The following is a 72,089-nucleotide window of genomic DNA, read 5'->3' as shown; positions in this document are numbered from 1 at the left end:
GAACCTCTTGATTCTTGGAAATTTGTTTCGTCCGTCTAGCGAACAATTTCTTGTACTCTCGAGCATTGGTGAAAGGCTTTCTTGGAGTCTTTGCTTCTATCTAGGGAATATCTTGGGTAACCCATTGGGGGGGAGCCTGAGGAGGGTTGATTGCGTCACGTTGTTGAGATTCCATCTAGTTGCTATTGTCTTGAACAAACATCCGAAACTGCCTTGGGTGTGTTTGAACAGAAAATCCGAGCTTGACCTTGTGCTTGCAAGTTAAGGCTAACGTGGGTGGGTCTTTAATAGCCTACCTTCCAACCGTACAAAAGGTTTCCAACCGAATTGTTCTTTCGGGAGTTGGAAGTGACAAAGTGTGCAGTCTCATCATTGATGGTAGTAGTTGCACCAATGTAGCAAGTTTGCCCATGGTAGAGAGCTTGGGACTTCCAACGACTAGACATCCACACCCGTACCGACTACAATGGCTAAGCGAAGATGGTGAAGTACGTGTCTACAAACAGGTACGTCTTCCTTTCTCCATTGGCAACTACATTGACGAAGTTGTTTGTGATGTTGTCCCCATGCATGCTACCCATGTAATTTTAGGAAGACCCTGGCAATTTGATAAGCATGTCACTTTTGATGGTAGATCTAATAAGTACACTCTCTTGCACAATGGAACGAGAATGTGACTTAGACCGACAAAAGAGGAAACAAAAGACGGCCGAATCTGGAAATTGCTCCACTTCCACAAATGAGCATTCGGCCAAGGGTCATACACTGATTAAATCAAGCACTAGGAAGCAAAACATGATAATCAAGGCTAAGGAAGTTAGGAAATGTGTGAATTCTGATCAGCCTGTATTACTCATGATTTGCAAACATGTACTCTTGAATGTTGATGAACTCGATAGGGCATTGCCTTCGGGAGTAGTTGCTTTGTCGCAGGTTAAGCAAGGAGAGAATGAGTTGATCATGGCATGCTCCATCCCTAACTCCATTGGTGAATATCAGAATCTTCATGAAGTTTGCCTCTTAAGTGTTGTATCCCTTTACGATCCATTGGTATTTAACTTCACCCATGAGTCTGTTTTGCTTGTTGGGAGGAGTAATGGAGTTTCAATGGGGGTTCTTGCGGTTGAATCTTGTCCTATGCCTTCTTACCCTTTTGCAACAAGTGTTCCAAGTGATGATCAGTCTAATGCAGTTGAACGTGTTCAAAGTGTTCTTCATTATATCAGTTCCATTTTGGAGGATCCAAAAAGATGTAACCGAAGCTATATGCGTTATCTTCGAGGAGTCATTGGAGTAAAGCCATGAGTTTTTCTTGGCTGGCTGTGAGCATTTTCAAACTGACCAAGAGACATGTGCACCGCATTATAATAATCATGACGTATGCAAGTATCATTCAATCTAAGAGGGCCAATATGTGGTGGCATTAGATTTGAGGTTTCGTACTCCAACTCTTGCTAGTATCATTCATTTCCATCCAGATTTGAGGACAAATCCTTCTCAAGTGGAGGGGACTGATGTGTGCACGGATGGCGGCCTTGACTCAAGGCTTCCATAGGAACATTGAAGGCTTGGAAGTTGCTAATCAAGGCATCTACACATTGATCCAAGTCAAGGAAGCATCAAGCGCGGCCTTAGCTACTTGGGCCGAGCACTAGGAATGTTAGCATTGTTAGTCGTATGAGTTGTTAGTTGGTTTTGATCATTATCGAGTCATTAGTTGTTAGTTGGTTTGTTAGTCGTGTTTTAATTAATAGTTTATTAGTTATTGGAGTCAAACAATCGGCCCACTCATGTTCAAGAGTGGATCGAGCTCCTTTTCTAGTTTAGGTTGGTGGGCCGCCAATCCTTGACCACAAAGGTTTCTAGCCTATAAAAAGGCGCCTTTTGTACCAGCAAAGGTTAGACACTTTTGATAATAAAATTTCAATTTGTTCTCTTACAATTTCGAGAGTACATTCCTACTTGCTTGGCAAGGGTTATTTGAGCAACCACGCGTGACGTCCTTGGTTGTTCATCCGGCCTATCTACTTGAGTAACCACCTCAATTGGAGTCGCCGTTCTACCGCCTTGAATCGAGTTGAGTCGTCCCTCTTGGTTCTAGGTTCCGTAATCCAAACGGTTGAGTATCCCTCTAGGTCCTTGGGCAATCGTGCTACGTGTCTCGGAACGAGTTGACCGAGGAACGTATCAGTTGGCTTCAGAGCTGGTTGAGGTATCAAGTCGTTATATCCTCTTACTTGTTCTTGTCTAGTTCGTTTTAGGGTTCCTATTTTTCCGCTGTCTTGTTTGTTTGTTGCATCGCTAGTTGTTTCTTCGTTGTTCACAAATCTGTCCGAAGTTGTTTTGCCATTGGCGTCGTCAATTTCTGTCCGTTTTGTGTTCAATCATTGTGTTTTGCAATCGGGCCGTAGTTGGATTTTACTTATGTGTCAAATCTGTCCGAGTTTATTCCCTTGTTGCGCCGAATTTCTGTCCGTGTTTGTACCCTGTCGCGAGTCGTCAATATTCTGTCCGTTCTTGTGTTGGTTCGTTGTCTTGAATCTCCCCATAATTGTGTCCACAAATCTGTCCAAGTGCGTCTTCTAGTTCCGTCCATAGTGCCTTGAAATTCTGTCTTGTGTTCCATCGTTGGCTTGTCTATTGCTGTCCATGATTTCTGGTATCATTGTTTTGAGTTATCCAACTTGTTTACTAGGTTTTTCAAATCTGAATTGTGGTGAAACTTGTTGGTATTTGTGAATCTTGAGAGAACCTACAAGAATCTTGAGTTTCTCGACCACAATCTTGAAATTCTTGAAGTTCTTGATAACTTCCTTGAAAGTTCTTGAAGGATCTTGAAGTTCTTGAAGATTCCTTGTGCGTGTGAATTGGCTGAACCAAATCCGGAAAATAGTCCAATCGGCCAAGCTTGTGTTGTGTTGTTCGTATAAGTCAAAAAAAAAAAAAGAAACGAAAAACAAGAAAGAAAGTCCGAAGTTTATTGCCAAAATCAATCACGGATTACATCTTGTATCCAAGACTACAAAAAGGAAAAAAAAATTTCAAAAGTTTCGGTCCACTACTACTTCTTGAAGTTCTTGAACCTCTTGATTCTTGGAAATTTGTTTCGTCCGTCTAGCGAACAATTTCTTGTACTCTCGAGCATTGGTGAAAGGCTTTCTTGGAGTCTTTGCTTCTATCTAGGGAATATCTTGGGTAACCCATTGGGGGGGAGCCTGAGGAGGGTTGATTGCGTCACGTTGTTGAGATTCCATCTAGTTGCTATTGTCTTGAACAAACATCCGAAACTGCCTTGGGTGTGTTTGAACAGAAAATCCGAGCTTGACCTTGTGCTTGCAAGTTAAGGCTAACGTGGGTGGGTCTTTAATAGCCTACCTTCCAACCGTACAAAAGGTTTCCAACCGAATTGTTCTTTCGGGAGTTGGAAGTGACAAAGTGTGCAGTCTCATCATTGATGGTAGTAGTTGCACCAATGTAGCAAGTTTGCCCATGGTAGAGAGCTTGGGACTTCCAACGACTAGACATCCACACCCGTACCGACTACAATGGCTAAGCGAAGATGGTGAAGTACGTGTCTACAAACAGGTACGTCTTCCTTTCTCCATTGGCAACTACATTGACGAAGTTGTTTGTGATGTTGTCCCCATGCATGCTACCCATGTAATTTTAGGAAGACCCTGGCAATTTGATAAGCATGTCACTTTTGATGGTAGATCTAATAAGTACACTCTCTTGCACAATGGAACGAGAATGTGACTTAGACCGACAAAAGAGGAAACAAAAGACGGCCGAATCTGGAAATTGCTCCACTTCCACAAATGAGCATTCGGCCAAGGGTCATACACTGATTAAATCAAGCACTAGGAAGCAAAACATGATAATCAAGGCTAAGGAAGTTAGGAAATGTGTGAATTCTGATCAGCCTGTATTACTCATGATTTGCAAACATGTACTCTTGAATGTTGATGAACTCGATAGGGCATTGCCTTCGGGAGTAGTTGCTTTGTCGCAGGTTAAGCAAGGAGAGAATGAGTTGATCATGGCATGCTCCATCCCTAACTCCATTGGTGAATATCAGAATCTTCATGAAGTTTGCCTCTTAAGTGTTGTATCCCTTTACGATCCATTGGTATTTAACTTCACCCATGAGTCTGTTTTGCTTGTTGGGAGGAGTAATGGAGTTTCAATGGGGGTTCTTGCGGTTGAATCTTGTCCTATGCCTTCTTACCCTTTTGCAACAAGTGTTCCAAGTGATGATCAGTCTAATGCAGTTGAACGTGTTCAAAGTGTTCTTCATTATATCAGTTCCATTTTGGAGGATCCAAAAAGATGTAACCGAAGCTATATGCGTTATCTTCGAGGAGTCATTGGAGTAAAGCCATGAGTTTTTCTTGGCTGGCTGTGAGCATTTTCAAACTGACCAAGAGACATGTGCACTGCATTATAATAATCATGACGTATGCAAGTATCATTCAATCTAAGAGGGCCAATATGTGGTGGCATTAGATTTGAGGTTTCGTACTCCAACTCTTGCTAGTATCATTCATTTCCATCCAGATTTGAGGACAAATCCTTCTCAAGTGGAGGGGACTGATGTGTGCACGGATGGCGGCCTTGACTCAAGGCTTCCATAGGAACATTGAAGGCTTGGAAGTTGCTAATCAAGGCATCTACACATTGATCCAAGTCAAGGAAGCATCAAGCGCGGCCTTAGCTACTTGGGCCGAGCACTAGGAATGTTAGCATTGTTAGTCGTATGAGTTGTTAGTTGGTTTTGATCATTATCGAGTCATTAGTTGTTAGTTGGTTTGTTAGTCGTGTTTTAATTAATAGTTTATTAGTTATTGGAGTCAAACAATCGGCCCACTCATGTTCAAGAGTGGATCGAGCTCCTTTTCTAGTTTAGGTTGGTGGGCCGCCAATCCTTGACCACAAAGGTTTCTAGCCTATAAAAAGGCGCCTTTTGTACCAGCAAAGGTTAGACACTTTTGATAATAAAATTTCAATTTGTTCTCTTACAATTTCGAGAGTACATTCCTACTTGCTTGGCAAGGGTTATTTGAGCAACCACGCGTGACGTCCTTGGTTGTTCATCCGGCCTATCTACTTGAGTAACCACCTCAATTGGAGTCGCCGTTCTACCGCCTTGAATCGAGTTGAGTCGTCCCTCTTGGTTCTAGGTTCCGTAATCCAAACGGTTGAGTATCCCTCTAGGTCCTTGGGCAATCGTGCTACGTGTCTCGGAACGAGTTGACCGAGGAACGTATCAGTTGGCTTCAGAGCTGGTTGAGGTATCAAGTCGTTATATCCTCTTACTTGTTCTTGTCTAGTTCGTTTTAGGGTTCCTATTTTTCCGCTGTCTTGTTTGTTTGTTGCATCGCTAGTTGTTTCTTCGTTGTTCACAAATCTGTCCGAAGTTGTTTTGCCATTGGCGTCGTCAATTTCTGTCCGTTTTGTGTTCAATCATTGTGTTTTGCAATCGGGCCGTAGTTGGATTTTACTTATGTGTCAAATCTGTCCGAGTTTATTCCCTTGTTGCGCCGAATTTCTGTCCGTGTTTGTACCCTGTCGCGAGTCGTCAATATTCTGTCCGTTCTTGTGTTGGTTCGTTGTCTTGAATCTCCCCATAATTGTGTCCACAAATCTGTCCAAGTGCGTCTTCTAGTTCCGTCCATAGTGCCTTGAAATTCTGTCTTGTGTTCCATCGTTGGCTTGTCTATTGCTGTCCATGATTTCTGGTATCATTGTTTTGAGTTATCCAACTTGTTTACTAGGTTTTTCAAATCTGAATTGTGGTGAAACTTGTTGGTATTTGTGAATCTTGAGAGAACCTACAAGAATCTTGAGTTTCTCGACCACAATCTTGAAATTCTTGAAGTTCTTGATAACTTCCTTGAAAGTTCTTGAAGGATCTTGAAGTTCTTGAAGATTCCTTGTGCGTGTGAATTGGCTGAACCAAATCCGGAAAATAGTCCAATCGGCCAAGCTTGTGTTGTGTTGTTCGTATAAGTCAAAAAAAAAAAAAGAAACGAAAAACAAGAAAGAAAGTCCGAAGTTTATTGCCAAAATCAATCACGGATTACATCTTGTATCCAAGACTACAAAAAGGAAAAAAAAATTTCAAAAGTTTCGGTCCACTACTACTTCTTGAAGTTCTTGAACCTCTTGATTCTTGGAAATTTGTTTCGTCCGTCTAGCGAACAATTTCTTGTACTCTCGAGCATTGGTGAAAGGCTTTCTTGGAGTCTTTGCTTCTATCTAGGGAATATCTTGGGTAACCCATTGGGGGGGAGCCTGAGGAGGGTTGATTGCGTCACGTTGTTGAGATTCCATCTAGTTGCTATTGTCTTGAACAAACATCCGAAACTGCCTTGGGTGTGTTTGAACAGAAAATCCGAGCTTGACCTTGTGCTTGCAAGTTAAGGCTAACGTGGGTGGGTCTTTAATAGCCTACCTTCCAACCGTACAAAAGGTTTCCAACCGAATTGTTCTTTCGGGAGTTGGAAGTGACAAAGTGTGCAGTCTCATCATTGATGGTAGTAGTTGCACCAATGTAGCAAGTTTGCCCATGGTAGAGAGCTTGGGACTTCCAACGACTAGACATCCACACCCGTACCGACTACAATGGCTAAGCGAAGATGGTGAAGTACGTGTCTACAAACAGGTACGTCTTCCTTTCTCCATTGGCAACTACATTGACGAAGTTGTTTGTGATGTTGTCCCCATGCATGCTACCCATGTAATTTTAGGAAGACCCTGGCAATTTGATAAGCATGTCACTTTTGATGGTAGATCTAATAAGTACACTCTCTTGCACAATGGAACGAGAATGTGACTTAGACCGACAAAAGAGGAAACAAAAGACGGCCGAATCTGGAAATTGCTCCACTTCCACAAATGAGCATTCGGCCAAGGGTCATACACTGATTAAATCAAGCACTAGGAAGCAAAACATGATAATCAAGGCTAAGGAAGTTAGGAAATGTGTGAATTCTGATCAGCCTGTATTACTCATGATTTGCAAACATGTACTCTTGAATGTTGATGAACTCGATAGGGCATTGCCTTCGGGAGTAGTTGCTTTGTCGCAGGTTAAGCAAGGAGAGAATGAGTTGATCATGGCATGCTCCATCCCTAACTCCATTGGTGAATATCAGAATCTTCATGAAGTTTGCCTCTTAAGTGTTGTATCCCTTTACGATCCATTGGTATTTAACTTCACCCATGAGTCTGTTTTGCTTGTTGGGAGGAGTAATGGAGTTTCAATGGGGGTTCTTGCGGTTGAATCTTGTCCTATGCCTTCTTACCCTTTTGCAACAAGTGTTCCAAGTGATGATCAGTCTAATGCAGTTGAACGTGTTCAAAGTGTTCTTCATTATATCAGTTCCATTTTGGAGGATCCAAAAAGATGTAACCGAAGCTATATGCGTTATCTTCGAGGAGTCATTGGAGTAAAGCCATGAGTTTTTCTTGGCTGGCTGTGAGCATTTTCAAACTGACCAAGAGACATGTGCACTGCATTATAATAATCATGACGTATGCAAGTATCATTCAATCTAAGAGGGCCAATATGTGGTGGCATTAGATTTGAGGTTTCGTACTCCAACTCTTGCTAGTATCATTCATTTCCATCCAGATTTGAGGACAAATCCTTCTCAAGTGGAGGGGACTGATGTGTGCACGGATGGCGGCCTTGACTCAAGGCTTCCATAGGAACATTGAAGGCTTGGAAGTTGCTAATCAAGGCATCTACACATTGATCCAAGTCAAGGAAGCATCAAGCGCGGCCTTAGCTACTTGGGCCGAGCACTAGGAATGTTAGCATTGTTAGTCGTATGAGTTGTTAGTTGGTTTTGATCATTATCGAGTCATTAGTTGTTAGTTGGTTTGTTAGTCGTGTTTTAATTAATAGTTTATTAGTTATTGGAGTCAAACAATCGGCCCACTCATGTTCAAGAGTGGATCGAGCTCCTTTTCTAGTTTAGGTTGGTGGGCCGCCAATCCTTGACCACAAAGGTTTCTAGCCTATAAAAAGGCGCCTTTTGTACCAGCAAAGGTTAGACACTTTTGATAATAAAATTTCAATTTGTTCTCTTACAATTTCGAGAGTACATTCCTACTTGCTTGGCAAGGGTTATTTGAGCAACCACGCGTGACGTCCTTGGTTGTTCATCCGGCCTATCTACTTGAGTAACCACCTCAATTGGAGTCGCCGTTCTACCGCCTTGAATCGAGTTGAGTCGTCCCTCTTGGTTCTAGGTTCCGTAATCCAAACGGTTGAGTATCCCTCTAGGTCCTTGGGCAATCGTGCTACGTGTCTCGGAACGAGTTGACCGAGGAACGTATCAGTTGGCTTCAGAGCTGGTTGAGGTATCAAGTCGTTATATCCTCTTACTTGTTCTTGTCTAGTTCGTTTTAGGGTTCCTATTTTTCCGCTGTCTTGTTTGTTTGTTGCATCGCTAGTTGTTTCTTCGTTGTTCACAAATCTGTCCGAAGTTGTTTTGCCATTGGCGTCGTCAATTTCTGTCCGTTTTGTGTTCAATCATTGTGTTTTGCAATCGGGCCGTAGTTGGATTTTACTTATGTGTCAAATCTGTCCGAGTTTATTCCCTTGTTGCGCCGAATTTCTGTCCGTGTTTGTACCCTGTCGCGAGTCGTCAATATTCTGTCCGTTCTTGTGTTGGTTCGTTGTCTTGAATCTCCCCATAATTGTGTCCACAAATCTGTCCAAGTGCGTCTTCTAGTTCCGTCCATAGTGCCTTGAAATTCTGTCTTGTGTTCCATCGTTGGCTTGTCTATTGCTGTCCATGATTTCTGGTATCATTGTTTTGAGTTATCCAACTTGTTTACTAGGTTTTTCAAATCTGAATTGTGGTGAAACTTGTTGGTATTTGTGAATCTTGAGAGAACCTACAAGAATCTTGAGTTTCTCGACCACAATCTTGAAATTCTTGAAGTTCTTGATAACTTCCTTGAAAGTTCTTGAAGGATCTTGAAGTTCTTGAAGATTCCTTGTGCGTGTGAATTGGCTGAACCAAATCCGGAAAATAGTTCAATCGGCCAAGCTTGTGTTGTGTTGTTCGTATAAGTCAAAAAAAAAAAAAGAAACGAAAAACAAGAAAGAAAGTCCGAAGTTTATTGCCAAAATCAATCACGGATTACATCTTGTATCCAAGACTACAAAAAGGAAAAAAAAACTTCAAAAGTTTCGGTCCACTACTACTTCTTGAAGTTCTTGAACCTCTTGATTCTTGGAAATTTGTTTCGTCCGTCTAGCGAACAATTTCTTGTACTCTCGAGCATTGGTGAAAGGCTTTCTTGGAGTCTTTGCTTCTATCTAGGGAATATCTTGGGTAACCCATTGGGGGGGAGCCTGAGGAGGGTTGATTGCGTCACGTTGTTGAGATTCCATCTAGTTGCTATTGTCTTGAACAAACATCCGAAACTGCCTTGGGTGTGTTTGAACAGAAAATCCGAGCTTGACCTTGTGCTTGCAAGTTAAGGCTAACGTGGGTGGGTCTTTAATAGCCTACCTTCCAACCGTACAAAAGGTTTCCAACCGAATTGTTCTTTCGGGAGTTGGAAGTGACAAAGTGTGCAGTCTCATCATTGATGGTAGTAGTTGCACCAATGTAGCAAGTTTGCCCATGGTAGAGAGCTTGGGACTTCCAACGACTAGACATCCACACCCGTACCGACTACAATGGCTAAGCGAAGATGGTGAAGTACGTGTCTACAAACAGGTACGTCTTCCTTTCTCCATTGGCAACTACATTGACGAAGTTGTTTGTGATGTTGTCCCCATGCATGCTACCCATGTAATTTTAGGAAGACCCTGGCAATTTGATAAGCATGTCACTTTTGATGGTAGATCTAATAAGTACACTCTCTTGCACAATGGAACGAGAATGTGACTTAGACCGACAAAAGAGGAAACAAAAGACGGCCGAATCTGGAAATTGCTCCACTTCCACAAATGAGCATTCGGCCAAGGGTCATACACTGATTAAATCAAGCACTAGGAAGCAAAACATGATAATCAAGGCTAAGGAAGTTAGGAAATGTGTGAATTCTGATCAGCCTGTATTACTCATGATTTGCAAACATGTACTCTTGAATGTTGATGAACTCGATAGGGCATTGCCTTCGGGAGTAGTTGCTTTGTCGCAGGTTAAGCAAGGAGAGAATGAGTTGATCATGGCATGCTCCATCCCTAACTCCATTGGTGAATATCAGAATCTTCATGAAGTTTGCCTCTTAAGTGTTGTATCCCTTTACGATCCATTGGTATTTAACTTCACCCATGAGTCTGTTTTGCTTGTTGGGAGGAGTAATGGAGTTTCAATGGGGGTTCTTGCGGTTGAATCTTGTCCTATGCCTTCTTACCCTTTTGCAACAAGTGTTCCAAGTGATGATCAGTCTAATGCAGTTGAACGTGTTCAAAGTGTTCTTCATTATATCAGTTCCATTTTGGAGGATCCAAAAAGATGTAACCGAAGCTATATGCGTTATCTTCGAGGAGTCATTGGAGTAAAGCCATGAGTTTTTCTTGGCTGGCTGTGAGCATTTTCAAACTGACCAAGAGACATGTGCACTGCATTATAATAATCATGACGTATGCAAGTATCATTCAATCTAAGAGGGCCAATATGTGGTGGCATTAGATTTGAGGTTTCGTACTCCAACTCTTGCTAGTATCATTCATTTCCATCCAGATTTGAGGACAAATCCTTCTCAAGTGGAGGGGACTGATGTGTGCACGGATGGCGGCCTTGACTCAAGGCTTCCATAGGAACATTGAAGGCTTGGAAGTTGCTAATCAAGGCATCTACACATTGATCCAAGTCAAGGAAGCATCAAGCGCGGCCTTAGCTACTTGGGCCGAGCACTAGGAATGTTAGCATTGTTAGTCGTATGAGTTGTTAGTTGGTTTTGATCATTATCGAGTCATTAGTTGTTAGTTGGTTTGTTAGTCGTGTTTTAATTAATAGTTTATTAGTTATTGGAGTCAAACAATCGGCCCACTCATGTTCAAGAGTGGATCGAGCTCCTTTTCTAGTTTAGGTTGGTGGGCCGCCAATCCTTGACCACAAAGGTTTCTAGCCTATAAAAAGGCGCCTTTTGTACCAGCAAAGGTTAGACACTTTTGATAATAAAATTTCAATTTGTTCTCTTACAATTTCGAGAGTACATTCCTACTTGCTTGGCAAGGGTTATTTGAGCAACCACGCGTGACGTCCTTGGTTGTTCATCCGGCCTATCTACTTGAGTAACCACCTCAATTGGAGTCGCCGTTCTATCGCCTTGAATCGAGTTGAGTCGTCCCTCTTGGTTCTAGGTTCCGTAATCCAAACGGTTGAGTATCCCTCTAGGTCCTTGGGCAATCGTGCTACGTGTCTCGGAACGAGTTGACCGAGGAACGTATCAGTTGGCTTCAGAGCTGGTTGAGGTATCAAGTCGTTATATCCTCTTACTTGTTCTTGTCTAGTTCGTTTTAGGGTTCCTATTTTTCCGCTGTCTTGTTTGTTTGTTGCATCGCTAGTTGTTTCTTCGTTGTTCACAAATCTGTCCGAAGTTGTTTTGCCATTGGCGTCGTCAATTTCTGTCCGTTTTGTGTTCAATCATTGTGTTTTGCAATCGGGCCGTAGTTGGATTTTACTTATGTGTCAAATCTGTCCGAGTTTATTCCCTTGTTGCGCCGAATTTCTGTCCGTGTTTGTACCCTGTCGCGAGTCGTCAATATTCTGTCCGTTCTTGTGTTGGTTCGTTGTCTTGAATCTCCCCATAATTGTGTCCACAAATCTGTCCAAGTGCGTCTTCTAGTTCCGTCCATAGTGCCTTGAAATTCTGTCTTGTGTTCCATCGTTGGCTTGTCTATTGCTGTCCATGATTTCTGGTATCATTGTTTTGAGTTATCCAACTTGTTTACTAGGTTTTTCAAATCTGAATTGTGGTGAAACTTGTTGGTATTTGTGAATCTTGAGAGAACCTACAAGAATCTTGAGTTTCTCGACCACAATCTTGAAATTCTTGAAGTTCTTGATAACTTCCTTGAAAGTTCTTGAAGGATCTTGAAGTTCTTGAAGATTCCTTGTGCGTGTGAATTGGCTGAACCAAATCCGGAAAATAGTTCAATCGGCCAAGCTTGTGTTGTGTTGTTCGTATAAGTCAAAAAAAAAAAAAAGAAACGAAAAACAAGAAAGAAAGTCCGAAGTTTATTGCCAAAATCAATCACGGATTACATCTTGTATCCAAGACTACAAAAAGGAAAAAAAAACTTCAAAAGTTTCGGTCCACTACTACTTCTTGAAGTTCTTGAACCTCTTGATTCTTGGAAATTTGTTTCGTCCGTCTAGCGAACAATTTCTTGTACTCTCGAGCATTGGTGAAAGGCTTTCTTGGAGTCTTTGCTTCTATCTAGGGAATATCTTGGGTAACCCATTGGGGGGGAGCCTGAGGAGGGTTGATTGCGTCACGTTGTTGAGATTCCATCTAGTTGCTATTGTCTTGAACAAACATCCGAAACTGCCTTGGGTGTGTTTGAACAGAAAATCCGAGCTTGACCTTGTGCTTGCAAGTTAAGGCTAACGTGGGTGGGTCTTTAATAGCCTACCTTCCAACCGTACAAAAGGTTTCCAACCGAATTGTTCTTTCGGGAGTTGGAAGTGACAAAGTGTGCAGTCTCATCATTGATGGTAGTAGTTGCACCAATGTAGCAAGTTTGCCCATGGTAGAGAGCTTGGGACTTCCAACGACTAGACATCCACACCCGTACCGACTACAATGGCTAAGCGAAGATGGTGAAGTACGTGTCTACAAACAGGTACGTCTTCCTTTCTCCATTGGCAACTACATTGACGAAGTTGTTTGTGATGTTGTCCCCATGCATGCTACCCATGTAATTTTAGGAAGACCCTGGCAATTTGATAAGCATGTCACTTTTGATGGTAGATCTAATAAGTACACTCTCTTGCACAATGGAACGAGAATGTGACTTAGACCGACAAAAGAGGAAACAAAAGACGGCCGAATCTGGAAATTGCTCCACTTCCACAAATGAGCATTCGGCCAAGGGTCATACACTGATTAAATCAAGCACTAGGAAGCAAAACATGATAATCAAGGCTAAGGAAGTTAGGAAATGTGTGAATTCTGATCAGCCTGTATTACTCATGATTTGCAAACATGTACTCTTGAATGTTGATGAACTCGATAGGGCATTGCCTTCGGGAGTAGTTGCTTTGTCGCAGGTTAAGCAAGGAGAGAATGAGTTGATCATGGCATGCTCCATCCCTAACTCCATTGGTGAATATCAGAATCTTCATGAAGTTTGCCTCTTAAGTGTTGTATCCCTTTACGATCCATTGGTATTTAACTTCACCCATGAGTCTGTTTTGCTTGTTGGGAGGAGTAATGGAGTTTCAATGGGGGTTCTTGCGGTTGAATCTTGTCCTATGCCTTCTTACCCTTTTGCAACAAGTGTTCCAAGTGATGATCAGTCTAATGCAGTTGAACGTGTTCAAAGTGTTCTTCATTATATCAGTTGCATTTTGGAGGATCCAAAAAGATGTAACCGAAGCTATATGCGTTATCTTCGAGGAGTCATTGGAGTAAAGCCATGAGTTTTTCTTGGCTGGCTGTGAGCATTTTCAAACTGACCAAGAGACATGTGCACCGCATTATAATAATCATGACGTATGCAAGTATCATTCAATCTAAGAGGGCCAATATGTGGTGGCATTAGATTTGAGGTTTCGTACTCCAACTCTTGCTAGTATCATTCATTTCCATCCAGATTTGAGGACAAATCCTTCTCAAGTGGAGGGGACTGATGTGTGCACGGATGGCGGCCTTGACTCAAGGCTTCCATAGGAACATTGAAGGCTTGGAAGTTGCTAATCAAGGCATCTACACATTGATCCAAGTCAAGGAAGCATCAAGCGCGGCCTTAGCTACTTGGGCCGAGCACTAGGAATGTTAGCATTGTTAGTCGTATGAGTTGTTAGTTGGTTTTGATCATTATCGAGTCATTAGTTGTTAGTTGGTTTGTTAGTCGTGTTTTAATTAATAGTTTATTAGTTATTGGAGTCAAACAATCGGCCCACTCATGTTCAAGAGTGGATCGAGCTCCTTTTCTAGTTTAGGTTGGTGGGCCGCCAATCCTTGACCACAAAGGTTTCTAGCCTATAAAAAGGCGCCTTTTGTACCAGCAAAGGTTAGACACTTTTGATAATAAAAATTCAATTTGTTCTCTTACAATTTCGAGAGTACATTCCTACTTGCTTGGCAAGGGTTATTTGAGCAACCACGCGTGACGTCCTTGGTTGTTCATCCGGCCTATCTACTTGAGTAACCACCTCAATTGGAGTCGCCGTTCTACCGCCTTGAATCGAGTTGAGTCGTCCCTCTTGGTTCTAGGTTCCGTAATCCAAACGGTTGAGTATCCCTCTAGGTCCTTGGGCAATCGTGCTACGTGTCTCGGAACGAGTTGACCGAGGAACGTATCAGTTGGCTTCAGAGCTGGTTGAGGTATCAAGTCGTTATATCCTCTTACTTGTTCTTGTCTAGTTCGTTTTAGGGTTCCTATTTTTCCGCTGTCTTGTTTGTTTGTTGCATCGCTAGTTGTTTCTTCGTTGTTCACAAATCTGTCCGAAGTTGTTTTGCCATTGGCGTCGTCAATTTCTGTCCGTTTTGTGTTCAATCATTGTGTTTTGCAATCGGGCCGTAGTTGGATTTTACTTATGTGTCAAATCTGTCCGAGTTTATTCCCTTGTTGCGCCGAATTTCTGTCCGTGTTTGTACCCTGTCGCGAGTCGTCAATATTCTGTCCGTTCTTGTGTTGGTTCGTTGTCTTGAATCTCCCCATAATTGTGTCCACAAATCTGTCCAAGTGCGTCTTCTAGTTCCGTCCATAGTGCCTTGAAATTCTGTCTTGTGTTCCATCGTTGGCTTGTCTATTGCTGTCCATGATTTCTGGTATCATTGTTTTGAGTTATCCAACTTGTTTACTAGGTTTTTCAAATCTGAATTGTGGTGAAACTTGTTGGTATTTGTGAATCTTGAGAGAACCTACAAGAATCTTGAGTTTCTCGACCACAATCTTGAAATTCTTGAAGTTCTTGATAACTTCCTTGAAAGTTCTTGAAGGATCTTGAAGTTCTTGAAGATTCCTTGTGCGTGTGAATTGGCTGAACCAAATCCGGAAAATAGTTCAATCGGCCAAGCTTGTGTTGTGTTGTTCGTATAAGTCAAAAAAAAAAAAAGAAACGAAAAACAAGAAAGAAAGTCCGAAGTTTATTGCCAAAATCAATCACGGATTACATCTTGTATCCAAGACTACAAAAAGGAAAAAAAAACTTCAAAAGTTTCGGTCCACTACTACTTCTTGAAGTTCTTGAACCTCTTGATTCTTGGAAATTTGTTTCGTCCGTCTAGCGAACAATTTCTTGTACTCTCGAGCATTGGTGAAAGGCTTTCTTGGAGTCTTTGCTTCTATCTAGGGAATATCTTGGGTAACCCATTGGGGGGGAGCCTGAGGAGGGTTGATTGCGTCACGTTGTTGAGATTCCATCTAGTTGCTATTGTCTTGAACAAACATCCGAAACTGCCTTGGGTGTGTTTGAACAGAAAATCCGAGCTTGACCTTGTGCTTGCAAGTTAAGGCTAACGTGGGTGGGTCTTTAATAGCCTACCTTCCAACCGTACAAAAGGTTTCCAACCGAATTGTTCTTTCGGGAGTTGGAAGTGACAAAGTGTGCAGTCTCATCATTGATGGTAGTAGTTGCACCAATGTAGCAAGTTTGCCCATGGTAGAGAGCTTGGGACTTCCAACGACTAGACATCCACACCCGTACCGACTACAATGGCTAAGCGAAGATGGTGAAGTACGTGTCTACAAACAGGTACGTCTTCCTTTCTCCATTGGCAACTACATTGACGAAGTTGTTTGTGATGTTGTCCCCATGCATGCTACCCATGTAATTTTAGGAAGACCCTGGCAATTTGATAAGCATGTCACTTTTGATGGTAGATCTAATAAGTACACTCTCTTGCACAATGGAACGAGAATGTGACTTAGACCGACAAAAGAGGAAACAAAAGACGGCCGAATCTGGAAATTGCTCCACTTCCACAAATGAGCATTCGGCCAAGGGTCATACACTGATTAAATCAAGCACTAGGAAGCAAAACATGATAATCAAGGCTAAGGAAGTTAGGAAATGTGTGAATTCTGATCAGCCTGTATTACTCATGATTTGCAAACATGTACTCTTGAATGTTGATGAACTCGATAGGGCATTGCCTTCGGGAGTAGTTGCTTTGTCGCAGGTTAAGCAAGGAGAGAATGAGTTGATCATGGCATGCTTCATCCCTAACTCCATTGGTGAATATCAGAATCTTCATGAAGTTTGCCTCTTAAGTGTTGTATCCCTTTACGATCCATTGGTATTTAACTTCACCCATGAGTCTGTTTTGCTTGTTGGGAGGAGTAATGGAGTTTCAATGGGGGTTCTTGCGGTTGAATCTTGTCCTATGCCTTCTTACCCTTTTGCAACAAGTGTTCCAAGTGATGATCAGTCTAATGCAGTTGAACGTGTTCAAAGTGTTCTTCATTATATCAGTTGCATTTTGGAGGATCCAAAAAGATGTAACCGAAGCTATATGCGTTATCTTCGAGGAGTCATTGGAGTAAAGCCATGAGTTTTTCTTGGCTGGCTGTGAGCATTTTCAAACTGACCAAGAGACATGTGCACTGCATTATAATAATCATGACGTATGCAAGTATCATTCAATCTAAGAGGGCCAATATGTGGTGGCATTAGATTTGAGGTTTCGTACTCCAACTCTTGCTAGTATCATTCATTTCCATCCAGATTTGAGGACAAATCCTTCTCAAGTGGAGGGGACTGATGTGTGCACGGATGGCGGCCTTGACTCAAGGCTTCCATAGGAACATTGAAGGCTTGGAAGTTGCTAATCAAGGCATCTACACATTGATCCAAGTCAAGGAAGCATCAAGCGCGGCCTTAGCTACTTGGGCCGAGCACTAGGAATGTTAGCATTGTTAGTCGTATGAGTTGTTAGTTGGTTTTGATCATTATCGAGTCATTAGTTGTTAGTTGGTTTGTTAGTCGTGTTTTAATTAATAGTTTATTAGTTATTGGAGTCAAACAATCGGCCCACTCATGTTCAAGAGTGGATCGAGCTCCTTTTCTAGTTTAGGTTGGTGGGCCGCCAATCCTTGACCACAAAGGTTTCTAGCCTATAAAAAGGCGCCTTTTGTACCAGCAAAGGTTAGACACTTTTGATAATAAAATTTCAATTTGTTCTCTTACAATTTCGAGAGTACATTCCTACTTGCTTGGCAAGGGTTATTTGAGCAATCACGCGTGACGTCCTTGGTTGTTCATCCGGCCTATCTACTTGAGTAACCACCTCAATTGGAGTCGCCGTTCTACCGCCTTGAATCGAGTTGAGTCGTCCCTCTTGGTTCTAGGTTCCGTAATCCAAACGGTTGAGTATCCCTCTAGGTCCTTGGGCAATCGTGCTACGTGTCTCGGAACGAGTTGACCGAGGAACGTATCAGTTGGCTTCAGAGCTGGTTGAGGTATCAAGTCGTTATATCCTCTTACTTGTTCTTGTGTAGTTCGTTTTAGGGTTCCTATTTTTCCGCTGTCTTGTTTGTTTGTTGCATCGCTAGTTGTTTCTTCGTTGTTCACAAATCTGTCCGAAGTTGTTTTGCCATTGGCGTCGTCAATTTCTGTCCGTTTTGTGTTCAATCATTGTGTTTTGCAATCGGGCCGTAGTTGGATTTTACTTATGTGTCAAATCTGTCCGAGTTTATTCCCTTGTTGCGCCGAATTTCTGTCCGTGTTTGTACCCTGTCGCGAGTCGTCAATATTCTGTCCGTTCTTGTGTTGGTTCGTTGTCTTGAATCTCCCCATAATTGTGTCCACAAATCTGTCCAAGTGCGTCTTCTAGTTCCGTCCATAGTGCCTTGAAATTCTGTCTTGTGTTCCATCGTTGGCTTGTCTATTGCTGTCCATAATTTCTGGTATCATTGTTTTGAGTTATCCAACTTGTTTACTTGGTTTTTCAAATCTGAATTGTGGTGAAACTTGTTGGTATTTGTGAATCTTGAGAGAACCTACAAGAATCTTGAGTTTCTCGATCACAATCTTGAAATTCTTGAAGTTCTTGATAACTTCCTTGAAAGTTCTTGAAGGATCTTGAAGTTCTTGAAGATTCCTTGTGCGTGTGAATTGGCTGAACCAAATCCGGAAAATAGTCCAATCGGCCAAGCTTGTGTTGTGTTGTTCGTATAAGTCAAAAAAAAAAAAAAAGAAACGAAAAACAAGAAAGAAAGTCCGAAGTTTATTGCCAAAATCAATCACGGATTACATCTTGTATCCAAGACTACAAAAAGGAAAAAAAAATTTCAAAAGTTTCGGTCCACTACTACTTCTTGAAGTTCTTGAACCTCTTGATTCTTGGAAATTTGTTTCGTCCGTCTAGCGAACCATTTCTTGTACTCTCGAGCATTGGTGAAAGGCTTTCTTGGAGTCTTTGCTTCTATCTAGGGAATATCTTGGGTAACCCATTGGGGGGGAGCCTGAGGAGGGTTGATTGCGTCACGTTGTTGAGATTCCATCTAGTTGCTATTGTCTTGAACAAACATCCGAAACTGCCTTGGGTGTGTTTGAACAGAAAATCCGAGCTTGACCTTGTGCTTGCAAGTTAAGGCTAACGTGGGTGGGTCTTTAATAGCCTACCTTCCAACCGTACAAAAGGTTTCCAACCGAATTGTTCTTTCGGGAGTTGGAAGTGACAAAGTGTGCAGTCTCATCATTGATGGTAGTAGTTGCACCAATGTAGCAAGTTTGCCCATGGTAGAGAGCTTGGGACTTCCAACGACTAGACATCCACACCCGTACCGACTACAATGGCTAAGCGAAGATGGTGAAGTACGTGTCTACAAACAGGTACGTCTTCCTTTCTCCATTGGCAACTACATTGACGAAGTTGTTTGTGATGTTGTCCCCATGCATGCTACCCATGTAATTTTAGGAAGACCCTGGCAATTTGATAAGCATGTCACTTTTGATGGTAGATCTAATAAGTACACTCTCTTGCACAATGGAACGAGAATGTGACTTAGACCGACAAAAGAGGAAACAAAAGACGGCCGAATCTGGAAATTGCTCCACTTCCACAAATGAGCATTCGGCCAAGGGTCATACACTGATTAAATCAAGCACTAGGAAGCAAAACATGATAATCAAGGCTAAGGAAGTTAGGAAATGTGTGAATTCTGATCAGCCTGTATTACTCATGATTTGCAAACATGTACTCTTGAATGTTGATGAACTCGATAGGGCATTGCCTTCGGAAGTAGTTGCTTTGTCGCAGGTTAAGCAAGCAGAGAATGAGTTGATCATGGCATGCTCCATCCCTAACTCCATTGGTGAATATCAGAATCTTCATGAAGTTTGCCTCTTAAGTGTTGTATCCCTTTATGATCCATTGGTATTTAACTTCACCCATGAGTCTGTTTTGCTTGTTGGGAGGAGTAATGGAGTTTCAATGGGGGTTCTTGCGGTTGAATCTTGTCCTATGCCTTCTTACCCTTTTGCAACAAGTGTTCCAAGTGATGATCAGTCTAATGCAGTTGAACGTGTTCAAAGTGTTCTTCATTATATCAGTTCCATTTTGGAGGATCCAAAAAGATGTAACCGAAGCTATATGCGTTATCTTCGAGGAGTCATTGGAGTAAAGCCATGAGTTTTTCTTGGCTGGCTGTGAGCATTTTCAAACTGACCAAGAGACATGTGCACCGCATTATAATAATCATGACGTATGCAAGTATCATTCAATCTAAGAGGGCCAATATGTGGTGGCATTAGATTTGAGGTTTCGTACTCCAACTCTTGCTAGTATCATTCATTTCCATCCAGATTTGAGGACAAATCCTTCTCAAGTGGAGGGGACTGATGTGTGCACGGATGGCGGCCTTGACTCAAGGCTTCCATAGGAACATTGAAGGCTTGGAAGTTGCTAATCAAGGCATCTACACATTGATCCAAGTCAAGGAAGCATCAAGCGCGGCCTTAGCTACTTGGGCCTAGCACTAGGAATGTTAGCATTGTTAGTCGTATGAGTTGTTAGTTGGTTTTGATCATTATCGAGTCATTAGTTGTTAGTTGGTTTGTTAGTCGTGTTTGAATTAATAGTTTATTAGTTATTGGAGTCAAACAATCGGCCCACTCATGTTCAAGAGTGGATCGAGCTCCTTTTCTAGTTTAGGTTGGTGGGCCGCCAATCCTTGACCACAAAGGTTTCTAGCCTATAAAAAGGCGCCTTTTGTACCAGCAAAGGTTAGACACTTTTGATAATAAAATTTCAATTTGTTCTCTTACAATTTCGAGAGTACATTCCTACTTGCTTGGCAAGGGTTATTTGAGCAACCACGCGTGACGTCCTTGGTTGTTCATCCGGCCTATCTACTTGAGTAACCACCTCAATTGGAGTCGCCGTTCTACCGCCTTGAATCGAGTTGAGTCGTCCCTCTTGGTTCTAGGTTCCGTAATCCAAACGGTTGAGTATCCCTCTAGGTCCTTGGGCAATCGTGCTACGTGTCTCGGAACGAGTTGACCGAGGAACGTATCAGTTGGCTTCAGAGCTGGTTGAGGTATCAAGTCGTTATATCCTCTTACTTGTTCTTGTCTAGTTCGTTTTAGGGTTCCTATTTTTCCGCTGTCTTGTTTGTTTGTTGCATCGCTAGTTGTTTCTTCGTTGTTCACAAATCTGTCCGAAGTTGTTTTGCCATTGGCGTCGTCAATTTCTGTCCGTTTTGTGTTCAATCATTGTGTTTTGCAATCGGGCCGTAGTTGGATTTTACTTATGTGTCAAATCTGTCCGAGTTTATTCCCTTGTTGCGCCGAATTTCTGTCCGTGTTTGTACCCTGTCGCGAGTCGTCAATATTCTGTCCGTTCTTGTGTTGGTTCGTTGTCTTGAATCTCCCCATAATTGTGTCCACAAATCTGTCAAAGTGCGTCTTCTAGTTCCGTCCATAGTGCCTTGAAATTCTGTCTTGTGTTCCATCGTTGGCTTGTCTATTGCTGTCCATGATTTCTGGTATCATTGTTTTGAGTTATCCAACTTGTTTACTAGGTTTTTCAAATCTGAATTGTGGTGAAACTTGTTGGTATTTGTGAATCTTGAGAGAACCTACAAGAATCTTGAGTTTCTCGACCACAATCTTGAAATTCTTGAAGTTCTTGATAACTTCCTTGAAAGTTCTTGAAGGATCTTGAAGTTCTTGAAGATTCCTTGTGCGTGTGAATTGGCTGAACCAAATCCGGAAAATAGTCCAATCGGCCAAGCTTGTGTTGTGTTGTTCGTATAAGTCAAAAAAAAAAAAAGAAACGAAAAACAAGAAAGAAAGTCCGAAGTTTATTGCCAAAATCAATCACGGATTACATCTTGTATCCAAGACTACAAAAAGGAAAAAAAAATTTCAAAAGTTTCGGTCCACTACTACTTCTTGAAGTTCTTGAACCTCTTGATTCTTGGAAATTTGTTTCGTCCGTCTAGCGAACAATTTCTTGTACTCTCGAGCATTGGTGAAAGGCTTTCTTGGAGTCTTTGCTTCTATCTAGGGAATATCTTGGGTAACCCATTGGGGGGGAGCCTGAGGAGGGTTGATTGCGTCACGTTGTTGAGATTCCATCTAGTTGCTATTGTCTTGAACAAACATCCGAAACTGCCTTGGGTGTGTTTGAACAGAAAATCCGAGCTTGACCTTGTGCTTGCAAGTTAAGGCTAACGTGGGTGGGTCTTTAATAGCCTACCTTCCAACCGTACAAAAGGTTTCCAACCGAATTGTTCTTTCGGGAGTTGGAAGTGACAAAGTGTGCAGTCTCATCATTGATGGTAGTAGTTGCACCAATGTAGCAAGTTTGCCCATGGTAGAGAGCTTGGGACTTCCAACGACTAGACATCCACACCCGTACCGACTACAATGGCTAAGCGAAGATGGTGAAGTACGTGTCTACAAACAGGTACGTCTTCCTTTCTCCATTGGCAACTACATTGACGAAGTTGTTTGTGATGTTGTCCCCATGCATGCTACCCATGTAATTTTAGGAAGACCCTGGCAATTTGATAAGCATGTCACTTTTGATGGTAGATCTAATAAGTACACTCTCTTGCACAATGGAACGAGAATGTGACTTAGACCGACAAAAGAGGAAACAAAAGACGGCCGAATCTGGAAATTGCTCCACTTCCACAAATGAGCATTCGGCCAAGGGTCATACACTGATTAAATCAAGCACTAGGAAGCAAAACATGATAATCAAGGCTAAGGAAGTTAGGAAATGTGTGAATTCTGATCAGCCTGTATTACTCATGATTTGCAAACATGTACTCTTGAATGTTGATGAACTCGATAGGGCATTGCCTTCGGGAGTAGTTGCTTTGTCGCAGGTTAAGCAAGGAGAGAATGAGTTGATCATGGCATGCTCCATCCCTAACTCCATTGGTGAATATCAGAATCTTCATGAAGTTTGCCTCTTAAGTGTTGTATCCCTTTACGATCCATTGGTATTTAACTTCACCCATGAGTCTGTTTTGCTTGTTGGGAGGAGTAATGGAGTTTCAATGGGGGTTCTTGCGGTTGAATCTTGTCCTATGCCTTCTTACCCTTTTGCAACAAGTGTTCCAAGTGATGATCAGTCTAATGCAGTTGAACGTGTTCAAAGTGTTCTTCATTATATCAGTTGCATTTTGGAGGATCCAAAAAGATGTAACCGAAGCTATATGCGTTATCTTCGAGGAGTCATTGGAGTAAAGCCATGAGTTTTTCTTGGCTGGCTGTGAGCATTTTCAAACTGACCAAGAGACATGTGCACCGCATTATAATAATCATGACGTATGCAAGTATCATTCAATCTAAGAGGGCCAATATGTGGTGGCATTAGATTTGAGGTTTCGTACTCCAACTCTTGCTAGTATCATTCATTTCCATCCAGATTTGAGGACAAATCCTTCTCAAGTGGAGGGGACTGATGTGTGCACGGATGGCGGCCTTGACTCAAGGCTTCCATAGGAACATTGAAGGCTTGGAAGTTGCTAATCAAGGCATCTACACATTGATCCAAGTCAAGGAAGCATCAAGCGCGGCCTTAGCTACTTGGGCCGAGCACTAGGAATGTTAGCATTGTTAGTCGTATGAGTTGTTAGTTGGTTTTGATCATTATCGAGTCATTAGTTGTTAGTTGGTTTGTTAGTCGTGTTTTAATTAATAGTTTATTAGTTATTGGAGTCAAACAATCGGCCCACTCATGTTCAAGAGTGGATCGAGCTCCTTTTCTAGTTTAGGTTGGTGGGCCGCCAATCCTTGACCACAAAGGTTTCTAGCCTATAAAAAGGCGCCTTTTGTACCAGCAAAGGTTAGACACTTTTGATAATAAAATTTCAATTTGTTCTCTTACAATTTCGAGAGTACATTCCTACTTGCTTGGCAAGGGTTATTTGAGCAATCACGCGTGACGTCCTTGGTTGTTCATCCGGCCTATCTACTTGAGTAACCACCTCAATTGGAGTCGCCGTTCTACCGCCTTGAATCGAGTTGAGTCGTCCCTCTTGGTTCTAGGTTCCGTAATCCAAACGGTTGAGTATCCCTCTAGGTCCTTGGGCAATCGTGCTACGTGTCTCGGAACGAGTTGACCGAGGAACGTATCAGTTGGCTTCAGAGCTGGTTGAGGTATCAAGTCGTTATATCCTCTTACTTGTTCTTGTCTAGTTCGTTTTAGGGTTCCTATTTTTCCGCTGTCTTGTTTGTTTGTTGCGTCGCTAGTTGTTTCTTCGTTGTTCACAAATCTGTCCGAAGTTGTTTTGCCATTGGCGTCGTCAATTTCTGTCCGTTTTGTGTTCAATCATTGTGTTTTGCAATCGGGCCGTAGTTGGATTTTACTTATGTGTCAAATCTGTCCGAGTTTATTCCCTTGTTGCGCCGAATTTCTGTCCGTGTTTGTACCCTGTCGCGAGTCGTCAATATTCTGTCCGTTCTCGTGTTGGTTCGTTGTCTTGAATCTCCCCATAATTGTGTCCACAAATCTGTCCAAGTGCGTCTTCTAGTTCCGTCCATAGTGCCTTGAAATTCTGTCTTGTGTTCCATCGTTGGCTTGTCTATTGCTGTCCATGATTTCTGGTATCATTGTTTTGAGTTATCCAACTTGTTTACTAGGTTTTTCAAATCTGAATTGTGGTGAAACTTGTTGGTATTTGTGAATCTTGAGAGAACCTACAAGAATCTTGAGTTTCTCGACCACAATCTTGAAATTCTTGAAGTTCTTGATAACTTCCTTGAAAGTTCTTGAAGGATCTTGAAGTTCTTGAAGATTCCTTGTGCGTGTGAATTGGCTGAACCAAATCCGGAAAATAGTCCAATCGGCCAAGCTTGTGTTGTGTTGTTCGTATAAGTCAAAAAAAAAAAAAGAAACGAAAAACAAGAAAGAAAGTCCGAAGTTTATTGCCAAAATCAATCACGGATTACATCTTGTATCCAAGACTACAAAAAGGAAAAAAAAACTTCAAAAGTTTCGGTCCACTACTACTTCTTGAAGTTCTTGAACCTCTTGATTCTTGGAAATTTGTTTCGTCCGTCTAGCGAACAATTTCTTGTACTCTCGAGCATTGGTGAAAGGCTTTCTTGGAGTCTTTGCTTCTATCTAGGGAATATCTTGGGTAACCCATTGGGGGGGAGCCTGAGGAGGGTTGATTGCGTCACGTTGTTGAGATTCCATCTAGTTGCTATTGTCTTGAACAAACATCCGAAACTGCCTTGGGTGTGTTTGAACAGAAAATCCGAGCTTGACCTTGTGCTTGCAAGTTAAGGCTAACGTGGGTGGGTCTTTAATAGCCTACCTTCCAACCGTACAAAAGGTTTCCAACCGAATTGTTCTTTCGGGAGTTGGAAGTGACAAAGTGTGCAGTCTCATCATTGATGGTAGTAGTTGCACCAATGTAGCAAGTTTGCCCATGGTAGAGAGCTTGGGACTTCCAACGACTAGACATCCACACCCGTACCGACTACAATGGCTAAGCGAAGATGGTGAAGTACGTGTCTACAAACAGGTACGTCTTCCTTTCTCCATTGGCAACTACATTGACGAAGTTGTTTGTGATGTTGTCCCCATGCATGCTACCCATGTAATTTTAGGAAGACCCTGGCAATTTGATAAGCATGTCACTTTTGATGGTAGATCTAATAAGTACACTCTCTTGCACAATGGAACGAGAATGTGACTTAGACCGACAAAAGAGGAAACAAAAGACGGCCGAATCTGGAAATTGCTCCACTTCCACAAATGAGCATTCGGCCAAGGGTCATACACTGATTAAATCAAGCACTAGGAAGCAAAACATGATAATCAAGGCTAAGGAAGTTAGGAAATGTGTGAATTCTGATCAGCCTGTATTACTCATGATTTGCAAACATGTACTCTTGAATGTTGATGAACTCGATAGGGCATTGCCTTCGGGAGTAGTTGCTTTGTCGCAGGTTAAGCAAGGAGAGAATGAGTTGATCATGGCATGCTCCATCCCTAACTCCATTGGTGAATATCAGAATCTTCATGAAGTTTGCCTCTTAAGTGTTGTATCCCTTTACGATCCATTGGTATTTAACTTCACCCATGAGTCTGTTTTGCTTGTTGGGAGGAGTAATGGAGTTTCAATGGGGGTTCTTGCGGTTGAATCTTGTCCTATGCCTTCTTACCCTTTTGCAACAAGTGTTCCAAGTGATGATCAGTCTAATGCAGTTGAACGTGTTCAAAGTGTTCTTCATTATATCAGTTGCATTTTGGAGGATCCAAAAAGATGTAACCGAAGCTATATGCGTTATCTTCGAGGAGTCATTGGAGTAAAGCCATGAGTTTTTCTTGGCTGGCTGTGAGCATTTTCAAACTGACCAAGAGACATGTGCACCGCATTATAATAATCATGACGTATGCAAGTATCATTCAATCTAAGAGGGCCAATATGTGGTGGCATTAGATTTGAGGTTTCGTACTCCAACTCTTGCTAGTATCATTCATTTCCATCCAGATTTGAGGACAAATCCTTCTCAAGTGGAGGGGACTGATGTGTGCACGGATGGCGGCCTTGACTCAAGGCTTCCATAGGAACATTGAAGGCTTGGAAGTTGCTAATCAAGGCATCTACACATTGATCCAAGTCAAGGAAGCATCAAGCGCGGCCTTAGCTACTTGGGCCGAGCACTAGGAATGTTAGCATTGTTAGTCGTATGAGTTGTTAGTTGGTTTTGATCATTATCGAGTCATTAGTTGTTAGTTGGTTTGTTAGTCGTGTTTTAATTAATAGTTTATTAGTTATTGGAGTCAAACAATCGGCCCACTCATGTTCAAGAGTGGATCGAGCTCCTTTTCTAGTTTAGGTTGGTGGGCCGCCAATCCTTGACCACAAAGGTTTCTAGCCTATAAAAAGGCGCCTTTTGTACCAGCAAAGGTTAGACACTTTTGATAATAAAATTTCAATTTGTTCTCTTACAATTTCGAGAGTACATTCCTACTTGCTTGGCAAGGGTTATTTGAGCAACCACGCGTGACGTCCTTGGTTGTTCATCCGGCCTATCTACTTGAGTAACCACCTCAATTGGAGTCGCCGTTCTACCGCCTTGAATCGAGTTGAGTCGTCCCTCTTGGTTCTAGGTTCCGTAATCCAAACGGTTGAGTATCCCTCTAGGTCCTTGGGCAATCGTGCTACGTGTCTCGGAACGAGTTGACCGAGGAACGTATCAGTTGGCTTCAGAGCTGGTTGAGGTATCAAGTCGTTATATCCTCTTACTTGTTCTTGTCTAGTTCGTTTTAGGGTTCCTATTTTTCCGCTGTCTTGTTTGTTTGTTGCGTCGCTAGTTGTTTCTTCGTTGTTCACAAATCTGTCCGAAGTTGTTTTGCCATTGGCGTCGTCAATTTCTGTCCGTTTTGTGTTCAATCATTGTGTTTTGCAATCGGGCCGTAGTTGGATTTTACTTATGTGTCAAATCTGTCCGAGTTTATTCCCTTGTTGCGCCGAATTTCTGTCCGTGTTTGTACCCTGTCGCGAGTCGTCAATATTCTGTCCGTTCTCGTGTTGGTTCGTTGTCTTGAATCTCCCCATAATTGTGTCCACAAATCTGTCCAAGTGCGTCTTCTAGTTCCGTCCATAGTGCCTTGAAATTCTGTCTTGTGTTCCATCGTTGGCTTGTCTATTGCTGTCCATGATTTCTGGTATCATTGTTTTGAGTTATCCAACTTGTTTACTAGGTTTTTCAAATCTGAATTGTGGTGAAACTTGTTGGTATTTGTGAATCTTGAGAGAACCTACAAGAATCTTGAGTTTCTCGACCACAATCTTGAAATTCTTGAAGTTCTTGATAACTTCCTTGAAAGTTCTTGAAGGATCTTGAAGTTCTTGAAGATTCCTTGTGCGTGTGAATTGGCTGAACCAAATCCGGAAAATAGTCCAATCGGCCAAGCTTGTGTTGTGTTGTTCGTATAAGTCAAAAAAAAAAAAAAGAAACGAAAAACAAGAAAGAAAGTCCGAAGTTTATTGCCAAAATCAATCACGGATTACATCTTGTATCCAAGACTACAAAAAGGAAAAAAAAATTTCAAAAGTTTCGGTCCACTACTACTTCTTGAAGTTCTTGAACCTCTTGATTCTTGGAAATTTGTTTCGTCCGTCTAGCGAACAATTTCTTGTACTCTCGAGCATTGGTGAAAGGCTTTCTTGGAGTCTTTGCTTCTATCTAGGGAATATCTTGGGTAACCCATTGGGGGGGAGCCTGAGGAGGGTTGATTGCGTCACGTTGTTGAGATTCCATCTAGTTGCTATTGTCTTGAACAAACATCCGAAACTGCCTTGGGTGTGTTTGAACAGAAAATCCGAGCTTGACCTTGTGCTTGCAAGTTAAGGCTAACGTGGGTGGGTCTTTAATAGCCTACCTTCCAACCGTACAAAAGGTTTCCAACCGAATTGTTCTTTCGGGAGTTGGAAGTGACAAAGTGTGCAGTCTCATCATTGATGGTAGTAGTTGCACCAATGTAGCAAGTTTGCCCATGGTAGAGAGCTTGGGACTTCCAACGACTAGACATCCACACCCGTACCGACTACAATGGCTAAGCGAAGATGGTGAAGTACGTGTCTACAAACAGGTACGTCTTCCTTTCTCCATTGGCAACTACATTGACGAAGTTGTTTGTGATGTTGTCCCCATGCATGCTACCCATGTAATTTTAGGAAGACCCTGGCAATTTGATAAGCATGTCACTTTTGATGGTAGATCTAATAAGTACACTCTCTTGCACAATGGAACGAGAATGTGACTTAGACCGACAAAAGAGGAAACAAAAGACGGCCGAATCTGGAAATTGCTCCACTTCCACAAATGAGCATTCGGCCAAGGGTCATACACTGATTAAATCAAGCACTAGGAAGCAAAACATGATAATCAAGGCTAAGGAAGTTAGGAAATGTGTGAATTCTGATCAGCCTGTATTACTCATGATTTGCAAACATGTACTCTTGAATGTTGATGAACTCGATAGGGCATTGCCTTCGGGAGTAGTTGCTTTGTCGCAGGTTAAGCAAGGAGAGAATGAGTTGATCATGGCATGCTCCATCCCTAACTCCATTGGTGAATATCAGAATCTTCATGAAGTTTGCCTCTTAAGTGTTGTATCCCTTTACGATCCATTGGTATTTAACTTCACCCATGAGTCTGTTTTGCTTGTTGGGAGGAGTAATGGAGTTTCAATGGGGGTTCTTGCGGTTGAATCTTGTCCTATGCCTTCTTACCCTTTTGCAACAAGTGTTCCAAGTGATGATCAGTCTAATGCAGTTGAACGTGTTCAAAGTGTTCTTCATTATATCAGTTGCATTTTGGAGGATCCAAAAAGATGTAACCGAAGCTATATGCGTTATCTTCGAGGAGTCATTGGAGTAAAGCCATGAGTTTTTCTTGGCTGGCTGTGAGCATTTTCAAACTGACCAAGAGACATGTGCACCGCATTATAATAATCATGACGTATGCAAGTATCATTCAATCTAAGAGGGCCAATATGTGGTGGCATTAGATTTGAGGTTTCGTACTCCAACTCTTGCTAGTATCATTCATTTCCATCCAGATTTGAGGACAAATCCTTCTCAAGTGGAGGGGACTGATGTGTGCACGGATGGCGGCCTTGACTCAAGGCTTCCATAGGAACATTGAAGGCTTGGAAGTTGCTAATCAAGGCATCTACACATTGATCCAAGTCAAGGAAGCATCAAGCGCGGCCTTAGCTACTTGGGCCGAGCACTAGGAATGTTAGCATTGTTAGTCGTATGAGTTGTTAGTTGGTTTTGATCATTATCGAGTCATTAGTTGTTAGTTGGTTTGTTAGTCGTGTTTTAATTAATAGTTTATTAGTTATTGGAGTCAAACAATCGGCCCACTCATGTTCAAGAGTGGATCGAGCTCCTTTTCTAGTTTAGGTTGGTGGGCCGCCAATCCTTGACCACAAAGGTTTCTAGCCTATAAAAAGGCGCCTTTTGTACCAGCAAAGGTTAGACACTTTTGATAATAAAATTTCAATTTGTTCTCTTACAATTTCGAGAGTACATTCCTACTTGCTTGGCAAGGGTTATTTGAGCAACCACGCGTGACGTCCTTGGTTGTTCATCCGGCCTATCTACTTGAGTAACCACCTCAATTGGAGTCGCCGTTCTACCGCCTTGAATCGAGTTGAGTCGTCCCTCTTGGTTCTAGGTTCCGTAATCCAAACGGTTGAGTATCCCTCTAGGTCCTTGGGCAATCGTGCTACGTGTCTCGGAACGAGTTGACCGAGGAACGTATCAGTTGGCTTCAGAGCTGGTTGAGGTATCAAGTCGTTATATCCTCTTACTTGTTCTTGTCTAGTTCGTTTTAGGGTTCCTATTTTTCCGCTGTCTTGTTTGTTTGTTGCATCGCTAGTTGTTTCTTCGTTGTTCACAAATCTGTCCGAAGTTGTTTTGCCATTGGCGTCGTCAATTTCTGTCCGTTTTGTGTTCAATCATTGTGTTTTGCAATCGGGCCGTAGTTGGATTTTACTTATGTGTCAAATCTGTCCGAGTTTATTCCCTTGTTGCGCCGAATTTCTGTCCGTGTTTGTACCCTGTCGCGAGTCGTCAATATTCTGTCCGTTCTTGTGTTGGTTCGTTGTCTTGAATCTCCCCATAATTGTGTCCACAAATCTGTCCAAGTGCGTCTTCTAGTTCCGCCCATAGTGCCTTGAAATTCTGTCTTGTGTTCCATCGTTGGCTTGTCTATTGCTGTCCATAATTTCTGGTATCATTGTTTTGAGTTATCCAACTTGTTTACTTGGTTTTTCAAATCTGAATTGTGGTGAAACTTGTTGGTATTTGTGAATCTTGAGAGAACCTACAAGAATCTTGAGTTTCTCGACCTCAATCTTGAAATTCTTGAAGTTCTTGATAACTTCCTTGAAAGTTCTTGAAGGATCTTGAAGTTCTTGAAGATTCCTTGTGCGTGTGAATTGGCTGAACCAAATCCGGAAAATAGTCCAATCGGCCAAGATTGTGTTGTGTTGTTCGTATAAGTCAAAAAAAAAAAAAAGAAACGAAAAACAAGAAAGAAAGTCCGAAGTTTATTGCCAAAATCAATCACGGATTACATCTTGTATCCAAGACTACAAAAAGGAAAAAAAAATTTCAAAAGTTTCGGTCCACTACTACTTCTTGAAGTTCTTGAACCTCTTGATTCTTGGAAATTTGTTTCGTCCGTCTAGCGAACCATTTCTTGTACTCTCGAGCATTGGTGAAAGGCTTTCTTGGAGTCTTTGCTTCTATCTAGGGAATATCTTGGGTAACCCATTGGGGGGGAGCCTGAGGAGGGTTGATTGCGTCACGTTGTTGAGATTCCATCTAGTTGCTATTGTCTTGAACAAACATCCGAAACTGCCTTGGGTGTGTTTGAACAGAAAATCCGAGCTTGACCTTGTGCTTGCAAGTTAAGGCTAACGTGGGTGGGTCTTTAATAGCCTACCTTCCAACCGTACAAAAGGTTTCCAACCGAATTGTTCTTTCGGGAGTTGGAAGTGACATAGTGTGCAGTCTCATCATTGATGGTAGTAGTTGCACCAATGTAGCAAGTTTGCCCATGGTAGAGAGCTTGGGACTTCCAACGACTAGACATCCACACCCGTACCGACTACAATGGCTAAGCGAAGATGGTGAAGTACGTGTCTACAAACAGGTACGTCTTCCTTTCTCCATTGGCAACTACATTGACGAAGTTGTTTGTGATGTTGTCCCCATGCATGCTACCCATGTAATTTTAGGAAGACCCTGGCAATTTGATAAGCATGTCACTTTTGATGGTAGATCTAATAAGTACACTCTCTTGCACAATGGAACGAGAATGTGACTTAGACCGACAAAAGAGGAAACAAAAGACGGCCGAATCTGGAAATTGCTCCACTTCCACAAATGAGCATTCGGCCAAGGGTCATACACTGATTAAATCAAGCACTAGGAAGCATACATTTCGTGTGTGAATTCTGATCAGCCTGTATTACTCATGATTTGCAAACATGTACTCTTGAATGTTGATGAACTCGATAGGGCATTGCCTTCGGGAGTAGTTGCTTTGTCGCAGGTTAAGCAAGGAGAGAATGAGTTGATCATGGCATGCTCCATCCCTAACTCCATTGGTGAATATCAGAATCTTCATGAAGTTTGCCTCTTAAGTGTTGTATCCCTTTACGATCCATTGGTATTTAACTTCACCCATGAGTCTGTTTTGCTTGTTGGGAGGAGTAATGGAGTTTCAATGGGGGTTCTTGCGGTTGAATCTTGTCCTATGCCTTCTTACCCTTTTGCAACAAGTGTTCCAAGTGATGATCAGTCTAATGCAGTTGAACGTGTTCAAAGTGTTCTTCATTATATCAGTTGCATTTTGGAGGATCCAAAAAGATGTAACCGAAGCTATATGCGTTATCTTCGAGGAGTCATTGGAGTAAAGCCATGAGTTTTTCTTGGCTGGCTGTGAGCATTTTCAAACTGACCAAGAGACATGTGCACCGCATTATAATAATCATGACGTATGCAAGTATCATTCAATCTAAGAGGGCCAATATGTGGTGGCATTAGATTTGAGGTTTCGTACTCCAACTCTTGCTAGTATCATTCATTTCCATCCAGATTTGAGGACAAATCCTTCTCAAGTGGAGGGGACTGATGTGTGCACGGATGGCGGCCTTGACTCAAGGCTTCCATAGGAACATTGAAGGCTTGGAAGTTGCTAATCAAGGCATCTACACATTGATCCAAGTCAAGGAAGCATCAAGCGCGGCCTTAGCTACTTGGGCCGAGCACTAGGAATGTTAGCATTGTTAGTCGTATGAGTTGTTAGTTGGTTTTGATCATTATCGAGTCATTAGTTGTTAGTTGGTTTGTTAGTCGTGTTTTAATTAATAGTTTATTAGTTATTGGAGTCAAACAATCGGCCCACTCATGTTCAAGAGTGGATCGAGCTCCTTTTCTAGTTTAGGTTGGTGGGCCGCCAATCCATGACCACAAAGGTTTCTAGCCTATAAAAAGGCGCCTTTTGTACCAGCAAAGGTTAGACACTTTTGATAATAAAATTTCAATTTGTTCTCTTACAATTTCGAGAGTACATTCCTACTTGCTTGGCAAGGGTTATTTGAGCAATCACGCGTGACGTCCTTGGTTGTTCATCCGGCCTATCTACTTGAGTAACCACCTCAATTGGAGTCGCCGTTCTGCCGCCTTGAATCGAGTTGAGTCGTCCCTCTTGGTTCTAGGTTCCGTAATCCAAACGGTTGAGTATCCCTCTAGGTCCTTGGGCAATCGTGCTACGTGTCTCGGAACGAGTTGACCGAGGAACGTATCAGTTGGCTTCAGAGCTGGTTGAGGTATCAAGTCGTTATATCCTCTTACTTGTTCTTGTCTAGTTCGTTTTAGGGTTCCTATTTTTCCGCTGTCTTGTTTGTTTGTTGCATCGCTAGTTGTTTCTTCGTTGTTCACAAATCTGTCCGAAGTTGTTTTGCCATTGGCGTCGTCAATTTCTGTCCGTTTTGTGTTCAATCATTGTGTTTTGCAATCGGGCCGTAGTTGGATTTTACTTATGTGTCAAATCTGTCCGAGTTTATTCCCTTGTTGCGCCGAATTTCTGTCCGTGTTTGTACCCTGTCGCGAGTCGTCAATATTCTGTCCGTTCTTGTGTTGGTTCGTTGTCTTGAATCTCCCCATAATTGTGTCCACAAATCTGTCCAAGTGCGTCTTCTAGTTCCGTCCATAGTGCCTTGAAATTCTGTCTTGTGTTCCATCGTTGGCTTGTCTATTGCTGTCCATAATTTCTGGTATCATTGTTTTGAGTTATCCAACTTGTTTACTTGGTTTTTCAAATCTGAATTGTGGTGAAACTTGTTGGTATTTGTGAATCTTGAGAGAACCTACAAGAATCTTGAGTTTCTCGACCACAATCTTGAAATTCTTGAAGTTCTTGATAACTTCCTTGAAAGTTCTTGAAGGATCTTGAAGTTCTTGAAGATTCCTTGTGCGTGTGAATTGGCTGAACCAAATCCGGAAAATAGTCCAATCGGCCAAGCTTGTGTTGTGTTGTTCGTATAAGTCAAAAAAAAAAAAAAAGAAACGAAAAACAAGAAAGAAAGTCCGAAGTTTATTGCCAAAATCAATCACGGATTACATCTTGTATCCAAGACTACAAAAAGGAAAAAAAAATTTCAAAAGTTTCGGTCCACTACTACTTCTTGAAGTTCTTGAACCTCTTGATTCTTGGAAATTTGTTTCGTCCGTCTAGCGAACCATTTCTTGTACTCTCGAGCATTGGTGAAAGGCTTTCTTGGAGTCTTTGCTTCTATCTAGGGAATATCTTGGGTAACCCATTGGGGGGGAGCCTGAGGAGGGTTGATTGCGTCACGTTGTTGAGATTCCATCTAGTTGCTATTGTCTTGAACAAACATCCGAAACTGCCTTGGGTGTGTTTGAACAGAAAATCCGAGCTTGACCTTGTGCTTGCAAGTTAAGGCTAACGTGGGTGGGTCTTTAATAGCCTACCTTCCAACCGTACAAAAGGTTTCCAACCGAATTGTTCTTTCGGGAGTTGGAAGTGACAAAGTGTGCAGTCTCATCATTGATGGTAGTAGTTGCACCAATGTAGCAAGTTTGCCCATGGTAGAGAGCTTGGGACTTCCAACGACTAGACATCCACACCCGTACCGACTACAATGGCTAAGCGAAGATGGTGAAGTACGTGTCTACAAACAGGTACGTCTTCCTTTCTCCATTGGCAACTACATTGACGAAGTTGTTTGTGATGTTGTCCCCATGCATGCTACCCATGTAATTTTAGGAAGACCCTGGCAATTTGATAAGCATGTCACTTTTGATGGTAGATCTAATAAGTACACTCTCTTGCACAATGGAACGAGAATGTGACTTAGACCGACAAAAGAGGAAACAAAAGACGGCCGAATCTGGAAATTGCTCCACTTCCACAAATGAGCATTCGGCCAAGGGTCATACACTGATTAAATCAAGCACTAGGAAGCAAAACGTGATAATCAAGGCTAAGGAAGTTAGGAAATGTGTGAATTCTGATCAGCTTGTATTACTCATGATTTGCAAACATGTACTCTTGAATGTTGATGAACTCGATAGGGCATTGCCTTCGGGAGTAGTTGCTTTGTCGCAGGTTAAGCAAGGAGAGAATGAGTTGATCATGGCATGTTCCATCCCTAACTCCATTGGTGAATATCAGAATCTTCATGAAGTTTGCCTCTTAAGTGTTGTATCCCTTTACGATCCATTGGTATTTAACTTCACCCATGAGTCTGTTTTGCTTGTTGGGAGGAGTAATGGAGTTTCAATGGGGGTTCTTGCGTTTGAATCTTGTCCTATGCCTTCTTACCCTTTTGCAACAAGTGTTCCAAGTGATGATCAGTCTAATGCAGTTGAACGTGTTCAAAGTGTTCTTCATTATATCAGTTGCATTTTGGAGGATCCAAAAAGATGTAACCGAAGCTATATGCGTTATCTTCGAGGAGTCATTGGAGTAAAGCCATGAGTTTTTCTTGGCTGGCTGTGAGCATTTTCAAACTGACCAAGAGACATGTGCACCGCATTATAATAATCATGACGTATGCAAGTATCATTCAATCTAAGAGGGCCAATATGTGGTGGCATTAGATTTGAGGTTTCGTACTCCAACTCTTGCTAGTATCATTCATTTCCATCCAGATTTGAGGACAAATCCTTCTCAAGTGGAGGGGACTGATGTGTGCACGGATGGCGGCCTTGACTCAAGACTTCCATAGGAACATTGAAGGCTTGGAAGTTGCTAATCAAGGCATCTACACATTGATCCAAGTCAAGGAAGCATCAAGCGCGGCCTTAGCTACTTGGGCCGAGCACTAGGAATGTTAGCATTGTTAGTCGTATGAGTTGTTAGTTGGTTTTGATCATTATCGAGTCATTAGTTGTTAGTTGGTTTGTTAGTCGTGTTTTAATTAATAGTTTATTAGTTATTGGAGTCAAACAATCGGCCCACTCATGTTCAAGAGTGGATCGAGCTCCTTTTCTAGTTTAGGTTGGTGGGCCGCCAATCCTTGACCACAAAGGTTTCTAGCCTATAAAAAGGCGCCTTTTGTACCAGCAAAGGTTAGACACTTTTGATAATAAAATTTCAATTTGTTCTCTTACAATTTCGAGAGTACATTCCTACTTGCTTGGCAAGGGTTATTTGAGCAATCACGCGTGACGTCCTTGGTTGTTCATCCGGCCTATCTACTTGAGTAACCACCTCAATTGGAGTCGCCGTTCTGCCGCCTTGAATCGAGTTGAGTCGTCCCTCTTGGTTCTAGGTTCCGTAATCCAAACGGTTGAGTATCCCTCTAGGTCCTTGGGCAATCGTGCTACGTGTCTCGGAACGAGTTGACCGAGGAACGTATCAGTTGGCTTCAGAGCTGGTTGAGGTATCAAGTCGTTATATCCTCTTACTTGTTCTTGTCTAGTTCGTTTTAGGGTTCCTATTTTTCCGCTGTCTTGTTTGTTTGTTGCATCGCTAGTTGTTTCTTCGTTGTTCACAAATCTGTCCGAAGTTGTTTTGCCATTGGCGTCGTCAATTTCTGTCCGTTTTGTGTTCAATCATTGTGTTTTGCAATCGGGCCGTAGTTGGATTTTACTTATGTGTCAAATCTGTCCGAGTTTATTCCCTTGTTGCGCCGAATTTCTGTCCGTGTTTGTACCCTGTCGCGAGTCGTCAATATTCTGTCCGTTCTTGTGTTGGTTCGTTGTCTTGAATCTCCCCATAATTGTGTCCACAAATCTGTCCAAGCGCGTCTTCTAGTTCCGTCCATAGTGCCTTGAAATTCTGTCTTGTGTTCCATCGTTGGCTTGTCTATTGCTGTCCATAATTTCTGGTATCATTGTTTTGAGTTATCCAACTTGTTTACTTGGTTTTTCAAATCTGAATTGTGGTGAAACTTGTTGGTATTTGTGAATCTTGAGAGAACCTACAAGAATCTTGAGTTTCTCGACCACAATCTTGAAATTCTTGAAGTTCTTGATAACTTCCTTGAAAGTTCTTGAAGGATCTTGAAGTTCTTGAAGATTCCTTGTGCGTGTGAATTGGCTGAACCAAATCCGGAAAATAGTCCAATCGGCCAAGCTTGTGTTGTGTTGTTCGTATAAGTCAAAAAAAAAAAAAAAAAGAAACGAAAAACAAGAAAGAAAGTCCGAAGTTTATTGCCAAAATCAATCACGGATTACATCTTGTATCCAAGACTACAAAAAGGAAAAAAAAATTTCAAAAGTTTCGGTCCACTACTACTTCTTGAAGTTCTTGAACCTCTTGATTCTTGGAAATTTGTTTCGTCCGTCTAGCGAACCATTTCTTGTACTCTCGAGCATTGGTGAAAGGCTTTCTTGGAGTCTTTGCTTCTATCTAGGGAATATCTTGGGTAACCCATTGGGGGGGAGCCTGAGGAGGGTTGATTGCGTCACGTTGTTGAGATTCCATCTAGTTGCTATTGTCTTGAACAAACATCCGAAACTGCCTTGGGTGTGTTTGAACAGAAAATCCGAGCTTGACCTTGTGCTTGCAAGTTAAGGCTAACGTGGGTGGGTCTTTAATAGCCTACCTTCCAACCGTACAAAAGGTTTCCAACCGAATTGTTCTTTCGGGAGTTGGAAGTGACAAAGTGTGCAGTCTCATCATTGATGGTAGTAGTTGCACCAATGTAGCAAGTTTGCCCATGGTAGAGAGCTTGGGACTTCCAACGACTAGACATCCACACCCGTACCGACTACAATGGCTAAGCGAAGATGGTGAAGTACGTGTCTACAAACAGGTACGTCTTCCTTTCTCCATTGGCAACTACATTGACGAAGTTGTTTGTGATGTTGTCCCCATGCATGCTACCCATGTAATTTTAGGAAGACCCTGGCAATTTGATAAGCATGTCACTTTTGATGGTAGATCTAATAAGTACACTCTCTTGCACAATGGAACGAGAATGTGACTTAGACCGACAAAAGAGGAAACAAAAGACGGCCGAATCTGGAAATTGCTCCACTTCCACAAATGAGCATTCGGCCAAGGGTCATACACTGATTAAATCAAGCACTAGGAAGCAAAACGTGATAATCAAGGCTAAGGAAGTTAGGAAATGTGTGAATTCTGATCAGCCTGTATTACTCATGATTTGCAAACATGTACTCTTGAATGTTGATGAACTCGATAGGGCATTGCCTTCGGGAGTAGTTGCTTTGTCGCAGGTTAAGCAAGGAGAGAATGAGTTGATCATGGCATGTTCCATCCCTAACTCCATTGGTGAATATCAGAATCTTCATGAAGTTTGCCTCTTAAGTGTTGTATCCCTTTACGATCCATTGGTATTTAACTTCACCCATGAGTCTGTTTTGCTTGTTGGGAGGAGTAATGGAGTTTCAATGGGGGTTCTTGCGGTTGAATCTTGTCCTATGCCTTCTTACCCTTTTGCAACAAGTGTTCCAAGTGATGATCAGTCTAATGCAGTTGAACGTGTTCAAAGTGTTCTTCATTATATCAGTTGCATTTTGGAGGATCCAAAAAGATGTAACCGAAGCTATATGCGTTATCTTCGAGGAGTCATTGGAGTAAAGCCATGAGTTTTTCTTGGCTGGCTGTGAGCATTTTCAAACTGACCAAGAGACATGTGCACCGCATTATAATAATCATGACGTATGCAAGTATCATTCAATCTAAGAGGGCCAATATGTGGTGGCATTAGATTTGAGGTTTCGTACTCCAACTCTTGCTAGTATCATTCATTTCCATCCAGATTTGAGGACAAATCCTTCTCAAGTGGAGGGGACTGATGTGTGCACGGATGGCGGCCTTGACTCAAGGCTTCCATAGGAACATTGAAGGCTTGGAAGTTGCTAATCAAGGCATCTACACATTGATCCAAGTCAAGGAAGCATCAAGCGCGGCCTTAGCTACTTGGGCCGAGCACTAGGAATGTTAGCATTGTTAGTCGTATGAGTTGTTAGTTGGTTTTGATCATTATCGAGTCATTAGTTGTTAGTTGGTTTGTTAGTCGTGTTTTAATTAATAGTTTATTAGTTATTGGAGTCAAACAATCGGCCCACTCATGTTCAAGAGTGGATCGAGCTCCTTTTCTAGTTTAGGTTGGTGGGCCGCCAATCCTTGACCACAAAGGTTTCTAGCCTATAAAAAGGCGCCTTTTGTACCAGCAAAGGTTAGACACTTTTGATAATAAAATTTCAATTTGTTCTCTTACAATTTCGAGAGTACATTCCTACTTGCTTGGCAAGGGTTATTTGAGCAATCACGCGTGACGTCCTTGGTTGTTCATCCGGCCTATCTACTTGAGTAACCACCTCAATTGGAGTCGCCGTTCTGCCGCCTTGAATCGAGTTGAGTCGTCCCTCTTGGTTCTAGGTTCCGTAATCCAAACGGTTGAGTATCCCTCTAGGTCCTTGGGCAATCGTGCTACGTGTCTCGGAACGAGTTGACCGAGGAACGTATCAGTTGGCTTCAGAGCTGGTTGAGGTATCAAGTCGTTATATCCTCTTACTTGTTCTTGTCTAGTTCGTTTTAGGGTTCCTATTTTTCCGCTGTCTTGTTTGTTTGTTGCATCGCTAGTTGTTTCTTCGTTGTTCACAAATCTGTCCGAAGTTGTTTTGCCATTGGCGTCGTCAATTTCTGTCCGTTTTGTGTTCAATCATTGTGTTTTGCAATCGGGCCGTAGTTGGATTTTACTTATGTGTCAAATCTGTCCGAGTTTATTCCCTTGTTGCGCCGAATTTCTGTCCGTGTTTGTACCCTGTCGCGAGTCGTCAATATTCTGTCCGTTCTTGTGTTGGTTCGTTGTCTTGAATCTCCCCATAATTGTGTCCACAAATCTGTCCAAGTGCGTCTTCTAGTTCCGTCCATAGTGCCTTGAAATTCTGTCTTGTGTTCCATCGTTGGCTTGTCTATTGCTGTCCATAATTTCTGGTATCATTGTTTTGAGTTATCCAACTTGTTTACTTGGTTTTTCAAATCTGAATTGTGGTGAAACTTGTTGGTATTTGTGAATCTTGAGAGAACCTACAAGAATCTTGAGTTTCTCGACCACAATCTTGAAATTCTTGAAGTTCTTGATAACTTCCTTGAAAGTTCTTGAAGGATCTTGAAGTTCTTGAAGATTCCTTGTGCGTGTGAATTGGCTGAACCAAATCCGGAAAATAGTCCAATCGGCCAAGCTTGTGTTGTGTTGTTCGTATAAGTCAAAAAAAAAAAAAGAAATGAAAAACAAGAAAGAAAGTCCGAAGTTTATTGCCAAAATCAATCACGGATTACATCTTGTATCCAAGACTACAAAAAGGAAAAAAAAATTTCAAAAGTTTCGGTCCACTACTACTTCTTGAAGTTCTTGAACCTCTTGATTCTTGGAAATTTGTTTCGTCCGTCTAGCGAACCATTTCTTGTACTCTCGAGCATTGGTGAAAGGCTTTCTTGGAGTCTTTGCTTCTATCTAGGGAATATCTTGGGTAACCCATTGGGGGGGAGCCTGAGGAGGGTTGATTGCGTCACGTTGTTGAGATTCCATCTAGTTGCTATTGTCTTGAACAAACATCCGAAACTGCCTTGGGTGTGTTTGAACAGAAAATCCGAGCTTGACCTTGTGCTTGCAAGTTAAGGCTAACGTGGGTGGGTCTTTAATAGCCTACCTTCCAACCGTACAAAAGGTTTCCAACCGAATTGTTCTTTCGGGAGTTGGAAGTGACATAGTGTGCAGTCTCATCATTGATGGTAGTAGTTGCACCAATGTAGCAAGTTTGCCCATGGTAGAGAGCTTGGGACTTCCAACGACTAGACATCCACACCCGTACCGACTACAATGGCTAAGCGAAGATGGTGAAGTACGTGTCTACAAACAGGTACGTCTTCCTTTCTCCATTGGCAACTACATTGACGAAGTTGTTTGTGATGTTGTCCCCATGCATGCTACCCATGTAATTTTAGGAAGACCCTGGCAATTTGATAAGCATGTCACTTTTGATGGTAGATCTAATAAGTACACTCTCTTGCACAATGGAACGAGAATGTGACTTAGACCGACAAAAGAGGAAACAAAAGACGGCCGAATCTGGAAATTGCTCCACTTCCACAAATGAGCATTCGGCCAAGGGTCATACACTGATTAAATCAAGCACTAGGAAGCATACATTTCGTGTGTGAATTCTGATCAGCCTGTATTACTCATGATTTGCAAACATGTACTCTTGAATGTTGATGAACTCGATAGGGCATTGCCTTCGGGAGTAGTTGCTTTGTCGCAGGTTAAGCAAGGAGAGAATGAGTTGATCATGGCATGCTCCATCCCTAACTCCATTGGTGAATATCAGAATCTTCATGAAGTTTGCCTCTTAAGTGTTGTATCCCTTTACGATCCATTGGTATTTAACTTCACCCATGAGTCTGTTTTGCTTGTTGGGAGGAGTAATGGAGTTTCAATGGGGGTTCTTGCGGTTGAATCTTGTCCTATGCCTTCTTACCCTTTTGCAACAAGTGTTCCAAGTGATGATCAGTCTAATGCAGTTGAACGTGTTCAAAGTGTTCTTCATTATATCAGTTGCATTTTGGAGGATCCAAAAAGATGTAACCGAAGCTATATGCGTTATCTTCGAGGAGTCATTGGAGTAAAGCCATGAGTTTTTCTTGGCTGGCTGTGAGCATTTTCAAACTGACCAAGAGACATGTGCACCGCATTATAATAATCATGACGTATGCAAGTATCATTCAATCTAAGAGGGCCAATATGTGGTGGCATTAGATTTGAGGTTTCGTACTCCAACTCTTGCTAGTATCATTCATTTCCATCCAGATTTGAGGACAAATCCTTCTCAAGTGGAGGGGACTGATGTGTGCACGGATGGCGGCCTTGACTCAAGGCTTCCATAGGAACATTGAAGGCTTGGAAGTTGCTAATCAAGGCATCTACACATTGATCCAAGTCAAGGAAGCATCAAGCGCGGCCTTAGCTACTTGGGCCGAGCACTAGGAATGTTAGCATTGTTAGTCGTATGAGTTGTTAGTTGGTTTTGATCATTATCGAGTCATTAGTTGTTAGTTGGTTTGTTAGTCGTGTTTTAATTAATAGTTTATTAGTTATTGGAGTCAAACAATCGGCCCACTCATGTTCAAGAGTGGATCGAGCTCCTTTTCTAGTTTAGGTTGGTGGGCCGCCAATCCTTGACCACAAAGGTTTCTAGCCTATAAAAAGGCGCCTTTTGTACCAGCAAAGGTTAGACACTTTTGATAATAAAATTTCAATTTGTTCTCTTACAATTTCGAGAGTACATTCCTACTTGCTTGGCAAGGGTTATTTGAGCAATCACGCGTGACGTCCTTGGTTGTTCATCCGGCCTATCTACTTGAGTAACCACCTCAATTGGAGTCGCCGTTCTGCCGCCTTGAATCGAGTTGAGTCGTCCCTCTTGGTTCTAGGTTCCGTAATCCAAACGGTTGAGTATCCCTCTAGGTCCTTGGGCAATCGTGCTACGTGTCTCGGAACGAGTTGACCGAGGAACGTATCAGTTGGCTTCAGAGCTGGTTGAGGTATCAAGTCGTTATATCCTCTTACTTGTTCTTGTCTAGTTCGTTTTAGGGTTCCTATTTTTCCGCTGTCTTGTTTGTTTGTTGCATCGCTAGTTGTTTCTTCGTTGTTCACAAATCTGTCCGAAGTTGTTTTGCCATTGGCGTCGTCAATTTCTGTCCGTTTTGTGTTCAATCATTGTGTTTTGCAATCGGGCCGTAGTTGGATTTTACTTATGTGTCAAATCTGTCCGAGTTTATTCCCTTGTTGCGCCGAATTTCTGTCCGTGTTTGTACCCTGTCGCGAGTCGTCAATATTCTGTCCGTTCTTGTGTTGGTTCGTTGTCTTGAATCTCCCCATAATTGTGTCCACAAATCTGTCCAAGTGCGTCTTCTAGTTCCGTCCATAGTGCCTTGAAATTCTGTCTTGTGTTCCATCGTTGGCTTGTCTATTGCTGTCCATAATTTCTGGTATCATTGTTTTGAGTTATCCAACTTGTTTACTTGGTTTTTCAAATCTGAATTGTGGTGAAACTTGTTGGTATTTGTGAATCTTGAGAGAACCTACAAGAATCTTGAGTTTCTCGACCACAATCTTGAAATTCTTGAAGTTCTTGATAACTTCCTTGAAAGTTCTTGAAGGATCTTGAAGTTCTTGAAGATTCCTTGTGCGTGTGAATTGGCTGAACCAAATCCGGAAAATAGTCCAATCGGCCAAGCTTGTGTTGTGTTGTTCGTATAAGTCAAAAAAAAAAAAAAAAGAAACGAAAAACAAGAAAGAAAGTCCGAAGTTTATTGCCAAAATCAATCACGGATTACATCTTGTATCCAAGACTACAAAAAGGAAAAAAAAATTTCAAAAGTTTCGGTCCACTACTACTTCTTGAAGTTCTTGAACCTCTTGATTCTTGGAAATTTGTTTCGTCCGTCTAGCGAACCATTTCTTGTACTCTCGAGCATTGGTGAAAGGCTTTCTTGGAGTCTTTGCTTCTATCTAGGGAATATCTTGGGTAACCCATTGGGGGGGAGCCTGAGGAGGGTTGATTGCGTCACGTTGTTGAGATTCCATCTAGTTGCTATTGTCTTGAACAAACATCCGAAACTGCCTTGGGTGTGTTTGAACAGAAAATCCGAGCTTGACCTTGTGCTTGCAAGTTAAGGCTAACGTGGGTGGGTCTTTAATAGCCTACCTTCCAACCGTACAAAAGGTTTCCAACCGAATTGTTCTTTCGGGAGTTGGAAGTGACATAGTGTGCAGTCTCATCATTGATGGTAGTAGTTGTACCAATGTAGCAAGTTTGCCCATGGTAGAGAGCTTGGGACTTCCAACGACTAGACATCCACACCCGTACCGACTACAATGGCTAAGCGAAGATGGTGAAGTACGTGTCTACAAACAGGTACGTCTTCCTTTCTCCATTGGCAACTACATTGACGAAGTTGTTTGTGATGTTGTCCCCATGCATGCTACCCATGTAATTTTAGGAAGACCCTGGCAATTTGATAAGCATGTCACTTTTGATGGTAGATCTAATAAGTACACTCTCTTGCACAATGGAACGAGAATGTGACTTAGACCGACAAAAGAGGAAACAAAAGACGGCCGAATCTGGAAATTGCTCCACTTCCACAAATGAGCATTCGGCCAAGGGTCATACACTGATTAAATCAAGCACTAGGAAGCAAAACGTGATAATCAAGGCTAAGGAAGTTAGGAAATGTGTGAATTCTGATCAGCCTGTATTACTCATGATTTGCAAACATGTACTCTTGAATGTTGATGAACTCGATAGGGCATTGCCTTCGGGAGTAGTTGCTTTGTCGCAGGTTAAGCAAGGAGAGAATGAGTTGATCATGGCATGTTCCATCCCTAACTCCATTGGTGAATATCAGAATCTTCATGAAGTTTGCCTCTTAAGTGTTGTATCCCTTTACGATCCATTGGTATTTAACTTCACCCATGAGTCTGTTTTGCTTGTTGGGAGGAGTAATGGAGTTTCAATGGGGGTTCTTGCGTTTGAATCTTGTCCTATGCCTTCTTACCCTTTTGCAACAAGTGTTCCAAGTGATGATCAGTCTAATGCAGTTGAACGTGTTCAAAGTGTTCTTCATTATATCAGTTGCATTTTGGAGGATCCAAAAAGATGTAACCGAAGCTATATGCGTTATCTTCGAGGAGTCATTGGAGTAAAGCCATGAGTTTTTCTTGGCTGGCTGTGAGCATTTTCAAACTGACCAAGAGACATGTGCACCGCATTATAATAATCATGACGTATGCAAGTATCATTCAATCTAAGAGGGCCAATATGTGGTGGCATTAGATTTGAGGTTTCGTACTCCAACTCTTGCTAGTATCATTCATTTCCATCCAGATTTGAGGACAAATCCTTCTCAAGTGGAGGGGACTGATGTGTGCACGGATGGCGGCCTTGACTCAAGGCTTCCATAGGAACATTGAAGGCTTGGAAGTTGCTAATCAAGGCATCTACACATTGATCCAAGTCAAGGAAGCATCAAGCGCGGCCTTAGCTACTTGGGCCGAGCACTAGGAATGTTAGCATTGTTAGTCGTATGAGTTGTTAGTTGGTTTTGATCATTATCGAGTCATTAGTTGTTAGTTGGTTTGTTAGTCGTGTTTTAATTAATAGTTTATTAGTTATTGGAGTCAAACAATCGGCCCACTCATGTTCAAGAGTGGATCGAGCTCCTTTTCTAGTTTAGGTTGGTGGGCCGCCAATCCTTGACCACAAAGGTTTCTAGCCTATAAAAAGGCGCCTTTTGTACCAGCAAAGGTTAGACACTTTTGATAATAAAATTTCAATTTGTTCTCTTACAATTTCGAGAGTACATTCCTACTTGCTTGGCAAGGGTTATTTGAGCAATCACGCGTGACGTCCTTGGTTGTTCATCCGGCCTATCTACTTGAGTAACCACCTCAATTGGAGTCGTCGTTCTACCGCCTTGAATCGAGTTGAGTCGTCCCTCTTGGTTCTAGGTTCCGTAATCCAAACGGTTGAGTATCCCTCTAGGTCCTTGGGCAATCGTGCTACGTGTCTCGGAACGAGTTGACCGAGGAACGTATCAGTTGGCTTCAGAGCTGGTTGAGGTATCAAGTCGTTATATCCTCTTACTTGTTCTTGTCTAGTTCGTTTTAGGGTTCCTATTTTTCCGCTGTCTTGTTTGTTTGTTGCATCGCTAGTTGTTTCTTCGTTGTTCACAAATCTGTCCGAAGTTGTTTTGCCATTGGCGTCGTCAATTTCTGTCCGTTTTGTGTTCAATCATTGTGTTTTGCAATCGGGCCGTAGTTGGATTTTACTTATGTGTCAAATCTGTCCGAGTTTATTCCCTTGTTGCGCCGAATTTCTGTCCGTGTTTGTACCCTGTCGCGAGTCGTCAATATTCTGTCCGTTCTTGTGTTGGTTCGTTGTCTTGAATCTCCCCATAATTGTGTCCACAAATCTGTCCAAGTGCGTCTTCTAGTTCCGCCCATAGTGCCTTGAAATTCTGTCTTGTGTTCCATCGTTGGCTTGTCTATTGCTGTCCATAATTTCTGGTATCATTGTTTTGAGTTATCCAACTTGTTTACTTGGTTTTTCAAATCTGAATTGTGGTGAAACTTGTTGGTATTTGTGAATCTTGAGAGAACCTACAAGAATCTTGAGTTTCTCGACCTCAATCTTGAAATTCTTGAAGTTCTTGATAACTTCCTTGAAAGTTCTTGAAGGATCTTGAAGTTCTTGAAGATTCCTTGTGCGTGTGAATTGGCTGAACCAAATCCGGAAAATAGTCCAATCGGCCAAGCTTGTGTTGTGTTGTTCGTATAAGTCAAAAAAAAAAAAAAGAAACGAAAAACAAGAAAGAAAGTCCGAAGTTTATTGCCAAAATCAATCACGGATTACATCTTGTATCCAAGACTACAAAAAGGAAAAAAAAATTTCAAAAGTTTCGGTCCACTACTACTTCTTGAAGTTCTTGAACCTCTTGATTCTTGGAAATTTGTTTCGTCCGTCTAGCGAACCATTTCTTGTACTCTCGAGCATTGGTGAAAGGCTTTCTTGGAGTCTTTGCTTCTATCTAGGGAATATCTTGGGTAACCCATTGGGGGGGAGCCTGAGGAGGGTTGATTGCGTCACGTTGTTGAGATTCCATCTAGTTGCTATTGTCTTGAACAAACATCCGAAACTGCCTTGGGTGTGTTTGAACAGAAAATCCGAGCTTGACCTTGTGCTTGCAAGTTAAGGCTAACGTGGGTGGGTCTTTAATAGCCTACCTTCCAACCGTACAAAAGGTTTCCAACCGAATTGTTCTTTCGGGAGTTGGAAGTGACATAGTGTGCAGTCTCATCATTGATGGTAGTAGTTGCACCAATGTAGCAAGTTTGCCCATGGTAGAGAGCTTGGGACTTCCAACGACTAGACATCCACACCCGTACCGACTACAATGGCTAAGCGAAGATGGTGAAGTACGTGTCTACAAACAGGTACGTCTTCCTTTCTCCATTGGCAACTACATTGACGAAGTTGTTTGTGATGTTGTCCCCATGCATGCTACCCATGTAATTTTAGGAAGACCCTGGCAATTTGATAAGCATGTCACTTTTGATGGTAGATCTAATAAGTACACTCTCTTGCACAATGGAACGAGAATGTGACTTAGACCGACAAAAGAGGAAACAAAAGACGGCCGAATCTGGAAATTGCTCCACTTCCACAAATGAGCATTCGGCCAAGGGTCATACACTGATTAAATCAAGCACTAGGAAGCAAAACGTGATAATCAAGGCTAAGGAAGTTAGGAAATGTGTGAATTCTGATCAGCCTGTATTACTCATGATTTGCAAACATGTACTCTTGAATGTTGATGAACTCGATAGGGCATTGCCTTCGGGAGTAGTTGCTTTGTCGCAGGTTAAGCAAGGAGAGAATGAGTTGATCATGGCATGTTCCATCCCTAACTCCATTGGTGAATATCAGAATCTTCATGAAGTTTGCCTCTTAAGTGTTGTATCCCTTTACGATCCATTGGTATTTAACTTCACCCATGAGTCTGTTTTGCTTGTTGGGAGGAGTAATGGAGTTTCAATGGGGGTTCTTGCGTTTGAATCTTGTCCTATGCCTTCTTACCCTTTTGCAACAAGTGTTCCAAGTGATGATCAGTCTAATGCAGTTGAACGTGTTCAAAGTGTTCTTCATTATATCAGTTGCATTTTGGAGGATCCAAAAAGATGTAACCGAAGCTATATGCGTTATCTTCGAGGAGTCATTGGAGTAAAGCCATGAGTTTTTCTTGGCTGGCTGTGAGCATTTTCAAACTGACCAAGAGACATGTGCACCGCATTATAATAATCATGACGTATGCAAGTATCATTCAATCTAAGAGGGCCAATATGTGGTGGCATTAGATTTGAGGTTTCGTACTCCAACTCTTGCTAGTATCATTCATTTCCATCCAGATTTGAGGACAAATCCTTCTCAAGTGGAGGGGACTGATGTGTGCACGGATGGCGGCCTTGACTCAAGGCTTCCATAGGAACATTGAAGGCTTGGAAGTTGCTAATCAAGGCATCTACACATTGATCCAAGTCAAGGAAGCATCAAGCGCGGCCTTAGCTACTTGGGCCGAGCACTAGGAATGTTAGCATTGTTAGTCGTATGAGTTGTTAGTTGGTTTTGATCATTATCGAGTCATTAGTTGTTAGTTGGTTTGTTAGTCGTGTTTTAATTAATAGTTTATTAGTTATTGGAGTCAAACAATCGGCCCACTCATGTTCAAGAGTGGATCGAGCTCCTTTTCTAGTTTAGGTTGGTGGGCCGCCAATCCTTGACCACAAAGGTTTCTAGCCTATAAAAAGGCGCCTTTTGTACCAGCAAAGGTTAGACACTTTTGATAATAAAATTTCAATTTGTTCTCTTACAATTTCGAGAGTACATTCCTACTTGCTTGGCAAGGGTTATTTGAGCAATCACGCGTGACGTCCTTGGTTGTTCATCCGGCCTATCTACTTGAGTAACCACCTCAATTGGAGTCGTCGTTCTACCGCCTTGAATCGAGTTGAGTCGTCCCTCTTGGTTCTAGGTTCCGTAATCCAAACGGTTGAGTATCCCTCTAGGTCCTTGGGCAATCGTGCTACGTGTCTCGGAACGAGTTGACCGAGGAACGTATCAGTTGGCTTCAGAGCTGGTTGAGGTATCAAGTCGTTATATCCTCTTACTTGTTCTTGTCTAGTTCGTTTTAGGGTTCCTATTTTTCCGCTGTCTTGTTTGTTTGTTGCATCGCTAGTTGTTTCTTCGTTGTTCACAAATCTGTCCGAAGTTGTTTTGCCATTGGCGTCGTCAATTTCTGTCCGTTTTGTGTTCAATCATTGTGTTTTGCAATCGGGCCGTAGTTGGATTTTACTTATGTGTCAAATCTGTCCGAGTTTATTCCCTTGTTGCGCCGAATTTCTGTCCGTGTTTGTACCCTGTCGCGAGTCGTCAATATTCTGTCCGTTCTTGTGTTGGTTCGTTGTCTTGAATCTCCCCATAATTGTGTCCACAAATCTGTCCAAGTGCGTCTTCTAGTTCCGTCCATAGTGCCTTGAAATTCTGTCTTGTGTTCCATCGTTGGCTTGTCTATTGCTGTCCATAATTTCTGGTATCATTGTTTTGAGTTATCCAACTTGTTTACTTGGTTTTTCAAATCTGAATTGTGGTGAAACTTGTTGGTATTTGTGAATCTTGAGAGAACCTACAAGAATCTTGAGTTTCTCGACCACAATCTTGAAATTCTTGAAGTTCTTGATAACTTCCTTGAAAGTTCTTGAAGGATCTTGAAGTTCTTGAAGATTCCTTGTGCGTGTGAATTGGCTGAACCAAATCCGGAAAATAGTCCAATCGGCCAAGCTTGTGTTGTGTTGTTCGTATAAGTCAAAAAAAAAAAAAAGAAACGAAAAACAAGAAAGAAAGTCCGAAGTTTATTGCCAAAATCAATCACGGATTACATCTTGTATCCAAGACTACAAAAAGGAAAAAAAAATTTCAAAAGTTTCGGTCCACTACTACTTCTTGAAGTTCTTGAACCTCTTGATTCTTGGAAATTTGTTTCGTCCGTCTAGCGAACCATTTCTTGTACTCTCGAGCATTGGTGAAAGGCTTTCTTGGAGTCTTTGCTTCTATCTAGGGAATATCTTGGGTAACCCATTGGGGGGGAGCCTGAGGAGGGTTGATTGCGTCACGTTGTTGAGATTCCATCTAGTTGCTATTGTCTTGAACAAACATCCGAAACTGCCTTGGGTGTGTTTGAACAGAAAATCCGAGCTTGACCTTGTGCTTGCAAGTTAAGGCTAACGTGGGTGGGTCTTTAATAGCCTACCTTCCAACCGTACAAAAGGTTTCCAACCGAATTGTTCTTTCGGGAGTTGGAAGTGACATAGTGTGCAGTCTCATCATTGATGGTAGTAGTTGCACCAATGTAGCAAGTTTGCCCATGGTAGAGAGCTTGGGACTTCCAACGACTAGACATCCACACCCGTACCGACTACAATGGCTAAGCGAAGATGGTGAAGTACGTGTCTACAAACAGGTACGTCTTCCTTTCTCCATTGGCAACTACATTGACGAAGTTGTTTGTGATGTTGTCCCCATGCATGCTACCCATGTAATTTTAGGAAGACCCTGGCAATTTGATAAGCATGTCACTTTTGATGGTAGATCTAATAAGTACACTCTCTTGCACAATGGAACGAGAATGTGACTTAGACCGACAAAAGAGGAAACAAAAGACGGCCGAATCTGGAAATTGCTCCACTTCCACAAATGAGCATTCGGCCAAGGGTCATACACTGATTAAATCAAGCACTAGGAAGCAAAACGTGATAATCAAGGCTAAGGAAGTTAGGAAATGTGTGAATTCTGATCAGCCTGTATTACTCATGATTTGCAAACATGTACTCTTGAATGTTGATGAACTCGATAGGGCATTGCCTTCGGGAGTAGTTGCTTTGTCGCAGGTTAAGCAAGGAGAGAATGAGTTGATCATGGCATGTTCCATCCCTAACTCCATTGGTGAATATCAGAATCTTCATGAAGTTTGCCTCTTAAGTGTTGTATCCCTTTACGATCCATTGGTATTTAACTTCACCCATGAGTCTGTTTTGCTTGTTGGGAGGAGTAATGGAGTTTCAATGGGGGTTCTTGCGTTTGAATCTTGTCCTATGCCTTCTTACCCTTTTGCAACAAGTGTTCCAAGTGATGATCAGTCTAATGCAGTTGAACGTGTTCAAAGTGTTCTTCATTATATCAGTTGCATTTTGGAGGATCCAAAAAGATGTAACCGAAGCTATATGCGTTATCTTCGAGGAGTCATTGGAGTAAAGCCATGAGTTTTTCTTGGCTGGCTGTGAGCATTTTCAAACTGACCAAGAGACATGTGCACCGCATTATAATAATCATGACGTATGCAAGTATCATTCAATCTAAGAGGGCCAATATGTGGTGGCATTAGATTTGAGGTTTCGTACTCCAACTCTTGCTAGTATCATTCATTTCCATCCAGATTTGAGGACAAATCCTTCTCAAGTGGAGGGGACTGATGTGTGCACGGATGGCGGCCTTGACTCAAGGCTTCCATAGGAACATTGAAGGCTTGGAAGTTGCTAATCAAGGCATCTACACATTGATCCAAGTCAAGGAAGCATCAAGCGCGGCCTTAGCTACTTGGGCCGAGCACTAGGAATGTTAGCATTGTTAGTCGTATGAGTTGTTAGTTGGTTTTGATCATTATCGAGTCATTAGTTGTTAGTTGGTTTGTTAGTCGTGTTTTAATTAATAGTTTATTAGTTATTGGAGTCAAACAATCGGCCCACTCATGTTCAAGAGTGGATCGAGCTCCTTTTCTAGTTTAGGTTGGTGGGCCGCCAATCCTTGACCACAAAGGTTTCTAGCCTATAAAAAGGCGCCTTTTGTACCAGCAAAGGTTAGACACTTTTGATAATAAAATTTCAATTTGTTCTCTTACAATTTCGAGAGTACATTCCTACTTGCTTGGCAAGGGTTATTTGAGCAATCACGCGTGACGTCCTTGGTTGTTCATCCGGCCTATCTACTTGAGTAACCACCTCAATTGGAGTCGCCGTTCTACCGCCTTGAATCGAGTTGAGTCGTCCCTCTTGGTTCTAGGTTCCGTAATCCAAACGGTTGAGTATCCCTCTAGGTCCTTGGGCAATCGTGCTACGTGTCTCGGAACGAGTTGACCGAGGAACGTATCAGTTGGCTTCAGAGCTGGTTGAGGTATCAAGTCGTTATATCCTCTTACTTGTTCTTGTCTAGTTCGTTTTAGGGTTCCTATTTTTCCGCTGTCTTGTTTGTTTGTTGCATCGCTAGTTGTTTCTTCGTTGTTCACAAATCTGTCCGAAGTTGTTTTGCCATTGGCGTCGTCAATTTCTGTCCGTTTTGTGTTCAATCATTGTGTTTTGCAATCGGGCCGTAGTTGGATTTTACTTATGTGTCAAATCTGTCCGAGTTTATTCCCTTGTTGCGCCGAATTTCTGTCCGTGTTTGTACCCTGTCGCGAGTCGTCAATATTCTGTCCGTTCTTGTGTTGGTTCGTTGTCTTGAATCTCCCCATAATTGTGTCCACAAATCTGTCCAAGCGCGTCTTCTAGTTCCGTCCATAGTGCCTTGAAATTCTGTCTTGTGTTCCATCGTTGGCTTGTCTATTGCTGTCCATAATTTCTGGTATCATTGTTTTGAGTTATCCAACTTGTTTACTTGGTTTTTCAAATCTGAATTGTGGTGAAACTTGTTGGTATTTGTGAATCTTGAGAGAACCTACAAGAATCTTGAGTTTCTCGACCACAATCTTGAAATTCTTGAAGTTCTTGATAACTTCCTTGAAAGTTCTTGAAGGATCTTGAAGTTCTTGAAGATTCCTTGTGCGTGTGAATTGGCTGAACCAAATCCGGAAAATAGTCCAATCGGCCAAGCTTGTGTTGTGTTGTTCGTATAAGTCAAAAAAAAAAAAAAGAAACGAAAAACAAGAAAGAAAGTCCGAAGTTTATTGCCAAAATCAATCACGGATTACATCTTGTATCCAAGACTACAAAAAGGAAAAAAAAATTTCAAAAGTTTCGGTCCACTACTACTTCTTGAAGTTCTTGAACCTCTTGATTCTTGGAAATTTGTTTCGTCCGTCTAGCGAACCATTTCTTGTACTCTCGAGCATTGGTGAAAGGCTTTCTTGGAGTCTTTGCTTCTATCTAGGGAATATCTTGGGTAACCCATTGGGGGGGAGCCTGAGGAGGGTTGATTGCGTCACGTTGTTGAGATTCCATCTAGTTGCTATTGTCTTGAACAAACATCCGAAACTGCCTTGGGTGTGTTTGAACAGAAAATCCGAGCTTGACCTTGTGCTTGCAAGTTAAGGCTAACGTGGGTGGGTCTTTAATAGCCTACCTTCCAACCGTACAAAAGGTTTCCAACCGAATTGTTCTTTCGGGAGTTGGAAGTGACATAGTGTGCAGTCTCATCATTGATGGTAGTAGTTGCACCAATGTAGCAAGTTTGCCCATGGTAGAGAGCTTGGGACTTCCAACGACTAGACATCCACACCCGTACCGACTACAATGGCTAAGCGAAGATGGTGAAGTACGTGTCTACAAACAGGTACGTCTTCCTTTCTCCATTGGCAACTACATTGACGAAGTTGTTTGTGATGTTGTCCCCATGCATGCTACCCATGTAATTTTAGGAAGACCCTGGCAATTTGATAAGCATGTCACTTTTGATGGTAGATCTAATAAGTACACTCTCTTGCACAATGGAACGAGAATGTGACTTAGACCGACAAAAGAGGAAACAAAAGACGGCCGAATCTGGAAATTGCTCCACTTCCACAAATGAGCATTCGGCCAAGGGTCATACACTGATTAAATCAAGCACTAGGAAGCAAAACGTGATAATCAAGGCTAAGGAAGTTAGGAAATGTGTGAATTCTGATCAGCCTGTATTACTCATGATTTGCAAACATGTACTCTTGAATGTTGATGAACTCGATAGGGCATTGCCTTCGGGAGTAGTTGCTTTGTCGCAGGTTAAGCAAGGAGAGAATGAGTTGATCATGGCATGTTCCATCCCTAACTCCATTGGTGAATATCAGAATCTTCATGAAGTTTGCCTCTTAAGTGTTGTATCCCTTTACGATCCATTGGTATTTAACTTCACCCATGAGTCTGTTTTGCTTGTTGGGAGGAGTAATGGAGTTTCAATGGGGGTTCTTGCGTTTGAATCTTGTCCTATGCCTTCTTACCCTTTTGCAACAAGTGTTCCAAGTGATGATCAGTCTAATGCAGTTGAACGTGTTCAAAGTGTTCTTCATTATATCAGTTGCATTTTGGAGGATCCAAAAAGATGTAACCGAAGCTATATGCGTTATCTTCGAGGAGTCATTGGAGTAAAGCCATGAGTTTTTCTTGGCTGGCTGTGAGCATTTTCAAACTGACCAAGAGACATGTGCACCGCATTATAATAATCATGACGTATGCAAGTATCATTCAATCTAAGAGGGCCAATATGTGGTGGCATTAGATTTGAGGTTTCGTACTCCAACTCTTGCTAGTATCATTCATTTCCATCCAGATTTGAGGACAAATCCTTCTCAAGTGGAGGGGACTGATGTGTGCACGGATGGCGGCCTTGACTCAAGGCTTCCATAGGAACATTGAAGGCTTGGAAGTTGCTAATCAAGGCATCTACACATTGATCCAAGTCAAGGAAGCATCAAGCGCGGCCTTAGCTACTTGGGCCGAGCACTAGGAATGTTAGCATTGTTAGTCGTATGAGTTGTTAGTTGGTTTTGATCATTATCGAGTCATTAGTTGTTAGTTGGTTTGTTAGTCGTGTTTTAATTAATAGTTTATTAGTTATTGGAGTCAAACAATCGGCCCACTCATGTTCAAGAGTGGATCGAGCTCCTTTTCTAGTTTAGGTTGGTGGGCCGCCAATCCTTGACCACAAAGGTTTCTAGCCTATAAAAAGGCGCCTTTTGTACCAGCAAAGGTTAGACACTTTTGATAATAAAATTTCAATTTGTTCTCTTACAATTTCGAGAGTACATTCCTACTTGCTTGGCAAGGGTTATTTGAGCAATCACGCGTGACGTCCTTGGTTGTTCATCCGGCCTATCTACTTGAGTAACCACCTCAATTGGAGTCGCCGTTCTGCCGCCTTGAATCGAGTTGAGTCGTCCCTCTTGGTTCTAGGTTCCGTAATCCAAACGGTTGAGTATCCCTCTAGGTCCTTGGGCAATCGTGCTACGTGTCTCGGAACGAGTTGACCGAGGAACGTATCAGTTGGCTTCAGAGCTGGTTGAGGTATCAAGTCGTTATATCCTCTTACTTGTTCTTGTCTAGTTCGTTTTAGGGTTCCTATTTTTCCGCTGTCTTGTTTGTTTGTTGCATCGCTAGTTGTTTCTTCGTTGTTCACAAATCTGTCCGAAGTTGTTTTGCCATTGGCGTCGTCAATTTCTGTCCGTTTTGTGTTCAATCATTGTGTTTTGCAATCGGGCCGTAGTTGGATTTTACTTATGTGTCAAATCTGTCCGAGTTTATTCCCTTGTTGCGCCGAATTTCTGTCCGTGTTTGTACCCTGTCGCGAGTCGTCAATATTCTGTCCGTTCTTGTGTTGGTTCGTTGTCTTGAATCTCCCCATAATTGTGTCCACAAATCTGTCCAAGCGCGTCTTCTAGTTCCGTCCATAGTGCCTTGAAATTCTGTCTTGTGTTCCATCGTTGGCTTGTCTATTGCTGTCCATAATTTCTGGTATCATTGTTTTGAGTTATCCAACTTGTTTACTTGGTTTTTCAAATCTGAATTGTGGTGAAACTTGTTGGTATTTGTGAATCTTGAGAGAACCTACAAGAATCTTGAGTTTCTCGACCACAATCTTGAAATTCTTGAAGTTCTTGATAACTTCCTTGAAAGTTCTTGAAGGATCTTGAAGTTCTTGAAGATTCCTTGTGCGTGTGAATTGGCTGAACCAAATCCGGAAAATAGTCCAATCGGCCAAGCTTGTGTTGTGTTGTTCGTATAAGTCAAAAAAAAAAAAAAGAAACGAAAAACAAGAAAGAAAGTCCGAAGTTTATTGCCAAAATCAATCACGGATTACATCTTGTATCCAAGACTACAAAAAGGAAAAAAAAATTTCAAAAGTTTCGGTCCACTACTACTTCTTGAAGTTCTTGAACCTCTTGATTCTTGGAAATTTGTTTCGTCCGTCTAGCGAACCATTTCTTGTACTCTCGAGCATTGGTGAAAGGCTTTCTTGGAGTCTTTGCTTCTATCTAGGGAATATCTTGGGTAACCCATTGGGGGGGAGCCTGAGGAGGGTTGATTGCGTCACGTTGTTGAGATTCCATCTAGTTGCTATTGTCTTGAACAAACATCCGAAACTGCCTTGGGTGTGTTTGAACAGAAAATCCGAGCTTGACCTTGTGCTTGCAAGTTAAGGCTAACGTGGGTGGGTCTTTAATAGCCTACCTTCCAACCGTACAAAAGGTTTCCAACCGAATTGTTCTTTCGGGAGTTGGAAGTGACATAGTGTGCAGTCTCATCATTGATGGTAGTAGTTGCACCAATGTAGCAAGTTTGCCCATGGTAGAGAGCTTGGGACTTCCAACGACTAGACATCCACACCCGTACCGACTACAATGGCTAAGCGAAGATGGTGAAGTACGTGTCTACAAACAGGTACGTCTTCCTTTCTCCATTGGCAACTACATTGACGAAGTTGTTTGTGATGTTGTCCCCATGCATGCTACCCATGTAATTTTAGGAAGACCCTGGCAATTTGATAAGCATGTCACTTTTGATGGTAGATCTAATAAGTACACTCTCTTGCACAATGGAACGAGAATGTGACTTAGACCGACAAAAGAGGAAACAAAAGACGGCCGAATCTGGAAATTGCTCCACTTCCACAAATGAGCATTCGGCCAAGGGTCATACACTGATTAAATCAAGCACTAGGAAGCAAAACGTGATAATCAAGGCTAAGGAAGTTAGGAAATGTGTGAATTCTGATCAGCCTGTATTACTCATGATTTGCAAACATGTACTCTTGAATGTTGATGAACTCGATAGGGCATTGCCTTCGGGAGTAGTTGCTTTGTCGCAGGTTAAGCAAGGAGAGAATGAGTTGATCATGGCATGTTCCATCCCTAACTCCATTGGTGAATATCAGAATCTTCATGAAGTTTGCCTCTTAAGTGTTGTATCCCTTTACGATCCATTGGTATTTAACTTCACCCATGAGTCTGTTTTGCTTGTTGGGAGGAGTAATGGAGTTTCAATGGGGGTTCTTGCGTTTGAATCTTGTCCTATGCCTTCTTACCCTTTTGCAACAAGTGTTCCAAGTGATGATCAGTCTAATGCAGTTGAACGTGTTCAAAGTGTTCTTCATTATATCAGTTGCATTTTGGAGGATCCAAAAAGATGTAACCGAAGCTATATGCGTTATCTTCGAGGAGTCATTGGAGTAAAGCCATGAGTTTTTCTTGGCTGGCTGTGAGCATTTTCAAACTGACCAAGAGACATGTGCACCGCATTATAATAATCATGACGTATGCAAGTATCATTCAATCTAAGAGGGCCAATATGTGGTGGCATTAGATTTGAGGTTTCGTACTCCAACTCTTGCTAGTATCATTCATTTCCATCCAGATTTGAGGACAAATCCTTCTCAAGTGGAGGGGACTGATGTGTGCACGGATGGCGGCCTTGACTCAAGGCTTCCATAGGAACATTGAAGGCTTGGAAGTTGCTAATCAAGGCATCTACACATTGATCCAAGTCAAGGAAGCATCAAGCGCGGCCTTAGCTACTTGGGCCGAGCACTAGGAATGTTAGCATTGTTAGTCGTATGAGTTGTTAGTTGGTTTTGATCATTATCGAGTCATTAGTTGTTAGTTGGTTTGTTAGTCGTGTTTTAATTAATAGTTTATTAGTTATTGGAGTCAAACAATCGGCCCACTCATGTTCAAGAGTGGATCGAGCTCCTTTTCTAGTTTAGGTTGGTGGGCCGCCAATCCTTGACCACAAAGGTTTCTAGCCTATAAAAAGGCGCCTTTTGTACCAGCAAAGGTTAGACACTTTTGATAATAAAATTTCAATTTGTTCTCTTACAATTTCGAGAGTACATTCCTACTTGCTTGGCAAGGGTTATTTGAGCAATCACGCGTGACGTCCTTGGTTGTTCATCCGGCCTATCTACTTGAGTAACCACCTCAATTGGAGTCGCCGTTCTGCCGCCTTGAATCGAGTTGAGTCGTCCCTCTTGGTTCTAGGTTCCGTAATCCAAACGGTTGAGTATCCCTCTAGGTCCTTGGGCAATCGTGCTACGTGTCTCGGAACGAGTTGACCGAGGAACGTATCAGTTGGCTTCAGAGCTGGTTGAGGTATCAAGTCGTTATATCCTCTTACTTGTTCTTGTCTAGTTCGTTTTAGGGTTCCTATTTTTCCGCTGTCTTGTTTGTTTGTTGCATCGCTAGTTGTTTCTTCGTTGTTCACAAATCTGTCCGAAGTTGTTTTGCCATTGGCGTCGTCAATTTCTGTCCGTTTTGTGTTCAATCATTGTGTTTTGCAATCGGGCCGTAGTTGGATTTTACTTATGTGTCAAATCTGTCCGAGTTTATTCCCTTGTTGCGCCGAATTTCTGTCCGTGTTTGTACCCTGTCGCGAGTCGTCAATATTCTGTCCGTTCTTGTGTTGGTTCGTTGTCTTGAATCTCCCCATAATTGTGTCCACAAATCTGTCCAAGCGCGTCTTCTAGTTCCGTCCATAGTGCCTTGAAATTCTGTCTTGTGTTCCATCGTTGGCTTGTCTATTGCTGTCCATAATTTCTGGTATCATTGTTTTGAGTTATCCAACTTGTTTACTTGGTTTTTCAAATCTGAATTGTGGTGAAACTTGTTGGTATTTGTGAATCTTGAGAGAACCTACAAGAATCTTGAGTTTCTCGACCACAATCTTGAAATTCTTGAAGTTCTTGATAACTTCCTTGAAAGTTCTTGAAGGATCTTGAAGTTCTTGAAGATTCCTTGTGCGTGTGAATTGGCTGAACCAAATCCGGAAAATAGTCCAATCGGCCAAGCTTGTGTTGTGTTGTTCGTATAAGTCAAAAAAAAAAAAAAGAAACGAAAAACAAGAAAGAAAGTCCGAAGTTTATTGCCAAAATCAATCACGGATTACATCTTGTATCCAAGACTACAAAAAGGAAAAAAAAATTTCAAAAGTTTCGGTCCACTACTACTTCTTGAAGTTCTTGAACCTCTTGATTCTTGGAAATTTGTTTCGTCCGTCTAGCGAACCATTTCTTGTACTCTCGAGCATTGGTGAAAGGCTTTCTTGGAGTCTTTGCTTCTATCTAGGGAATATCTTGGGTAACCCATTGGGGGGGAGCCTGAGGAGGGTTGATTGCGTCACGTTGTTGAGATTCCATCTAGTTGCTATTGTCTTGAACAAACATCCGAAACTGCCTTGGGTGTGTTTGAACAGAAAATCCGAGCTTGACCTTGTGCTTGCAAGTTAAGGCTAACGTGGGTGGGTCTTTAATAGCCTACCTTCCAACCGTACAAAAGGTTTCCAACCGAATTGTTCTTTCGGGAGTTGGAAGTGACATAGTGTGCAGTCTCATCATTGATGGTAGTAGTTGCACCAATGTAGCAAGTTTGCCCATGGTAGAGAGCTTGGGACTTCCAACGACTAGACATCCACACCCGTACCGACTACAATGGCTAAGCGAAGATGGTGAAGTACGTGTCTACAAACAGGTACGTCTTCCTTTCTCCATTGGCAACTACATTGACGAAGTTGTTTGTGATGTTGTCCCCATGCATGCTACCCATGTAATTTTAGGAAGACCCTGGCAATTTGATAAGCATGTCACTTTTGATGGTAGATCTAATAAGTACACTCTCTTGCACAATGGAACGAGAATGTGACTTAGACCGACAAAAGAGGAAACAAAAGACGGCCGAATCTGGAAATTGCTCCACTTCCACAAATGAGCATTCGGCCAAGGGTCATACACTGATTAAATCAAGCACTAGGAAGCAAAACGTGATAATCAAGGCTAAGGAAGTTAGGAAATGTGTGAATTCTGATCAGCCTGTATTACTCATGATTTGCAAACATGTACTCTTGAATGTTGATGAACTCGATAGGGCATTGCCTTCGGGAGTAGTTGCTTTGTCGCAGGTTAAGCAAGGAGAGAATGAGTTGATCATGGCATGTTCCATCCCTAACTCCATTGGTGAATATCAGAATCTTCATGAAGTTTGCCTCTTAAGTGTTGTATCCCTTTACGATCCATTGGTATTTAACTTCACCCATGAGTCTGTTTTGCTTGTTGGGAGGAGTAATGGAGTTTCAATGGGGGTTCTTGCGTTTGAATCTTGTCCTATGCCTTCTTACCCTTTTGCAACAAGTGTTCCAAGTGATGATCAGTCTAATGCAGTTGAACGTGTTCAAAGTGTTCTTCATTATATCAGTTGCATTTTGGAGGATCCAAAAAGATGTAACCGAAGCTATATGCGTTATCTTCGAGGAGTCATTGGAGTAAAGCCATGAGTTTTTCTTGGCTGGCTGTGAGCATTTTCAAACTGACCAAGAGACATGTGCACCGCATTATAATAATCATGACGTATGCAAGTATCATTCAATCTAAGAGGGCCAATATGTGGTGGCATTAGATTTGAGGTTTCGTACTCCAACTCTTGCTAGTATCATTCATTTCCATCCAGATTTGAGGACAAATCCTTCTCAAGTGGAGGGGACTGATGTGTGCACGGATGGCGGCCTTGACTCAAGGCTTCCATAGGAACATTGAAGGCTTGGAAGTTGCTAATCAAGGCATCTACACATTGATCCAAGTCAAGGAAGCATCAAGCGCGGCCTTAGCTACTTGGGCCGAGCACTAGGAATGTTAGCATTGTTAGTCGTATGAGTTGTTAGTTGGTTTTGATCATTATCGAGTCATTAGTTGTTAGTTGGTTTGTTAGTCGTGTTTTAATTAATAGTTTATTAGTTATTGGAGTCAAACAATCGGCCCACTCATGTTCAAGAGTGGATCGAGCTCCTTTTCTAGTTTAGGTTGGTGGGCCGCCAATCCTTGACCACAAAGGTTTCTAGCCTATAAAAAGGCGCCTTTTGTACCAGCAAAGGTTAGACACTTTTGATAATAAAATTTCAATTTGTTCTCTTACAATTTCGAGAGTACATTCCTACTTGCTTGGCAAGGGTTATTTGAGCAATCACGCGTGACGTCCTTGGTTGTTCATCCGGCCTATCTACTTGAGTAACCACCTCAATTGGAGTCGCCGTTCTGCCGCCTTGAATCGAGTTGAGTCGTCCCTCTTGGTTCTAGGTTCCGTAATCCAAACGGTTGAGTATCCCTCTAGGTCCTTGGGCAATCGTGCTACGTGTCTCGGAACGAGTTGACCGAGGAACGTATCAGTTGGCTTCAGAGCTGGTTGAGGTATCAAGTCGTTATATCCTCTTACTTGTTCTTGTCTAGTTCGTTTTAGGGTTCCTATTTTTCCGCTGTCTTGTTTGTTTGTTGCATCGCTAGTTGTTTCTTCGTTGTTCACAAATCTGTCCGAAGTTGTTTTGCCATTGGCGTCGTCAATTTCTGTCCGTTTTGTGTTCAATCATTGTGTTTTGCAATCGGGCCGTAGTTGGATTTTACTTATGTGTCAAATCTGTCCGAGTTTATTCCCTTGTTGCGCCGAATTTCTGTCCGTGTTTGTACCCTGTCGCGAGTCGTCAATATTCTGTCCGTTCTTGTGTTGGTTCGTTGTCTTGAATCTCCCCATAATTGTGTCCACAAATCTGTCCAAGCGCGTCTTCTAGTTCCGTCCATAGTGCCTTGAAATTCTGTCTTGTGTTCCATCGTTGGCTTGTCTATTGCTGTCCATAATTTCTGGTATCATTGTTTTGAGTTATCCAACTTGTTTACTTGGTTTTTCAAATCTGAATTGTGGTGAAACTTGTTGGTATTTGTGAATCTTGAGAGAACCTACAAGAATCTTGAGTTTCTCGACCACAATCTTGAAATTCTTGAAGTTCTTGATAACTTCCTTGAAAGTTCTTGAAGGATCTTGAAGTTCTTGAAGATTCCTTGTGCGTGTGAATTGGCTGAACCAAATCCGGAAAATAGTCCAATCGGCCAAGCTTGTGTTGTGTTGTTCGTATAAGTCAAAAAAAAAAAAAAGAAACGAAAAACAAGAAAGAAAGTCCGAAGTTTATTGCCAAAATCAATCACGGATTACATCTTGTATCCAAGACTACAAAAAGGAAAAAAAAATTTCAAAAGTTTCGGTCCACTACTACTTCTTGAAGTTCTTGAACCTCTTGATTCTTGGAAATTTGTTTCGTCCGTCTAGCGAACCATTTCTTGTACTCTCGAGCATTGGTGAAAGGCTTTCTTGGAGTCTTTGCTTCTATCTAGGGAATATCTTGGGTAACCCATTGGGGGGGAGCCTGAGGAGGGTTGATTGCGTCACGTTGTTGAGATTCCATCTAGTTGCTATTGTCTTGAACAAACATCCGAAACTGCCTTGGGTGTGTTTGAACAGAAAATCCGAGCTTGACCTTGTGCTTGCAAGTTAAGGCTAACGTGGGTGGGTCTTTAATAGCCTACCTTCCAACCGTACAAAAGGTTTCCAACCGAATTGTTCTTTCGGGAGTTGGAAGTGACATAGTGTGCAGTCTCATCATTGATGGTAGTAGTTGCACCAATGTAGCAAGTTTGCCCATGGTAGAGAGCTTGGGACTTCCAACGACTAGACATCCACACCCGTACCGACTACAATGGCTAAGCGAAGATGGTGAAGTACGTGTCTACAAACAGGTACGTCTTCCTTTCTCCATTGGCAACTACATTGACGAAGTTGTTTGTGATGTTGTCCCCATGCATGCTACCCATGTAATTTTAGGAAGACCCTGGCAATTTGATAAGCATGTCACTTTTGATGGTAGATCTAATAAGTACACTCTCTTGCACAATGGAACGAGAATGTGACTTAGACCGACAAAAGAGGAAACAAAAGACGGCCGAATCTGGAAATTGCTCCACTTCCACAAATGAGCATTCGGCCAAGGGTCATACACTGATTAAATCAAGCACTAGGAAGCAAAACGTGATAATCAAGGCTAAGGAAGTTAGGAAATGTGTGAATTCTGATCAGCCTGTATTACTCATGATTTGCAAACATGTACTCTTGAATGTTGATGAACTCGATAGGGCATTGCCTTCGGGAGTAGTTGCTTTGTCGCAGGTTAAGCAAGGAGAGAATGAGTTGATCATGGCATGTTCCATCCCTAACTCCATTGGTGAATATCAGAATCTTCATGAAGTTTGCCTCTTAAGTGTTGTATCCCTTTACGATCCATTGGTATTTAACTTCACCCATGAGTCTGTTTTGCTTGTTGGGAGGAGTAATGGAGTTTCAATGGGGGTTCTTGCGTTTGAATCTTGTCCTATGCCTTCTTACCCTTTTGCAACAAGTGTTCCAAGTGATGATCAGTCTAATGCAGTTGAACGTGTTCAAAGTGTTCTTCATTATATCAGTTGCATTTTGGAGGATCCAAAAAGATGTAACCGAAGCTATATGCGTTATCTTCGAGGAGTCATTGGAGTAAAGCCATGAGTTTTTCTTGGCTGGCTGTGAGCATTTTCAAACTGACCAAGAGACATGTGCACCGCATTATAATAATCATGACGTATGCAAGTATCATTCAATCTAAGAGGGCCAATATGTGGTGGCATTAGATTTGAGGTTTCGTACTCCAACTCTTGCTAGTATCATTCATTTCCATCCAGATTTGAGGACAAATCCTTCTCAAGTGGAGGGGACTGATGTGTGCACGGATGGCGGCCTTGACTCAAGGCTTCCATAGGAACATTGAAGGCTTGGAAGTTGCTAATCAAGGCATCTACACATTGATCCAAGTCAAGGAAGCATCAAGCGCGGCCTTAGCTACTTGGGCCGAGCACTAGGAATGTTAGCATTGTTAGTCGTATGAGTTGTTAGTTGGTTTTGATCATTATCGAGTCATTAGTTGTTAGTTGGTTTGTTAGTCGTGTTTTAATTAATAGTTTATTAGTTATTGGAGTCAAACAATCGGCCCACTCATGTTCAAGAGTGGATCGAGCTCCTTTTCTAGTTTAGGTTGGTGGGCCGCCAATCCTTGACCACAAAGGTTTCTAGCCTATAAAAAGGCGCCTTTTGTACCAGCAAAGGTTAGACACTTTTGATAATAAAATTTCAATTTGTTCTCTTACAATTTCGAGAGTACATTCCTACTTGCTTGGCAAGGGTTATTTGAGCAATCACGCGTGACGTCCTTGGTTGTTCATCCGGCCTATCTACTTGAGTAACCACCTCAATTGGAGTCGCCGTTCTGCCGCCTTGAATCGAGTTGAGTCGTCCCTCTTGGTTCTAGGTTCCGTAATCCAAACGGTTGAGTATCCCTCTAGGTCCTTGGGCAATCGTGCTACGTGTCTCGGAACGAGTTGACCGAGGAACGTATCAGTTGGCTTCAGAGCTGGTTGAGGTATCAAGTCGTTATATCCTCTTACTTGTTCTTGTCTAGTTCGTTTTAGGGTTCCTATTTTTCCGCTGTCTTGTTTGTTTGTTGCATCGCTAGTTGTTTCTTCGTTGTTCACAAATCTGTCCGAAGTTGTTTTGCCATTGGCGTCGTCAATTTCTGTCCGTTTTGTGTTCAATCATTGTGTTTTGCAATCGGGCCGTAGTTGGATTTTACTTATGTGTCAAATCTGTCCGAGTTTATTCCCTTGTTGCGCCGAATTTCTGTCCGTGTTTGTACCCTGTCGCGAGTCGTCAATATTCTGTCCGTTCTTGTGTTGGTTCGTTGTCTTGAATCTCCCCATAATTGTGTCCACAAATCTGTCCAAGCGCGTCTTCTAGTTCCGTCCATAGTGCCTTGAAATTCTGTCTTGTGTTCCATCGTTGGCTTGTCTATTGCTGTCCATAATTTCTGGTATCATTGTTTTGAGTTATCCAACTTGTTTACTTGGTTTTTCAAATCTGAATTGTGGTGAAACTTGTTGGTATTTGTGAATCTTGAGAGAACCTACAAGAATCTTGAGTTTCTCGACCACAATCTTGAAATTCTTGAAGTTCTTGATAACTTCCTTGAAAGTTCTTGAAGGATCTTGAAGTTCTTGAAGATTCCTTGTGCGTGTGAATTGGCTGAACCAAATCCGGAAAATAGTCCAATCGGCCAAGCTTGTGTTGTGTTGTTCGTATAAGTCAAAAAAAAAAAAAAGAAACGAAAAACAAGAAAGAAAGTCCGAAGTTTATTGCCAAAATCAATCACGGATTACATCTTGTATCCAAGACTACAAAAAGGAAAAAAAAATTTCAAAAGTTTCGGTCCACTACTACTTCTTGAAGTTCTTGAACCTCTTGATTCTTGGAAATTTGTTTCGTCCGTCTAGCGAACCATTTCTTGTACTCTCGAGCATTGGTGAAAGGCTTTCTTGGAGTCTTTGCTTCTATCTAGGGAATATCTTGGGTAACCCATTGGGGGGGAGCCTGAGGAGGGTTGATTGCGTCACGTTGTTGAGATTCCATCTAGTTGCTATTGTCTTGAACAAACATCCGAAACTGCCTTGGGTGTGTTTGAACAGAAAATCCGAGCTTGACCTTGTGCTTGCAAGTTAAGGCTAACGTGGGTGGGTCTTTAATAGCCTACCTTCCAACCGTACAAAAGGTTTCCAACCGAATTGTTCTTTCGGGAGTTGGAAGTGACATAGTGTGCAGTCTCATCATTGATGGTAGTAGTTGCACCAATGTAGCAAGTTTGCCCATGGTAGAGAGCTTGGGACTTCCAACGACTAGACATCCACACCCGTACCGACTACAATGGCTAAGCGAAGATGGTGAAGTACGTGTCTACAAACAGGTACGTCTTCCTTTCTCCATTGGCAACTACATTGACGAAGTTGTTTGTGATGTTGTCCCCATGCATGCTACCCATGTAATTTTAGGAAGACCCTGGCAATTTGATAAGCATGTCACTTTTGATGGTAGATCTAATAAGTACACTCTCTTGCACAATGGAACGAGAATGTGACTTAGACCGACAAAAGAGGAAACAAAAGACGGCCGAATCTGGAAATTGCTCCACTTCCACAAATGAGCATTCGGCCAAGGGTCATACACTGATTAAATCAAGCACTAGGAAGCAAAACGTGATAATCAAGGCTAAGGAAGTTAGGAAATGTGTGAATTCTGATCAGCCTGTATTACTCATGATTTGCAAACATGTACTCTTGAATGTTGATGAACTCGATAGGGCATTGCCTTCGGGAGTAGTTGCTTTGTCGCAGGTTAAGCAAGGAGAGAATGAGTTGATCATGGCATGTTCCATCCCTAACTCCATTGGTGAATATCAGAATCTTCATGAAGTTTGCCTCTTAAGTGTTGTATCCCTTTACGATCCATTGGTATTTAACTTCACCCATGAGTCTGTTTTGCTTGTTGGGAGGAGTAATGGAGTTTCAATGGGGGTTCTTGCGTTTGAATCTTGTCCTATGCCTTCTTACCCTTTTGCAACAAGTGTTCCAAGTGATGATCAGTCTAATGCAGTTGAACGTGTTCAAAGTGTTCTTCATTATATCAGTTGCATTTTGGAGGATCCAAAAAGATGTAACCGAAGCTATATGCGTTATCTTCGAGGAGTCATTGGAGTAAAGCCATGAGTTTTTCTTGGCTGGCTGTGAGCATTTTCAAACTGACCAAGAGACATGTGCACCGCATTATAATAATCATGACGTATGCAAGTATCATTCAATCTAAGAGGGCCAATATGTGGTGGCATTAGATTTGAGGTTTCGTACTCCAACTCTTGCTAGTATCATTCATTTCCATCCAGATTTGAGGACAAATCCTTCTCAAGTGGAGGGGACTGATGTGTGCACGGATGGCGGCCTTGACTCAAGGCTTCCATAGGAACATTGAAGGCTTGGAAGTTGCTAATCAAGGCATCTACACATTGATCCAAGTCAAGGAAGCATCAAGCGCGGCCTTAGCTACTTGGGCCGAGCACTAGGAATGTTAGCATTGTTAGTCGTATGAGTTGTTAGTTGGTTTTGATCATTATCGAGTCATTAGTTGTTAGTTGGTTTGTTAGTCGTGTTTTAATTAATAGTTTATTAGTTATTGGAGTCAAACAATCGGCCCACTCATGTTCAAGAGTGGATCGAGCTCCTTTTCTAGTTTAGGTTGGTGGGCCGCCAATCCTTGACCACAAAGGTTTCTAGCCTATAAAAAGGCGCCTTTTGTACCAGCAAAGGTTAGACACTTTTGATAATAAAATTTCAATTTGTTCTCTTACAATTTCGAGAGTACATTCCTACTTGCTTGGCAAGGGTTATTTGAGCAATCACGCGTGACGTCCTTGGTTGTTCATCCGGCCTATCTACTTGAGTAACCACCTCAATTGGAGTCGCCGTTCTGCCGCCTTGAATCGAGTTGAGTCGTCCCTCTTGGTTCTAGGTTCCGTAATCCAAACGGTTGAGTATCCCTCTAGGTCCTTGGGCAATCGTGCTACGTGTCTCGGAACGAGTTGACCGAGGAACGTATCAGTTGGCTTCAGAGCTGGTTGAGGTATCAAGTCGTTATATCCTCTTACTTGTTCTTGTCTAGTTCGTTTTAGGGTTCCTATTTTTCCGCTGTCTTGTTTGTTTGTTGCATCGCTAGTTGTTTCTTCGTTGTTCACAAATCTGTCCGAAGTTGTTTTGCCATTGGCGTCGTCAATTTCTGTCCGTTTTGTGTTCAATCATTGTGTTTTGCAATCGGGCCGTAGTTGGATTTTACTTATGTGTCAAATCTGTCCGAGTTTATTCCCTTGTTGCGCCGAATTTCTGTCCGTGTTTGTACCCTGTCGCGAGTCGTCAATATTCTGTCCGTTCTTGTGTTGGTTCGTTGTCTTGAATCTCCCCATAATTGTGTCCACAAATCTGTCCAAGCGCGTCTTCTAGTTCCGTCCATAGTGCCTTGAAATTCTGTCTTGTGTTCCATCGTTGGCTTGTCTATTGCTGTCCATAATTTCTGGTATCATTGTTTTGAGTTATCCAACTTGTTTACTTGGTTTTTCAAATCTGAATTGTGGTGAAACTTGTTGGTATTTGTGAATCTTGAGAGAACCTACAAGAATCTTGAGTTTCTCGACCACAATCTTGAAATTCTTGAAGTTCTTGATAACTTCCTTGAAAGTTCTTGAAGGATCTTGAAGTTCTTGAAGATTCCTTGTGCGTGTGAATTGGCTGAACCAAATCCGGAAAATAGTCCAATCGGCCAAGCTTGTGTTGTGTTGTTCGTATAAGTCAAAAAAAAAAAAAAGAAACGAAAAACAAGAAAGAAAGTCCGAAGTTTATTGCCAAAATCAATCACGGATTACATCTTGTATCCAAGACTACAAAAAGGAAAAAAAAATTTCAAAAGTTTCGGTCCACTACTACTTCTTGAAGTTCTTGAACCTCTTGATTCTTGGAAATTTGTTTCGTCCGTCTAGCGAACCATTTCTTGTACTCTCGAGCATTGGTGAAAGGCTTTCTTGGAGTCTTTGCTTCTATCTAGGGAATATCTTGGGTAACCCATTGGGGGGGAGCCTGAGGAGGGTTGATTGCGTCACGTTGTTGAGATTCCATCTAGTTGCTATTGTCTTGAACAAACATCCGAAACTGCCTTGGGTGTGTTTGAACAGAAAATCCGAGCTTGACCTTGTGCTTGCAAGTTAAGGCTAACGTGGGTGGGTCTTTAATAGCCTACCTTCCAACCGTACAAAAGGTTTCCAACCGAATTGTTCTTTCGGGAGTTGGAAGTGACATAGTGTGCAGTCTCATCATTGATGGTAGTAGTTGCACCAATGTAGCAAGTTTGCCCATGGTAGAGAGCTTGGGACTTCCAACGACTAGACATCCACACCCGTACCGACTACAATGGCTAAGCGAAGATGGTGAAGTACGTGTCTACAAACAGGTACGTCTTCCTTTCTCCATTGGCAACTACATTGACGAAGTTGTTTGTGATGTTGTCCCCATGCATGCTACCCATGTAATTTTAGGAAGACCCTGGCAATTTGATAAGCATGTCACTTTTGATGGTAGATCTAATAAGTACACTCTCTTGCACAATGGAACGAGAATGTGACTTAGACCGACAAAAGAGGAAACAAAAGACGGCCGAATCTGGAAATTGCTCCACTTCCACAAATGAGCATTCGGCCAAGGGTCATACACTGATTAAATCAAGCACTAGGAAGCAAAACGTGATAATCAAGGCTAAGGAAGTTAGGAAATGTGTGAATTCTGATCAGCCTGTATTACTCATGATTTGCAAACATGTACTCTTGAATGTTGATGAACTCGATAGGGCATTGCCTTCGGGAGTAGTTGCTTTGTCGCAGGTTAAGCAAGGAGAGAATGAGTTGATCATGGCATGTTCCATCCCTAACTCCATTGGTGAATATCAGAATCTTCATGAAGTTTGCCTCTTAAGTGTTGTATCCCTTTACGATCCATTGGTATTTAACTTCACCCATGAGTCTGTTTTGCTTGTTGGGAGGAGTAATGGAGTTTCAATGGGGGTTCTTGCGTTTGAATCTTGTCCTATGCCTTCTTACCCTTTTGCAACAAGTGTTCCAAGTGATGATCAGTCTAATGCAGTTGAACGTGTTCAAAGTGTTCTTCATTATATCAGTTGCATTTTGGAGGATCCAAAAAGATGTAACCGAAGCTATATGCGTTATCTTCGAGGAGTCATTGGAGTAAAGCCATGAGTTTTTCTTGGCTGGCTGTGAGCATTTTCAAACTGACCAAGAGACATGTGCACCGCATTATAATAATCATGACGTATGCAAGTATCATTCAATCTAAGAGGGCCAATATGTGGTGGCATTAGATTTGAGGTTTCGTACTCCAACTCTTGCTAGTATCATTCATTTCCATCCAGATTTGAGGACAAATCCTTCTCAAGTGGAGGGGACTGATGTGTGCACGGATGGCGGCCTTGACTCAAGGCTTCCATAGGAACATTGAAGGCTTGGAAGTTGCTAATCAAGGCATCTACACATTGATCCAAGTCAAGGAAGCATCAAGCGCGGCCTTAGCTACTTGGGCCGAGCACTAGGAATGTTAGCATTGTTAGTCGTATGAGTTGTTAGTTGGTTTTGATCATTATCGAGTCATTAGTTGTTAGTTGGTTTGTTAGTCGTGTTTTAATTAATAGTTTATTAGTTATTGGAGTCAAACAATCGGCCCACTCATGTTCAAGAGTGGATCGAGCTCCTTTTCTAGTTTAGGTTGGTGGGCCGCCAATCCTTGACCACAAAGGTTTCTAGCCTATAAAAAGGCGCCTTTTGTACCAGCAAAGGTTAGACACTTTTGATAATAAAATTTCAATTTGTTCTCTTACAATTTCGAGAGTACATTCCTACTTGCTTGGCAAGGGTTATTTGAGCAATCACGCGTGACGTCCTTGGTTGTTCATCCGGCCTATCTACTTGAGTAACCACCTCAATTGGAGTCGCCGTTCTGCCGCCTTGAATCGAGTTGAGTCGTCCCTCTTGGTTCTAGGTTCCGTAATCCAAACGGTTGAGTATCCCTCTAGGTCCTTGGGCAATCGTGCTACGTGTCTCGGAACGAGTTGACCGAGGAACGTATCAGTTGGCTTCAGAGCTGGTTGAGGTATCAAGTCGTTATATCCTCTTACTTGTTCTTGTCTAGTTCGTTTTAGGGTTCCTATTTTTCCGCTGTCTTGTTTGTTTGTTGCATCGCTAGTTGTTTCTTCGTTGTTCACAAATCTGTCCGAAGTTGTTTTGCCATTGGCGTCGTCAATTTCTGTCCGTTTTGTGTTCAATCATTGTGTTTTGCAATCGGGCCGTAGTTGGATTTTACTTATGTGTCAAATCTGTCCGAGTTTATTCCCTTGTTGCGCCGAATTTCTGTCCGTGTTTGTACCCTGTCGCGAGTCGTCAATATTCTGTCCGTTCTTGTGTTGGTTCGTTGTCTTGAATCTCCCCATAATTGTGTCCACAAATCTGTCCAAGCGCGTCTTCTAGTTCCGTCCATAGTGCCTTGAAATTCTGTCTTGTGTTCCATCGTTGGCTTGTCTATTGCTGTCCATAATTTCTGGTATCATTGTTTTGAGTTATCCAACTTGTTTACTTGGTTTTTCAAATCTGAATTGTGGTGAAACTTGTTGGTATTTGTGAATCTTGAGAGAACCTACAAGAATCTTGAGTTTCTCGACCACAATCTTGAAATTCTTGAAGTTCTTGATAACTTCCTTGAAAGTTCTTGAAGGATCTTGAAGTTCTTGAAGATTCCTTGTGCGTGTGAATTGGCTGAACCAAATCCGGAAAATAGTCCAATCGGCCAAGCTTGTGTTGTGTTGTTCGTATAAGTCAAAAAAAAAAAAAGAAACGAAAAACAAGAAAGAAAGTCCGAAGTTTATTGCCAAAATCAATCACGGATTACATCTTGTATCCAAGACTACAAAAAGGAAAAAAAAATTTCAAAAGTTTCGGTCCACTACTACTTCTTGAAGTTCTTGAACCTCTTGATTCTTGGAAATTTGTTTCGTCCGTCTAGCGAACCATTTCTTGTACTCTCGAGCATTGGTGAAAGGCTTTCTTGGAGTCTTTGCTTCTATCTAGGGAATATCTTGGGTAACCCATTGGGGGGGAGCCTGAGGAGGGTTGATTGCGTCACGTTGTTGAGATTCCATCTAGTTGCTATTGTCTTGAACAAACATCCGAAACTGCCTTGGGTGTGTTTGAACAGAAAATCCGAGCTTGACCTTGTGCTTGCAAGTTAAGGCTAACGTGGGTGGGTCTTTAATAGCCTACCTTCCAACCGTACAAAAGGTTTCCAACCGAATTGTTCTTTCGGGAGTTGGAAGTGACATAGTGTGCAGTCTCATCATTGATGGTAGTAGTTGCACCAATGTAGCAAGTTTGCCCATGGTAGAGAGCTTGGGACTTCCAACGACTAGACATCCACACCCGTACCGACTACAATGGCTAAGCGAAGATGGTGAAGTACGTGTCTACAAACAGGTACGTCTTCCTTTCTCCATTGGCAACTACATTGACGAAGTTGTTTGTGATGTTGTCCCCATGCATGCTACCCATGTAATTTTAGGAAGACCCTGGCAATTTGATAAGCATGTCACTTTTGATGGTAGATCTAATAAGTACACTCTCTTGCACAATGGAACGAGAATGTGACTTAGACCGACAAAAGAGGAAACAAAAGACGGCCGAATCTGGAAATTGCTCCACTTCCACAAATGAGCATTCGGCCAAGGGTCATACACTGATTAAATCAAGCACTAGGAAGCAAAACGTGATAATCAAGGCTAAGGAAGTTAGGAAATGTGTGAATTCTGATCAGCCTGTATTACTCATGATTTGCAAACATGTACTCTTGAATGTTGATGAACTCGATAGGGCATTGCCTTCGGGAGTAGTTGCTTTGTCGCAGGTTAAGCAAGGAGAGAATGAGTTGATCATGGCATGTTCCATCCCTAACTCCATTGGTGAATATCAGAATCTTCATGAAGTTTGCCTCTTAAGTGTTGTATCCCTTTACGATCCATTGGTATTTAACTTCACCCATGAGTCTGTTTTGCTTGTTGGGAGGAGTAATGGAGTTTCAATGGGGGTTCTTGCGTTTGAATCTTGTCCTATGCCTTCTTACCCTTTTGCAACAAGTGTTCCAAGTGATGATCAGTCTAATGCAGTTGAACGTGTTCAAAGTGTTCTTCATTATATCAGTTGCATTTTGGAGGATCCAAAAAGATGTAACCGAAGCTATATGCGTTATCTTCGAGGAGTCATTGGAGTAAAGC

This window comes from Coffea arabica, chromosome 2e, assembly GCF_036785885.1.
Source record: "Coffea arabica cultivar ET-39 chromosome 2e, Coffea Arabica ET-39 HiFi, whole genome shotgun sequence".
Taxonomy (NCBI): domain Eukaryota; kingdom Viridiplantae; phylum Streptophyta; class Magnoliopsida; order Gentianales; family Rubiaceae; genus Coffea; species Coffea arabica.
This window is presented reverse-complemented; position numbering follows the sequence as displayed.